The sequence below is a fragment of the Psammomys obesus genome, unplaced genomic scaffold, assembly GCF_907164565.1.
Source record: "Psammomys obesus unplaced genomic scaffold, mPsaObe1.curated_primary_1811, whole genome shotgun sequence".
In the NCBI taxonomy this organism is placed as follows: Eukaryota; Metazoa; Chordata; class Mammalia; order Rodentia; family Muridae; genus Psammomys; species Psammomys obesus.
In genome coordinates, this window is record NW_026585689.1 from 10,139,788 (window position 1) to 10,210,975 (window position 71,188).

At 40.0% G+C, this 71,188-nt stretch overlaps 3 protein-coding genes across 6 annotated transcripts; 2 read left to right on the forward strand and 1 right to left on the reverse strand.

Annotated features, from left to right (window-relative positions):
* The first annotated feature begins 565 nt into the window (after nt 1-565).
* Nucleotides 566-6,228, forward strand: Rpl24 (ribosomal protein L24). The gene is made up of 6 exons (XM_055594060.1): nt 566-663; nt 772-847; nt 1,343-1,453; nt 4,453-4,589; nt 5,063-5,126; nt 6,104-6,228. Exons 1-6 carry the CDS (start codon nt 659-661, stop codon nt 6,182-6,184), a joined length of 474 nt encoding a protein of 157 aa, XP_055450035.1. The 5' UTR covers nt 566-658; the 3' UTR covers nt 6,185-6,228.
* Nucleotides 6,229-8,768: 2,540 nt separating this feature from the next.
* Nucleotides 8,769-47,744, forward strand: Zbtb11 (zinc finger and BTB domain containing 11). Its single transcript, XM_055594045.1, has 11 exons — nt 8,769-9,290; nt 15,175-15,410; nt 16,575-16,806; nt 31,036-31,877; nt 32,230-32,406; nt 37,295-37,540; nt 39,628-39,772; nt 41,800-41,917; nt 44,479-44,637; nt 44,750-44,925; nt 45,603-47,744. Exons 1-11 carry the CDS (start codon nt 8,981-8,983, stop codon nt 46,118-46,120), a joined length of 3,159 nt encoding a protein of 1,052 aa, XP_055450020.1. The 5' UTR covers nt 8,769-8,980; the 3' UTR covers nt 46,121-47,744.
* Nucleotides 47,745-56,839: 9,095 nt separating this feature from the next.
* Nucleotides 56,840-69,404, reverse strand: Pcnp (PEST proteolytic signal containing nuclear protein). Of its 4 annotated transcripts, none has more exons than XM_055594079.1 (6): nt 69,313-69,387; nt 65,629-65,805; nt 65,391-65,553; nt 63,089-63,160; nt 59,785-59,840; nt 56,840-58,649 (listed from the first exon to the last, which is right to left on the reverse strand). In XM_055594079.1, exons 2-6 carry the CDS (start codon nt 65,796-65,798, stop codon nt 58,523-58,525), a joined length of 588 nt encoding a protein of 195 aa, XP_055450054.1. In that variant the 5' UTR covers nt 65,799-65,805; nt 69,313-69,387; the 3' UTR covers nt 56,840-58,522. The 4 variants fall into 4 exon arrangements, with proteins under 4 accessions (XP_055450054.1, XP_055450047.1, XP_055450070.1 ...); XM_055594072.1 differs by having other exon boundaries at nt 63,089-63,163; XM_055594095.1 differs by lacking the exon at nt 65,629-65,805 and having other exon boundaries at nt 65,391-65,605; nt 69,313-69,404.
* Between the last annotated feature and the right edge of the window lie 1,784 nt (nt 69,405-71,188).

The following is a 71,188-nucleotide window of genomic DNA, read 5'->3' on the forward strand; positions in this document are numbered from 1 at the left end:
TTAAACAAGTGGCTAATTATTTTTAGTTTTTGATACAGGGTGTCACAACGTACCCCTTGCACTCTCCTGCTACGCAGACCAGCCTGAAAGTGCCTAGCATAAAGTTTGGATCAAAAACTTACGCCACCGTGCTAGGCTTAAAGTATTACTTCCCCTCCCCGCCCAGTTGGGGATTTACCTAAGGGTTTCTCGTACCAGTCACGCTATCTCTGGGCCACATTGTCGGCCGCTACGATTTAATTTTGTTTAAAGGAACAATCCAAAGCCAAAATGTGACCTTCAGGTTTTACCTGAGAGACATTCGTCTGCCGCCTTCATAAGACACGAGGAACACACTTGCCTTTCGTTTAGATTCCCTGCGAAATGCTGGCTCTACATTCTAGAATACCTGCAGGAGGGAACTGGTTTGACACAAAACACAAATCTTTTTGGCGGCCACCTCGGGGCATGCTCAACCTCTCAAAAGCAGTCTCCGCCGGTAATTTTGAAAGAAAGCTGTTGCTAGGAAACCGGGACCCGGCTCTCGGAAGTGACATCATCACAGGGCGCTGGGATCAAGGAAGGGAGACGAGCCTCTCCCGCTGCCCTATAAGGTGTTTTCCCATGATCCTTTCTTTCTCTTCGCCATCTTTCCTCCGGCCGGCCGGCAGCTATCACCATGAAGTAAGCGGGCGCCCTGTGTCCCAATCCGCCTCCATCCTGGGGCAGAGCACCTGGGAATGGCTCTCTTTTGCGGCGTACGTCCTAACGGGCTTTGGCCTTTCTTTATAGGGTCGAGCTGTGCAGTTTCAGCGGCTACAAGATCTACCCCGGACACGGGCGGCGCTACGCCAGGACCGACGGGAAGGTAAAAGGCCGAGCGCCGCTGGGGACCGATGGCAGTAGAAGGCCGGTCGGCCGGCCCTCGAAGGACCCGGGGGTCGCATGTGGGGTGGGAAACCTGAGTGAATATAGATAAGAGCGTGAGCCAGGTCGGAAATGAGTGCTCTGTGTAACAGCCATTGGAACGGGAAATGGCTAGGGCTCGGAGGTGCCTGGCTCCTTAATGGGCTTCGGGTCTTTTTTGAGTCTGAGAGGGCTAAGAGCCATATTTCCTCAAAATTTAACGCCACCCGACCCTTGGCGAAGTGTAGATTTGTCTGCTTTTGAGAAAAGTTAAAATATGAAAACATTGATGCCAATGGCTGTCATTTGTGTCAGCCATTTGGTCTCTTGACCCCGACTTTATATATTGAGACAAGGGAAGTAGAACAAAAAGTGTATACGGATTTCGATCGATCGCAGCCTTTTCTATTTTGTGTAAAAGGAGGGACTCATTTTAATATGAATTTGTTAACCGCAGGTTTTCCAGTTTCTTAATGCAAAATGCGAGTCCGCATTCCTTTCCAAAAGGAATCCTCGGCAGATAAACTGGACTGTCCTCTACAGAAGAAAGCACAAGAAGGGACAGTCGGTAAGTAGAATACTGCTTCCTAGCGTCTGGAAATAATAAAATTATGCTGTCAGATTTTACCATGTTAAATTTTGTTTAGATGAGATAGGATGCAGTGTGCTCTTAAAACTGAAGCATCAAAGAAGTGACAGAAAATAAGTAACCACAGGCTCAGAATGCTGTGTTGAAATTTGAAGATTACCCTCTAAGTTTTGTTTGGGTTGAAGAGGACCTTGGGCTTTAAGGTGTTGCTTTGGGTGGAGATGTGGTAAGACTACAGCTAATAGTTGGGAGGCTTGGCACGTTTGAGCCTTACTAAGTAGATTCTAGCTAGACATTACAGTAAGTGGCATCTGTGTGAAGTATGTCAAGTAGGCATGGTGGCCCACTCATGAAATTCCAGTGTTTGGGAGGAAGAAGCAGGAGGATCCATAGTTCAAGGTCAACCTAGGCTATGTAGACCTTGATTCCCAAAACAGAACCCACAGAGTATAGTTAGTGGAAGGATTAACTAGATAACTAAATATATCCATTTTGGTGCATAAAAGGGAGTCTTGTGGATGTTGGTTAGGCTACAGGGGCAGGAACCCTGCTTAGTATGTTGCTGGAGTAAAAGGCAGCTTTTGTGATAACAGCACATTGGTTAACTCTAAATATTTTTTGTTTTGTTTTTTATATTTTGAAGTAGGGTTTTTCTGTGTAGTTTTGGCTGGTTTGGAACTCTTTAGATCAGGCTGACAAAGTTATTTATAACAAACTATAACATCTGGTGATTTCATTCTAAGTATTGAAAGCAGGTACTCATAAAAAATTTGGTATTCAACTCTTGGAAGGCTGAGGCAGGAGAATTGACTTTGAGGCCAGCCAAGGCTACAAAGTAAAAGCCTTTCTCCAAAAAAAAGGAGGTTGGTACTAGAACCTGAATGCTTTAAGCCAGAAAGTTCTTGGCTTTAGTGTTCTTAAAAATAGTTGCATGTGTATAAAGTATTTTAGTGATGGAACCAAAGTTTAAAAAACAATTCCATTTCTCTTCTAGCCTGAAAGTGGTCTTTTTTAAAAGCATATTCCCAGACCTGTATTTTGATAGCAACCAGTTATGTGAAGTCCGCAGTGGAATTTTCCATTTGTTGTTGCTCCCCAAAGAGCAGGGATATTCAGTCATAGGTATATATATATGCAGTGGGATAGTTAGCCCTTTAAAGGATGGGAAAACATCCAGCTTTGAAGAGACTAAAGCTGATGATAGGCTTAGAGCAGTGGTCTCATCCTTCCTAATGCTTTGACCCTTCAGTACAGTTTCTCATGTTGTGGTGACCCTCAACCATAGAACTATTATCATTGCTAATTCAGAACTAATTTTGCTGATGTTATGAATTGTAATGCAAATATCTGATATGCAGCCACAGTGAAAAGGGTCTCTGGATCCCAAAAGGGTTCATGAACAGGTTGAGGGCTGCTATTTTAAACCAATGACTTTTTTCTTTTTCAACGTTTATTTAATATTTTATTTTATGTACATTGGTGTTTTTATTTTATGTACATAGACTGCATGTATGTCTATGTGAGGGGGTTGGATCCCCTGGATAGGAGTACAGATAGTTGTGAGCTGCCATGTAGGTGCTGGGAATGGAACTCTTGTCCTCTAGAAGAACAGTCAGTGCTCTTAACCGCTGGGCCATTTCTCCAGCCCTGGCTTGTTTTCAGGTGATGTCAGGAGATCCCTGTGAAAGGGTCCTTCGACTCCACAGGTTTTGAACCACTGTGTAAGAAAAAGGATAACTCCATTGTTTCACTTTTATGAAGTACCTAGAATAGGCAGATTAGTAAAGACTGAAATTCGAGGAGATAGGAATAAAGAGTTAATTGTTTTAAGAAGGATTTGGGGTTTGAAACTATGAAAATTTCTGGCATCTTTCTACTGTAAGACTTAATCTTGGTAAATTTTATTTTTATTTTTTTATACTTTTTTTTTTTCTTTTGAGACAGGGTTTCTCTGTGTAACAGCCCTTGCTGTCTTGGAGTCACTTTTTAGATCAGGTTGGCCTTGAACCCACAGAGATCCTCCTGCTTCCCTAGTGCTGGGATTAAAGGTGTGTGCCACCACCCACCAATCCAAATTTTATTTTTAATGAGAATAACACCTTTATTTTTTTTTATAAGGGCAGTTTTGTATACATCTACCTTAGACAGTTTTTCAAGAATATTTAATTGTTCTTGGACTTAGAGATACCCTGTGAGATCTTATTTCTCATAATAACTATGGTTTAGGTTTCCAGTATAGACTCTACAGCAAACTCTAGATTCCTGGATACTAATGCTTGGCACTTTTATGTTATATGAATCAATTATATAGCTTGAGTGTTTGCTGGCTAAGCCCATTTCCTGAGTAGATTTTCTTAAGTCTATAAGCACTCTTGCTAAAATAGTTTAATGATAGCTTTGAGATTTCTGTGCACCAAGGTTCGCCTGCGCCTGTAAGTGTGGCGTGTGCTTAGTGCCTACAGAGGTCAGAGGAAGTGTCACATCCCTTGATGCTAGAGTTGTCAACCACTGTATCAATGCTGGGAACTGGACCTGTGTCCTTAACTGATTAGCCATCTGTTTAGCTCCTAAAAATAAAGTACCATCCAACTGCTGAAGTGAGCCATTCTTCCTAAAGTTCAATATTTGCTGTCTTTTTTCAGCAGTAAAAATGCTCATTATTTGTGAAACAAACTTTAAAACAAATTCATAACTTGGAGAACAATTTTATTTCGTATAATTGACATGAATTAATTTGTTGAGTATATTTTAAGTGCTCTTTGACCAAATGGCTGGGCATGGTGGTGCATGCCTCTAATATCAGCACTGGGAGGGTAGCTGAGTCAGGGCTATTCTCCAGAGTTTCGGGATAGCCAGGACTACAAAGAGAAACCTGTCTCAACACCTCCCCCCTTTAAGTTCTTTGACCTTAATTTCCACTTCATAGAGTAAGGTTAAGTCTTTGCTTTATAGGAAGCAATATAATCTTTGCTTTATAGGAAGAAATTCAAAAGAAAAGAACCCGCCGTGCAGTCAAATTCCAGCGGGCCATCACTGGTGCATCTCTTGCTGATATAATGGCCAAGAGGAATCAGAAACCAGAAGTTAGGAAAGCTCAGCGAGAGCAGGCTATCAGGTAAGATAGAGAGCAGCTATCATGAACATTTCAGACTTGAGCATGATTTTGATTGTTTTGTAGAGCTACAGAAACCCAGTTTCACCTGATTGTTGGTCCTTAGCGGTGTAACACAGACATATATGCTCTAATTTGCTAAACTCTAGTACTTACTGTACAATAAAATATGTTCTGCTGGCTTGGGTAATGGAATTTATTAGCAAATCTTTAGTTCTGGTGTTTGTGGGCTTTTTTGCCAATCTCTCCAAGTGAAGCCCTGGCTGTCCTTGGATTTGCCATCTTCCTGCCGGCTATATAATTGTAGGTATGTACCATTGTGCCTGGCTCTGGATTTTAGATTTTATTTACAAATAGGACGAAAGAGTGTGTGTGACACACACACACACATATATATGATTTTTGTCTGAAACTCTACAGCTTGTGTTCTTAAAGAGTAAAGTGTTTTGCCTAATGTTAATTATATGACACTACAGGGCTGCCAAGGAAGCAAAAAAGGCTAAGCAGGCATCAAAGAAGACAGCAATGGCTGCTGCAAAGGTAACTATGGGGACTTCTTGGGTTTCTTACAGTAGGAAATTTTATCTTTATTAAAAGGGTTAGGAAATGGCAGGTGCAAGTTTCTGTTGGAAATGGTTGAAGCTAATTTCCATGTGAATGGTTTTATCTCTGGTTTCTAGTGAATCTTAACTTTAAATGTGTTAGAAAAAGGAAAAGAAAGATAGCTTTTTAAAAAATGTGTTTCTTTTTTTCTGAAATGAGGTGTTACTGTAACTGAGGCTGGCTTGGAACTAACAACAGTCCTCTCTAGCTAGGATTATAGATGTGGTTCCTAGTGCCAAGCTTGGCTTTTGTGTTTTTAGATTTCGTTTTTAATTTTATACCCTGATTAACTACAACAGTATGGGTTTAACCCAGCTTTTGCTAATGGTTAAATTTAAAGCCAGAACCGGGAGGCAGAGGAAGGTCGATCTCTGATTTTGAGGCCTCAGACCACACAGAAAGACCTTGTCTCTAAAAAAAAAACCAAAATAATTTTTTTTTTTTTTAAATAGCCAGAGCTAAGAATATTTAAGTCTTTTTGGGTGGGCAAGATGGCTCTGCCAGTAAAGGCACTTTCTACTAGCCCTAGTAGTCCCTGGAACCCACAAGGTGAAAGGAAAGAACCAACTCATATCATGCAAGCCCCTGCCCCCTCCAGTGAATTTAAAATCATTCTTGGGCCAGCAAGAAGGTTCAGCAGGTAAAGGCACTTGTTGCAAAGCCTTGAATTTGATCCTTGAGAATCCTGTGGTAAGAGTTACTAACAATTCAGGATCCCACTTTGTATCTTCTTACTGTTGAATCTGTAACAATGTCTAATGTAAATGAACTTTAAACCATGGGTTACTTTGAAATTGATAAGGTAGTTAGATTGAGACAGTGAAGGGTATGTAAAGAATCTAAGGGCAAGGTAACAATTCTATGAAATAACGTGATGTGATTTTATTTATTTATTTATTATTTTTTTTTTGCAGGCCCCCACAAAGGCAGCGCCTAAACAAAAGATTGTGAAGCCTGTGAAGGTCTCTGCTCCCAGGGTGGGTGGAAAACGCTAATTTGGTAGAAGAGAGTTTAAAATAAAGATCTCTTTCTAACTCTATATGGTGTTGATTTTTTTTTTTTTCTTTCACAAAAGCATGTATTCTTTATTTTGGGTGGGAGTGGCTTAGCCACAGACCATGTGCTTAGCTTAGCTTGCCTGACTTCCTAGGTTTTAGCCAGCTAAAAATGTTTATTCCTTACTTGTTATGTGGTGGTGTACACATTTAATCTTGATCCTAGCACTCTGGAGGCAGAGGCAAGTGGATCTCTTTGACTTCCAAGACATCTCTGGCAATAATGCCTCCTAATACAACCATAGTTGAAGAGATGAAAAAATGTGATGTGGTTGTGAAATGTGTTTGGAACATAGCTATGATCCCAGCACTTGGGAAACAATAGGTCAAGGCCAGCCTCTATTCCATGCATGAACCCTCTTACTCTTCACTACCCCTAAAAATTTGTGGTTTTCTTGCAGTGCTAGGAATCAAACCCACTCACTGCATATAGCAGGCATTAAAGACATTGCTTTTTCATTACAAAACTTCAATCCTAGGATGTTGCAGTATTTTTTGTTTTATCCAAAATGCTAAGATAACCTTTCTTAGTGTGTTTTTTTATTCAAGATCTCTGTAATCTCAGGTTTGTCTTGCCACCTTAGTGTCAGGATTATATAGGATTTCAACTCTACATCCAGGCAGACCTTTTTGTTACTGTGGGTACAGGGATTAAAGGTGTATACACTACACCCAGCTTTTTTTTTTTCTTGAGAAATGCTAAGCTACTGGTTGCCATTTTGATCTTGAACTAAATACTCTTCCTACTTGGGTACTCTGATGGCAGTTGTGTGCTACCATGTGTAGCTTTTTATTATGTATTTAATGTGTGAGTGCTGTTTGTATGTACACCTTTCTGCCAGAAAGGGACATCAGATCCCTTTATAGATGGTCCTGAGCCTCCATGTGGTTGCCGGGAATTGAATTCAGGACCTCTGGAAGAGTAGCCAGTGTTAAGTCCTGAGCCATTTCACCATTTCTCAATATTGCTTAAATATGGTACACTGTACTTGTTTCCTGGCTTTGTTACAAAACCATACCAAATTTTAAGTTTCCTTAAGAGTGGGCTTGTGTATAAGGTATGCCTGTGAGCTGGAGATCTCAAGTTCAAGGTCATTTTGACTTCAGAGTACATGAGATCCATTCAACTGACTCCAACTACTCTATGCCCCTCTCCCCCCAGTTGTCCACCTGTTAGTGTATACAAACGTGATGAAGCAGGGGAAACTGCCTGTAATTTCAGCATTTGAAAATATGAGCTGGTAGGATTGTTAAGGGTTTGAGACCAGCCTAGTAGCAAGATTTTTTTCCCCAAAGAAGCCATTAATTTGTGTAAAAATGTCTGCACATGGAATGCAGACCTTAACAAAGATCCAACTGAAACAGAACAGTCTTTGCAGATTTGAAAAATGGCCCAGGAAGCCCACAAAGAGCTAGAAACAACACAAGTTAAAGTTTGACTTAGTAAAATTAGATTACCAAAAAAAAAAAAAAAAAAAAACCTAGTAAAATTTACTGTTAACCACCAAATACTAGATATCCGACTTTTTAGAAAGTGAACTGATCTTTTAGTCGTGTTTACCACATCGTTCTAACTGTATTCTCAACATACTAAAAAAAAAAAAAACACCTCAACGTTTTCAATGTATAAGGGTCATGAGGCCGCGCCCAGTACAGACCAAGTTCCATAGAAGGGTTTGGCTACCTACACTATCATATGGGTGGTGGAAGGGTGATTTTCATTTGCACTCTCTTCCATTGTAGCTGATGGAAAAACCCAAATCACTGACTGGTGTCTGAGCACACTGCCACCTGCCTGCTCCTCACTTGAGATCCCATAAAGGTCTAAAGGCCTCGTAGAACTGTATCTTCCAAGCAAAACAAAATAATCAAGTCCATGGGTTGGAAAGCCTGGAACTTTCTAGCTTCTTTAAACAGCGCCAAGTGTCCCAGCATTACAAGAGCACAGCTGAATCAGACTAGTAAGGGTAAATCTGGATTGCCGCTCCAGGTAATTTAATCATCTAAATAATCTGGGACTGCAGAGTCGTTACCATAGTGACGGTTCTAGAAAAATCGTACTGAGAGGTTAATTCCTAACATCGAGGTATTTAATGCTTGGTAATACTGCGACTGTCTGTGGCCCAGAACCCCAGACGGTGGCAACTAGTTACTAGTTTCAAAATCGGCGGAATCTACTATATTGAGAGCCTCAAAATAGACAGAAAAACGGACTGATTTACTCTTTGCGGGGAAGGTCTCAGTTGAGGCAACAAACACCAAACTGCGCCAACACGTGGCTTTTCAGAGAGCGTGGGAAAGGGGGAAAAAAAAAAAAAGGAAACTGCCAGGACTTAAGATGCCGGCTCGAGACCCTCGTATCCGCCAGAAAGAGCGTACCCTCTTCCAAAATGTCCTCCTGCAGTATTGACGTCACTCCGATGGCTCCTCAGAGCCAGAAACCGTGAGCCCTCCAATCAGGACACAGGCCCCGCCCCGCACGCGCGTCACTTCCGGTGGTGCAGCAGCCATTTTGTCAGTCGCCAGCGGATCCCGCGCGCTGCACAAGTGCAGTTCCCCCTGGTTACCAAGTCGTCCGTTCTTCCTTCGCGCCGCGGGCGCCTAAGAAGAGCGCCCACCAAAGGCGCAGCCGTTCCTCCTGAAAGTGTTGCCGCTGCTGTTGCACCTACACGGAGCCAGAGCGCTGTCTGCCTTTCCCTACCACTGACAGGCGCCCCGAGGGCGCTGCCACCAGCGATGTCAAGCGAGGAAAGCTATCGGGCCATCCTGCGCTACCTGACGAACGAACGTGAGCCTTATGCACCGGGCACCGAGGGCAATGTCAAGCGTAAAATCCGCAAGGCTGCCGCCTGCTACGTAGTGCGCGGCGGGACTCTGTACTACCAGCGGCGGCAGCGGCACCGCAAGACGTTTGCAGAGCTGGAAGTAGTGCTGCAGCCGGAGCGCCGCCAGGGCCTCATAGAGGCGGCACACCTGGGCCCCGGAGGCACTCACCACACCCGGCATCAGACCTGGCATGACCTGTCCAAGACGTACTGGTGGCGAGGTGAGCGCCGGCCCGGGGCGACTCGGCGGCGGGCTTGGGGGGCCACGGCCCCGCGTCGAGGCCTGCGTGCGTGCGCACTCGCGAGCCTGAGGTGTCGGGCAGGGCTGGCTGTCCCCCTGGCCAGCCGGCGTTCGGCCGCGCGGCGGCCGCGGGACCGAGCCGAGCGGGCGGGGGACGCGAAAGCAGCCGCACTTCCCCACAGGAAGGAGGCCCGGGAGGCTGGGGGCGGACCCTCGCCCGGGGTGGGGCTTCGGGGGCTTACCCCGGGGCCGGGCCAGCCGGCGGGGGGTGTGGCGCGGCCTCTCTGGGCCCGCCCCCTCGGGCCTCCGGGGAAGGGCGGGAGGCCCTGAGGCAGGGGCTTCACCCCTCTTCTCCGCTTACCGCAGGAGGCTGACCCAAGCCCGGGGCTGCCTTCTCCAGCGAGTGCCGCTCGGGTTTCTCCACTGGGTCTGGGGGTCTCTGAAGCCCTTTGCCCGCATTCCTCTTGAGTCTGCAGCTGCGACGTGGAAAAGCAATGATGTAGTTAATGGGAGGAACTGTGCGCAGTCGTCTTGAGTCTCGGTTTTAGAGCATAAGGTAGTCTTAAAGACTGTCAGGTGTTTGTTTTTCTTGGGAGAAGGGATAAGACGGACACACCATCCGAAGAGATTTCATTAGGAAGAAATATGCCATATTTGGCGCCCCCCGCCCCCCCCCTTTTGTGTGGCAATCTTCTCACCTCAGCCTCTCAAGTGTTAAGATCACAGCCCTGACTCACCAATCACGGCGATGATGTCGCATTTTCTAATGTTTTCATGTTCTTTTTGCGAAAACGGCCCGGGGAACTGTGCGACACTATGTATGTTGAGAAAAGATAAGGTAACTGTGAGTCATTGAGTGGTTATTTATTTCTCTATTTGAGGCAAGATCTCACTAGTTACTCAGGCTGACCTTGAATTAAGGATCTGAATCCTCAGCTAAGATTACAGTCCTGTGCCACCCGACCTGACTTAATTATTTTGGGGTCAGAAAATAACCCTAATGTTTCTTGATCACTTGGAAAGCAGATGAGAGCAGAACTGTTTGATTTTTTTTTTTAATAATTTTTTAAAAAGTTGTATGTATATGAAGGTTTTCCCTGAATGTGTGTGTCAGCTGCCCACGGAAGTCAGGATTTGGTATTGGATTCAGAACTAGAGTTAGATGGTTTTGAGCCACCATGTGGGTGCTAAGAATTGAACCCTGGCCCTTTGCAAGAGCAAAAGTACTCACGACTGACTTGTCTCTTCATTCCGTGTAATTTTTTAAATAGGTTTTTTAAAATTATATTTTGTGTGGTATTATACATGCAAGCCACGGTTGGCAGCAAGGACCTTTATTTGTTGAACCATCTCATTTGTTCTAGATATTTGTTTATGTTTATTAACTTTGTCATCAAACCTATTTTAGGAACTCTAGGACCTATTTTAGGAATTCTACAGTAATCCTTTTGTTCCTTAGATAATTCCTTTGTGGATAGCTATGCTAGTCTCATACAGTTTTCCTTAACATTTAAAAAAAATTTAGATTATTTACATTTTGTGTATGGGTGTTTTGCTTGTATATACATGTGTGTGTGGTGCCTACAGAGGTCAAAAGATACTGGATTTCCTGGAACCGGAGTTATTTATGAATGGGTATGAGCTACCATGTGGGTGCTGGAAATCAAACCTTGGACCTCTGCAAGAGCAAAAAAAAATGCTCCACACTGCTAGCCACATCTCCTAGCAGTTTATATAATCTCCTAGTCCTTGTTTTATATTAAAAAAAAAAAAAAAAGAAAAAACCTGAATTAAACTGCATGCCTTGGTGTACCCCCTTTAATCCCAGCACTCAGAAGGCAAAGGCGGTGGCTCTCTGAGTTCAAGGCCAGCCTCATCTACAGAGTGAGTTCCAGGACAGTCAAAACTATACAGAGAAACCTTATCACAAAACCAAACAAACAAAACAAAAACCCAGATAAATAAAGTGAAGAAAAAAAAAATTGAATTAAGCCAGGCCTGTGCTGTTAGAACTTCCATTGGTCCAGAGGCAGAGGCCAGAGGATCACTGCAAAGTTGAGGCCAGCCTGATCTGCATACTTAGTTCTAGGACAGCCAGAACTACGTGGAGAGAATTTTTCTCTATTTCATCCCCCAAGAAATCTGGGTCAAATTTACAAGAAGATGTAGCTGTGAAGAGTAAACATAGAGTCATAGCTGCATTTTGTTCAGATTGGCTTGGCCATTGGTCAGATACTTCAGGTATAGTGTGTTAAAGAGAATTATATCTAAAGATCAGGGATCCACCGCTTGGGAGTCAGAGGCAGCTTAGTCTATACACTGAGTTTTGGGCCAGCCAGAGCTACCTAGTGAGACCCTGTCTAAATTAAAAAAAAAAAAAAAAGAGTATGAGAGTATGATGTTTGATTTCCTCCCCCCCCACCCCATACTCCCCAGGGTAGGAGTATGTTAATGTAACCAGTCTGTGCTTGCAGCACTAATTCCCAGTCAGCAGGTGATAGATGATGAGTGGTCAGTACTCTATAGTTCACTACAGAGCTATGATGCTTCATAGTTTGGGCAAATTAAATATGTATTACATTTAAGGACATTTTCAATTTATGATGAGATTATTAGGATTATAATCTCATCATAAATTGAAGTATTTATATTACTCAAGTTCAAAAGCTCTGTTTAGGCTTAGTGGCCCATGCTTTTAATCCCAGCGCTTGTGAGGCAGAGGTGGTTCTAGGCCAGCCTGATCTACATAATGAGTTCCAGGACAGCCAGAGCTATATAATGAGACCCTGTCTTGAAAACAAACAAACAAAACCCCTGTTCTAGATCAAGAAACTATTCACAAGCTGTTTTGTTATATGAGTACCCACTAAGGATGCTTGACTGAAGTACTTAGGAACAGTTTTTGTTGTTTTGTTTTGTTTTGAGGCAGTGGGCCTCTCTGTATGCCAGGCTGGACCAGAAGTTTTCTTTTATTTTTTTTTAAGTTAGTGCATATTATGTATACACATAATGAGATATCTTAAGGGAAAAGCCCTAGTCTAAACACAAAAATCATATATGTTTTATAATGTGTGTTAATATTTATACATATCCTTTGTGGTAATTTTAAACAATATTTTTAGTGTGCCTGCATATGGCTTACCCATCACATGGACTCAGGTGGGGAATTTTGTAACATTGTGTTGATACTCAAAACTTTTGGTGTATATATTTCTGTATTTATTTATTTCAGGTGTATGGGTGTTTTGCCAGCATGTATATCTGTCTAACACTTGTGTGCCTGGTAAGGTCCAGAAGAGAACATTGAATCCCTTGGAACTGGAATTACAGGGAGTTGTGAGCCACTATGTGGGTGCTGGGAATTGAACTCTAGTCCTCTGGAAGAGCAGCCAGTGCTCTTAACTACTGAGTCATCTCTTCAGAACCAGGTTTTGGGTTTGTTTGTTTACTCATTCATTCATTTAATTGTTGGGTTAAGGGGAGTGCTCAGTGTAAACTTTAAACTTTATTTCTCTCTGACTCTGTGCTCTATGAACAACCTTTTATTAGTAGCTTGACAGTCAGTGAACTATCACAGGGGACTTTGTTAGGAAAATACAGAAACTTACATTGAAGAGCACAAAACCAGTTGTTTCCCTAAACATAAAGTTTTTCTGCAGGTGGAGCTTGGTAAAGGCTTGGAGCACCAACGTAAACAGACAGAAAAACTAAGCACAATGTAGATACAAATACCTCAACTCATTTTTATGTCATGTAGTTTAAATGTTTCTCATTGGATAATGTAGTTATTTTTGGAGAAATATCAGAAGAGCATCCAACCTGCATATCCCAACTGCCCTTGCCTCAAGACATGATCTTTGCAGTGATTACATGATGTACTCATAAAATGTGCTCTTAATTTTTCTGTGCTGTTATTTTTTCAGATTAATTTTGCACATTGGTGTTTTGCCTGCATGTATGTCTTTGTGAGCGTCAAATCTTGGAGTTGCAGACAGTTGTGAGCTGCTATATGGGTGCTGAGATTTGAACCCCACTTTGGAAGAGCAGTCAGTGCCTTTAGCCACTGAGCCATCTCTCCAGCCCATGTGATGTTATTTTATTTTGAGAAAGGGTCTCTCTGTAGATCTGACTGTCCTGGAACTTTGTTTTCAGGATGGCTTTGAACTTAGAGATCTTACTACCTCTGCTTCCAGAGTACTGGGATTAAAGGCATGCCCCACGATACCAAGCTTAGTGCTGTTTTGTTGTTGTTGTTTTATTTTTTATTTGATTGTTTTTGTTTTATTGATGAGCAATAAGAAAAGTATATCAAAGCTCTGGATGAAAACAAGAGGAATAATTTCTGTTGAAGTCTTCCGACAACCGGGTGACATTTTGTCTAATTCAGAGGGGTAAAAATTGCCCTCATACACAGGAATCTACAAATGCAGGGAATTGAATAATATTCTCATAATATTTTTATCTCATCACATAAAATTTTAAGAGTAATTTTTAAGAATAATTGAAAGAAGATTAAGTGCATGACAGAGAGTAAAACTTTTGTCATAGTTTAGCTTTCTTTTTTGTTTGTTCATTTTTCGTTTTTGATTTTTTTTTTTTTTTTGAGACAGGGTTTCCCTGTGTAGCCTTACTGTCCTGGACTCACTTTATGGACCAGGCAGTCTTCAAAGTCACAGAGATCCATCTGCCTCTGCTTCCCTGAGTGCTTGGTTTACAGGCATGTGCACAAATTTATTTCTTATTTAAAAAAAAAAAGACCTAATTTGCTTCGTGGTAATGATCTACATATTTAATCCCAGCACTTCGGAGGCAGAGGCAGATGGTTCTCCCGAGTTCAAGCCCAGCCTGGTCTATACAGTGAGTTCCAGGACAGGCAAGGCTACACAGAAAAACCATGTCTCAAAAAAAATACCAAATAACCCACAAAACAAACAAACAAAAAAACCCAAAACCTTAATTTTATTTGTTATGTGCTATGTGTATGGGTGTTCACAGAGGCCAGAAGAGGGATCTTCTAGAAGTTGATATTACAGGCAGTTGTGAGCTGCTGCCTCATGGGCTGGGAACTCAGGTACTCTGGAAGTAGAATTTTTTTTTTTTTTTAAGATTTCTTTATTTTATGTATGTGAGTGCTCTATATACCTGCATGCCATAAGATCACATTGTAGATGCTTGTGAGCCACCATGTTGTTGCCAGGAATTGAACTCAGGACCTCTGGAAGAGCAGACAGTGCTCTTAATCACTGAGCCATTTCTCCAACCCCCTGGAAGAGGACTTTTAACTGCTAAGCTATCTCTCTAGCCCAGTAGATTTATTTCTGCATGAGATATAGTGGCAGTTTTTTTAAAATAGTTTGGAAAAATTACTTATCATTATGGGTTGAGCCATATTAACTTTCTATAGGTCAAGACAGTTGGGTATTTGTTTCATGTTTATGTAACAACAGGAATATGTTATAGGTACTAAGAAATGTATTAGGTGATTTTGTGGTTTTGTAAACATAGAATATATAATTATATGAATCTAGATTGTATAGGCTATATTACAATTGGATTGTCACATAGTTGGTCCACTAATAAAAGCATCATTATTTAGTATTTAACTGTATTGTTTTTCATGGATGCCTTGAAATGTACACAGAAATGGGAAAATACATAATCATGTCATGCCAGAGGAAATTGAATACTTGGTAATAAATAAGAAAAAAGTATCTCACATTCTGAAGAAATCGCTCTGCATTCTTTCTGGGCATAAGTGCTGGCATATATGTATCTGAATATAATTTATTGTATACATTAAAGTGATATATTTTCAAGTAGGAACACTTAAATTTGATGTTAATTTTTTTTTTTTTTGACTGAAGGTATATTAAAGCAAGTTAAAGATTACATAAAACAGTGTAGCAAATGTCAGGAGAAACTTGATCGCTCCCGTCCAATATCAGATGCTTCAGAAATGTTGGAAGAATTGGGATTGGACCTTGAATCTGGAGAAGAAAGTAATGAATCAGAGGATGACCTGAGCAATTTTACTTCACCTCCAACCACAGCCTCCAAGTCTTCAAAAAAGAAGCCAGTGTCTAAACATGAACTTGTATTTGTAAGTGATGCTTTCTGTCCAACTTTCAGTCTTTAAGAGTTTTTGTTTGTTTGTTTTTCCATGACACTAACACTGTTTGACTATGGGTGCTGTCGTTGAAGGAGATATATTTGTCTAAAGTGTTTCTCAACCTTCCCAGTGCTGAGACACTTTAATACAATTCCTCATGTTGTGGTGATCCCCAACCATAAAATTATTTTTGTTGCTACTTTATAACTGTAATGTTGCCTCTGTTATGAGTAGTAAATATCTGCTGTACAGGACATCTGATATGTAACCCCTGTGAAAGGGTTGTTTGACCCCCTTTGAACTACTGGTCTAAAGTAAAGCTTATTGTTCAAGACGTTAATTTGTGCATTGGCACAAGTGCATAGAATATTTTTCTGAATTAGACTATGGATCACATAGCAAGATAACATTGTCTAGCTGGGACTTCTGCTTGTTTGGTATTTTGGGGACAGAGTCATGTAGCCACGGCTGGCCTTGAAATAGTTATGTAGGTGGGGATGACCTTGATGTCCTGCCTCTACTTCAGTGCTGGAATTTCAGGCATGTTCTATAGATTGTGGTTTATGAGGTGCCAGCACCCTACTAACGGAGCTGCATTCCTCTCTTCCTTGGAGGTTTTTATTGTTTGAGTCAGGTTGTCTTCATGGAGCCCTGGCAATCCTTGAACTTTCTATGTAAACCAGGGTGGCCCAGAACTCAGCTGCCTCTGCATCCCAAATGCTGAAATTAAAGTTGTATGCTACCACGGCTAATTTCCTGGCTGGGTTTTTAGAAAGTGTTTGTTTAGTTGCTCATTTGTATTGTTTTAGACTATATCAGTGCCATACATCAAATTTTTGATCAGAAGAGGCAGGATCAAGTAAAACAGCATGACAGACTTAGGGGAATTGGAGGGAGGGAAGGGATCAGGCCTACACCTTTAATCCCAGCACTTGGGAGGCAGAGGCAGGAGGAATTCTAGGTCAACTTGATCTACATAGTGAGTTCCAGGTTAGAAAGCTACATAAACCCTGTCTTTTAAAAAGGCAGAAAATGCTAATGTGTTTTATTTAAATATATAGATAAAAAAGAATAACAAATTGTTGGCTAAAAAACAAAATGAGAATATATTGGTGATATATAATACACCTCTTGATCTCAAACCTCTCTTGACAGGTTGACACCAAAGGAGTGGTAAAACGTTCTTCTCCAAAACATTGTCAGGCCGTTTTGAAACAGCTGAATGAACAGAGACTTTCCAATCAGTTCTGTGATGTTACATTGTTAATCGAAGGAGAAGAGTACAAAGCTCACAAGTCTGTCCTGTCAGCTAATAGTGAATACTTCCGAGACCTTTTCATTGAGAAAGGAGCTGTTTCTAGTCATGAGGCTGTCGTGGATCTTTCTGGTAAGATTTCTTAATACCCTTTGCTGTTAATAAGTACATTCTAGAACAGAAATAGATTTGTATCTTCCAGACAAACAGGACTTATGCCAAAATAAAGGCCTGTTTTCTCAATATAAAAGGTTCTTTTAATGCAAGGTTTCTAAGATTGTTGTGGCTATCACATTTTTTGTCTGTTTCCAGACCAGGTTTCTCTTTGTAGCCCTGGATACCCTCGAACTCAGTAGACCAGGCTAGCCTCTGAACTCAGACCTGTCTGCTTTTTCCTCACAAGCACTGAGATGTAAGGCATGGACAACAACACCTGGCAGAAAGGCTGTCTTTTCTTACCATTGCCTCTGAGTTCAAGGAATTGGAACAGAGTTATTTCTAGAGTTGAAATGAAACAGTTGGAGAGAAATCTACAACTGAGTAATAATTATATCAAGTGAAAATATACTTTAAAACTACTTGTGTGTTTTTAATTTTGTATGTGTGATGGATGACCTGTTGGGGTGTTCGCAAATATAGAGGTTTACATCAAATGTCTTTTTCTATTGCTTTCACCTTTATTTTTTTTCACCTGTTCTCTCAGTCGCTCATCACCAAACCTGAAGCTCATTATTTGGGCCATTAAGGTTCTAGGAGTCTGTTTTTAATACCAGCGCCAAGGTTTTGTGTTGTTGGTAGTGTGGCTCTATAATATAATATCAGATATAATATAATATCTATAATATAATATCAGATCAGCTTTTAAGATACCTTCAGCATTGTTCTTTCTGTTTAGTATAACTTTGGTTATTATGAGGTGTGTGTTTCTAGATGAATATAGAATTTTTTAGTTCTGTAATGAATGTGATTGTGTCATCAAATCTGTACTATTTCAGTTAGTAGAGCTATTTTGGCAGCATTAATTAGTTCTGCTGGTCTATAAATAGGGTAGAACCTTTCCATTTTAATAGTGTTTTCATTTTCCCCCCCTTCACTTTCATGAAGTTTTAATTGTAGAGTGTTGTTGAATATTTATTAATTCTAGAAGGCTTTTCTATGACCTGGCTAGTTGCCCATTAATTGAGACAGAGACCTATTGATTTATTTAAACAGGCTTTAAGCTCAATAACTGGGCAGATCCAATTTAAACTAATTTTCTTAGCTAGTCTGGCTACTTCCCAGCCACACTTCCCAAGTTACTTGCCAAAATTCATCCTGTCTGGGCTGGATGTGCTGTGTCATGCCACATCCTCTCTCTCTCCATCTTCTTTTCCCATCCTCACCTTCCACCTCATGGTCCCTCCCTGAGACACCAAGCCAAGAAAATGAAGCCCTGCCTATTTCTCTTCTGCCCAGTTACAGGCTGTTCAGCCTTCTTTATTAAACAATCTGAGATAATTGGGGATCAAGGTCACAACAAAGACTGGTTTATGTGAGAGTACACACTTGTCTGGACTGCAGCCAGATCTTGGGGGCCAGAATTTAGCATTCGTACACAACCTCCAACAGTAGAGGTCTATTGTTTTGTTTTGTTTAGAAAACTATTATTAATGAAGTTTTCTCTCTTGACAGATTTGTCATTGGTTTATAGGAAACCTGTTGACTTTAATTGTTGATTTTAGTTTCTGTCTTGCTGCTTTTCTGAGAGTGTTTATTCCAAGTGTTTCAGTGTTTATACAGTTTTTTTAGGTATTGAATCATATCATTCACAAATAAGGACATTTTTTTTTTTTTTAACTTTCTGGCTTGTTTTTGTTTTTCTCTTGCTTTATTCTAAGACTTGAAGCAGTATAGTCAAAGAATGGAGAGAGTGGCCACCAATTTCTGGTCTCCTTTTGTACGATGTTGACTATAGGCTTATTGTAGCTAGATAGTCTTTATTATGTTGTGTTATGTTCCTTTCATTCCCCATATTTAGGGCTTTTATCATGAAGGTATGTTGAACCTTGTTGAAGGTCTTTTCTGATATCACTTGAGAATGGTTGCTTTATTTCTTTTCTTTTTTACACAAGGGGTTTCTATAAAGCCCTAGTTGATCTGAAACTTACTATGTAGACCATGCTGACCATGCTGACCTTAACTCACAGAGATTCACATGCCATTGCTTCCTGAGAGCTAGGGTTAAAGGCATGGGCTACCATGCCCTGCTCTCATTTTGTTTGTATTCTCATGTCTGTATGCTGTATTATGCTTTATTGGTTTGTATTTGATGAATCAGTCTTGAATCCCTAGAATGAAACCAGTTGATCCAGGAGGTAGTGATTTGTTGTTTTTTTTTGTTGGGGAACAGGGTCTTGCTATGTCATTCTGGCTGTCCTGGAACTCACTGTGTAGGCCAGGCTGGCCTCAAATTCGTAGAGATTCAACTGCCTCTGCCTCCTGAGAACTCCAATCAAAGATTGATTCTTCTACAGCTGGTGCCTTAATGTGTTCAGTTTACAACAGTACTGTTCAGAATTTATTTTTCTCAAGACAGGGTCTTAATTATGTAGCTCTGGATGTTCTGAAACTCACCATGTAGACCAGGCTGACCTTGAACCCATAGAGATCTGTGTGTTCTTCCTCTCAAGCGCTGGGATTAAAGACATTTGTCACTACACCTGTGTTCAACAAGGACTAAGTTTGTAGTTGTCTTGTCTTTTTTTTTTTTCTTTTTCTTTTTTTTCCGTGTTTTTATCCAGTTTTATATCAGGGTAATAGTGGCTTCATAGAATGAGCTCGGTGCAGCGATTCTTTTTCCTTTAATGTTTTAGAAAACAATTTGAATAGTTTGTAGGATCTGGTCAGTTTGAGACTTCCTGGCCTGTGGTTGTTCTTATATTTAGGCATCCATGGGAGTTCAGCGCTTTTTTAAAATTTCTGTTTTTTTGAGACAGGGTTTCTCTGTGTATGTAACCCTGACTGTCCTGGAACTCACTTTGTAGACCAGGCTGGCCTGGTGCTGCCTCTGCCTCCTGAGTACTGGGGTTAAAGATGTGGGCCACCATCGCCCAGTTATTAATATATGAGTTAATGACTTGTCTGTCTATGAATATAAAGGTCCCATATTTTACATACTTTGAATAAAAATATTTGCTTTGTTTCTATGTATTAAGCATAACAGTTTATATCTTTAAGGTAGTTTATGTCTATGATTTGGGAGGAAATTAACAAAATGTAGACAGTGTGCCCGAAAGCACTTGATGCATGGGGGATGGGATAAGAATACTGGATGACTGTGTAAAGAAACTGAAAAGACACTATATTAAAACAACTCTCATGCAGAGGGATTGCAGAATGAATATTGTGAAAATGGCTATGTTACCAAGAGCAATCTATAAATTTAATGTTATCTCTATCAAAATTCATTACATACTAAACATTTTTGGGGTGGGGGGAACAACTAAAATTTATATGGAAACCAAAACAATGTAAGTAGCAAGAGCAGTTCTTAGCAGAAAGAGTACAGCAGTGCTGGAGATATCATAATATCTAGCCTGATATACTACAGGTGTACTAACAAAATAGCATGGTTCTGGCACAAAAACAGACATGCAGAACAATGGAATACAATAGAAGGGCCTAGCAGTGAACCTATATAGTTAGAACTTTACTTTGACAAGCATACATTGGAGAAAAACAGCTACTTTAACAAGTAGTGTTGGGCAAACTGGATTTGTTCTAGATGATGACACTCCATATCGCATCAAAATAATCAAAAATGGATCAAAGATCCTAATATAAGAACTGAAACTTTGAACGGATGGGCAAGTTTCAGGCATAGACAAGGACTTTTTGAAAAGGACTTCAGTAACACAGGAAATGATTCTAAGAATTGACAAGTGAGATTTCACTAAATTGAAAAGCAAAGGAAAAGACCAAGAGTGGGAGTGGAGATATGGCTCAGAGGTTAAGAGCACTGGCTGTTCTTTCAAAGGTCCTGAGTTCAATTCCTAGCACCACATGGTGTGTTACAACCATCTATAATGAGATCTCTTCTTGCTTGCAGGCGGAATACTGTATAAATAATAAATAAATAAATCTTAAAAACAAAAAACAAGCGAAAAGATAGCTTACAAAATGGAGAAACAAATACTGCAACTACACATCAGACTGAGATTAGTAACCAGGATATATAAGAACTACAAAAATCAAGTGCACACACATACACCCACAAATCATCCAACCAGTTAGATAAATGAACTGAATAGTCAGTTTCCAAAAGCAGAGCTAGAAAGGCTAATAAATACTTGAACTTGAGTGTTGAGCATCTTTAGCAGTCGAGAATATGGATTAAAGTTGCTTTGAGAAGCTGGAGAGATAGCTCAGTAGCTAAGAGCACTGGTTGTTCTAGGGGACCCAGGTTCAGTTTCCAGCACTCACACAGCAGCTCACAACCATCTGTAACTCCCCTTCTAGGGGATTGGACTACCTCTTTTGGTCTGAAGACACCAGGCATGAAAGTAATGCACAGACTTACATGCAAACAAAACACCCATATCCATTTTTTTTTTAAGTTTGAAAATTGCTTTGAGAATCCTTTTCATCTAAGTCAGAATAACAATTATCAAGAAAACAACTGGCAACATACTGTGAGAAAAGAAGACCCATTATTCACTGTTGGTGGGAAAATACACTTATGTGGCCATTATAAAGATATGGAGTTGCTGCACAAGTGATACACCATTTATCCTAGCAATTCAGAAACAGGCTTCTGCCAATCTGCGGCCAACCTGGTCTATATAGTCAGCTCCAGGACAGCCAGGACTATGTAGAGAGACCCTGTCTCAAAAAAAATAAAAAATAAAAAAACAAGAAATTTGTTTGTTACAAATAATGTAAACAAACAAAACCACTAAAAATAAACTACTAGAGATAACCCATTTATACCATTCTTGGGTATATACTAGAATGATTCTTAAAGCCAATATGCTATGGAGATACTTGTGTATCTATGCTTACTGTTTCACTATTCATAATAGGTAGGAAATGGAACCAGACTAGATGTCCATCAAGATAAACAGATAAAGAATATGTGTTATTATGGGTGGTAGCTGTACATGCCTTTAATCCCAGAACTAGGAGGCAGAGGCAGGCTGATCTCCATGAGTTCAAGAATCAATCGCCTGGTCTATAAAGTGAGTTCCAGGACAGCCCAGACTGTTACTCGAGAAACCCTATCTTGAAAAAGCAAAACAACAAAAGAATATGTGATAAATGCACAGATTGGAATTTCATTCAGCCACAGAGAAAAATGAAACCAACACTTTTGTAGGATAATGTATAGAATTTGAAATCATTGTTAAATGAAATATAAAATCTTTATAAATTTTTATCTTTAAGTTGGGTGAGCTGGCACATAGCTTTAATCCCGGTACTAGAGAGGGAGAGGTAGGTGGATGTCCCAGTTTGAGGTCAGCCTAGTTTATATAGTGAGATCCTTTCTCAAAACAAAAATTTGTCAATTTTAAGGACAAATTATTCTTTAAGGAGTTTTAACTGTTGTCTCTTTTGTGTCATTTTTTTTTTTTGAGATTCGTTTTAGAATTTCCTAAAATAATAACTCCAGTGTTATTAGTGAGATTTGTTGTTGTTTTGGTTCCCTCCCACCTTACCCTTGATCCTACTCCCCCCCCCCCATTGCCCCAGTTGTCATGGAACTTGCTTTGTGTTGGGGGTTGGTCTGGTGCTGTGTTCTAATGCTAATTACTTGCAGAGGCAGGTGGATCTCTGAGATCCAGGCCAGCCTGGTCAAAAAAAATGAGTCTAGGACAGCCACAGCTGTCTCCATCTGGTTGCTGCTCAGATGAACACATTCTTACCAACACCTCTTTGTTGTATAAACCTTGCTCTATCTAATTTAAAGGTGATGGGATAGTAGGAGTGCTGAAGCCTGGGACTTGGCAGAAGAGAGATTAGCAGAGCTGGGCTTTAGGGCTTGGGGAAGGGAGGACCAGGAGGCAGGAGGAGGAGGAAAAAGTGGAGAAAGAGGACAAGGCTTGATGGAGCAGATCCAGCCTAGAAAGAATGACTTATTAGCAAGTAACTTGGGTTGTGTAGCTGAGAGGTAGCTAAATAGCTTAGAGGGTTGATATCTGCCCATCTCCAGTGTATTAAGCTTGTAAAATAAATCATAGTCTCTCTTTGTCAATTATTTTGGAAGCTAGCGATATTAAAGAAAACCATTGCTTATGTAGTTAGTATCTTACACTCTCTGAACCAAGTCAGCCTTGAACTCAGAGAAATCTGCCTGTTTCTGCCTCCAGAGTTCTGGGATTAAAGGTGTAGCACCGCTGCCCACAGAGATGGAATCTTTAGCCATTGTTTTATTTATAATAAATTTTACTGTATTAAGTTAAAAAAAAAAAACTTTACTTTTTTTTTTTTCTCATGTATCACCTACATTTAAAAGTGTGTGTCCTTGTTGATCACAGAACTAACTAGCAAGGGATCATGAAGATGGCAAATAGGGTAGTAATCTATATGACATGAGGGCAAAGGAGACTTTTTAGGAGGAAGAGGATTATCTGTGGAAGGATTGAGACAGGGTTTCTCTGTGTAGCCTTGGCTGTCCTGGAATTTGCTCTGTAGACCTGTCTGGCCTTGAACTCACAGATCCACCTGCCTCTGCCTCCTCAGTGCTGGGATTAAAGGCGTGTACCACCCACGCCTGGCTAAGCATGTGTATAAAGGCGTCTACATGGAACCCATAACTTTTTTAACCTAAAAGTTAATGAAAAACAAACTTCAGAAAGATAGGTACTATTTTTGGACAAGGGACAGAGAAGAGTGAGAGCTTGGCAGGTATGTTTGCCCCTGACTTTCACTGTAATCTTACAGAACTTTGTAGTCACTTGTTTGTGGAAGTAGAATTACAATTATCGCTGTGTAGCACTTGTTTTTTATACATTACTCTTATATGTGTACATATACTATAAATAAATATATAGAGAAAATAAAAAATGGCTTCTGGAAGCTGGGAGTGGGTGCATGTCCATAATCCCAGCACTCTGGGAGGCAGAGTCATGTGGGTAGTTCAAGGCTAGTCTGGTCTACAAATAGAGTCTGGTTCAGCTAAGGCTGCACAGAGAAACACTGTCTCAAAACAACAACAACAGAAACTACTATGGAAGTAAAGTTCTGAGAAGCAAATTGAACTTAACCTTCTACTAAAGAAACAATTTAACACCTAGAATAATGATTTTATTTTTTAAATCTAGGATAAGCAAACTATAAACCTGGGTCTATCTTTCTATTTTTGTAATGAAAGTTGGGTATCTATACCCATTTCATTTGCATTTCAACTATAATTTCTTAATTTTTGAATGCAGATTATTTGTTTTTTTATTTCTGTGTATCTCTTTGTCTTTGTTACATTTCTATTGATCCGAAGAGAGACAACATGATCAAGGCAACTGATAAAAAGAAAGCATTTAATCTGATGTTCATTGTTACAGAGGTTAGTAGAGTCTATGAATACCATGGCGGGCAGCATGGTGGCAGGCAGGCAGGTATGGCATTCAAGCAGTCCCTGAGAGTTTACATCTGATCCACAAGCATGAAGTGGAAGGGACAGGTCACATCACCAGGAATGAGATGGCTGTTTGAAACTTCAAAGCCCACCAGTGTCACACTTCTTCCCACAAGTGTGATCCTAATCCTTAGAAGGAGTTCTAATCCTTCTCAAACTGATCCACCAACTGAAGGCTGAGCATTCAAATATATCAAACTATGGGGGCCATTCTCATTCAAACCACAACAGTCTTTAAATTGAGAAAAATCATGTTATAAATCAGAAAGCTATCAAAGATTGAAGATGTAGTCAATCATCACTTTCCTATCTTTTCTATCTTATTTGCATACTTGTGCGATCTTTTAATATCAAATATTACACTAACATTTCCCAAATTTAAGTAACTCAGTGAATGTGCATTCTCTTTCAGATATTACCTTCAGGTGGAGGTGATCAAAGAGCCAGCCACTGAGTTCATGTCGCAGACAGTCCCTGTTCCCCTTACTAGGGTACCCGCTTGGACACTGAACTGCCATGGGCTACATCTGTGCAGGGGTTCTAGGTTATCTCCATACCTGGTCCTTGGTTGGAGTATCAGTCTCAGAAAAGACCCCTGTGCCCCTATTTTTGGTTCTGTTGGTCTCCTTGTGGAGCTCCAGTCCTCTCCAGGTTTTTCTCTCTCCCCCTTCTTTCATAAGATTTCTTGAACTCTGCCCAAAGTTTGGCTAGGAGTCTCAGCATCTGCTTTGATACCCTGCTAGGTAGAGTCTTTCAAAAGCCCTCTGTAGTAGGCTGTTGTCCTGTTGCCTGTTTTCTCCCTCTTCCGATGTCCATCCCATTTGCCTTTCTGAGTGAGGATTGATCATTTTACCTAGGGTCCTCCTTTTGCTTAGCGTCTTTAGGTGTACAGATTTTAGTATGTTTATCCTATATTGTATGTGTAATATCCACTTATAAGTGAGTATATACTATGTGTATCTTTCTGCTTCTGGAATATCTCACTCAGGATGATCTTTTCTAGTTCCTACCATTTGCCTGCAAATTTCATGATTTCCTTGTTTTTCATTGCTGGGTAGTATTCCATTGTGTAAAGGTACCACAATTTCTGTATCCATTTCTCAGTTGAGGGACATCTGGGTTGTTTCCAGATTCTGGCTATTTTGAATAAAGCTATTACAACATGGTTTGAACAAATGTCCTTGTTGTGTAGTAGACCATATTTTGGATATATGCCCAGGAGTGGTATAGCTGGATCTTGAAGAAGCACTATTCTTAATTGTCAGAGAAAGTGCCAGATTAATTTCCAAAGTCGTTGTACAGTGGTTGGACAGCAATGGAGGAGGGTTCTCCTTTCTCTACATATTCTCCAGCATGCATTGTCACTTGAGTTTTTTATATTAGCCATTCTGATGGGTATAAGGTGAAATCTCAGGGTCATTTTGATTTGTATTTCCATGATGACTAAAGACGTTGAGCATTTGAGTGTTTTTCTGCCATTCGATATTCCTCTATAGAGAATTAATTCTCTTTTTAGCTCAGCACCCTAATTTTTAATTGAATTACTTGATTTGTTGCTGTCTTGAGTTCTTTATATATTATGGATATTAGCCCTCTATCAGACATAGGGTTGGCGAAGAGCCTTTCCCAGTCTGTAGGCTGTCATTTTGTTCTGATGACAGTGTCCTTTGCTTTACAGAAGCCTTTTAGTTTCATGAGATCCCATTTATTGATTGTTGCTCTTAGAACCTGTGTTGTTGGTGTTCTGTTCAGGAAGTTGTCTCCTGTGCCAATGAGTTCTAGGCTCTTACCCACTTTTCTTCTAACCGATTTAGTGTGTCTGGTTTTATGTTGAGGTCTTTGATCCACTTGGACCTCTGTTTTGTGCAGGTGATAAATATGGATCTATTTTCATTTTTCTGCATGTAGACATCCAGTTGGACCAGCACCATTTGTTGAAGATGCTGTCTTTTTTCCATTGAATGGTTTTGGCTTTTTTGTTGATTTTCTTAAAGAACCAGCTCTTGGTCTCATTGAGTCTCTGAATTGTTTTCTTTGTTTCTAATTCATTGATTTTGGCTCTGAGTGTGATTATTTCCAATCCTCTACTCCTCGTGGGTGTGTCTGCTTTTTTTCCTAGGGCTTTTAGGTGTGCCATTAAGTTGTTTGTATGAGATATCTCTAACTTCTTTCTGAAGGTACTTAGTGCTATGAACTTTCCTCTTAGCACTGCTTTTATTGTGTCCCATAAGTTTGGGTAAGTTGTGCCTTTATTTTCATTGAATTTTAGGAAGTCTCTAATTTCTTTTTTCATTTCTTCCCTGACCAAGCTGTCATTGAGTAGAGAGTTGTTTAGTTTACATGTGTATGTAGGCTTTTTGTTATTTCTGTTGTTCTTGAGGTCTAGTTTTAGGCCATGATGGTCTGATAGGATACAAGGGATTATTTCGATTTTCTTGTATCTGTTGAGGCTTGCTTTGTTCCTGACTGTATGGTCAATTTTGGAGAAGGTTCTGTGAGGTGCAAAAAAAAAAAAAAAAAAAAGGCATACTCTTTTAAGTTTGGGTGAAAAGTTCTGTAGACATCTCTTAGGTCCATTTGATTTAGGATCTCTCATTATTTCTCTATTGAGCCTCTATCTAGATGACCTGTCCTGTAGTGAGAGTGAAGTGTTCAAGTCTCCCACTTTTAAGGTGTTGGGATCAATGTGTGATTTAAACTTTAATAATGTTTCATTTACAAATGCAGGTGCTTTTGCATTTGGGGTTAGATGGTTTGGATTCTAATGTCCTCCTGGTGGATTTTTCCTTTGAGAATGAACTGCCCCTCCTCATCCTTTTTGATTAACTGTGGTTGAAAGTCTATTTTATTATATATTAGGATAGCTTCCCCAGCTTGTTTTCCAGGTCCGTTTGCTTGAAAAACATTTTCCCAGCCCTTTACTCTGAGGTAGTGTTTATCTTTGTTGCAAAAGTGTATTTCTTGGATGCAGCAGAATGTTGGATCCTGTTTCCACCATCATTTTGTTAGTCTGTGTCTTTTTATTGGGGAATTGAGTCCGTTGATGTTGATAGGTAATAGTGATCAGTAAATTTGTTGTAGAATTCATGGTGTTACTGTGTTTCTATGCTTGTTTTCTTTTAATTTTTTGTTGTGACGTTATATATATCTTGTGTTTTCTTGGGTGTAGTTGATTTCATTGGATTGGAGTTTTCCTTCTAGCATTTTCTGTAGGGCTGGGTTGTTGTGTAGATATTGTTTAAGTTTAGTTTTGTCATGGAATATTTTGTTTTCTCCATCTATGTTGATTGAAAGCTTTGCTGGGTATAGTAGTCTGGTTTGTCATCTGTGGTCGCTTACAGTCTGCATGACATTTGCCCAGAACTTTCATAGTTTCTGTTGAGAAGTCTGGTGTGATTCTGATAGGTCTACCTTCATATGTTACTTGGCCTTTTTCCCTGGCTGCTTTTAATATCTTTTCTTTGTTCTGTAGATTTAGTGTTTTGACTATGATGTGACGTGAGGAGTTTCTTTTCTGGTCTAGTCTGTTTGGTGTTCTGTAGGCCTCTTGTATGTTTATGGACATCTCTTTAAGTTGAAAGAATTTTCTTCTTTGATTTTTCTTGAAAATATTTTCTGGACCTTGGAGCCTGGAATCTTCTTTTTCATCTATTCCTATTGTTTTAGATTTTGTCTTTTCATGGCGTCCTTGATTTCTTGGGTGTTTTGTGTTTGGAACTTTTCTGATTTTATTTTTTCTTTGAGAGGTGTATAAATGTCTGCAGTTGTATCTTCAGTGACAGATTCTCTCTTCCATCTCTTGTATTCTGTTGGTGATGCTTACCTTTGTGAATCCTGATGTTTTCTCTAAGTTCTCGAGCTCTAGGGTTTTCTGTTGTACTTAGTTATTTATATTTACTATGGGTTTATCTTCTAGTAATGCTGCTGTTAATCCTCAGCGGCTGTATAACCAAATCACTACACAGAGACTGGGTTTTTAGTTAACCTAGAACACAATGCTGGGCAATATTTACTCCTTCCTAAACCTCCAAGCCCTCAGTTTCCTAACATTTAGATTTCCCACATTATACTTGCTTTTTGTGAAATCTTAGGTCTGGTTCATGCTCCACGTCCTCCAAGCTCTCTCCTCCTGCTCTGCTCTCCTTGTGCTCTCCCCTGGAGCTCCTCCTCCTTCTCGCCCCTTCCTGTTCTCTAGCTCCTCCCCTCTTTCCTGTCCTCTGGCTCCTCCCATTGCACAACATTGTATCTAGTTGCTTTATTTGTGTCCTGTTTACACAAGAGATGAGACAGGATGCTTATAGTGAGTATCACAATGCAATATCCAGATTGAAAGTTGGGGGTGGGGAAATCAGCATTTGAATTAACAAGGGTAAGGCATATACATTTTAAAAGAACATTATACCAACAGTTTTCTCTATTGATGCTAACTCTGTTTTCATGTCTTGTACTGTTTCCTTAGTCTGTTTGAATGTGGATTCCTGTCTTTCCATGATGGCCACTATTTTTTGTTTGTCTGTTTGTTTCCTCTCTATATGCCATTACTTGTGCCTCTACTTTTTGGCTGTATTTGCCTGTATTTCTTTGAGAGTTTTTTCATTTTCTCTTTATGTGCTTCTAACAACTGGATAAGCATAGATAATTTTCCTGTGTTTCTGATGAATTAGCATATCTAGTGATTTGGGGGGTTGCTGGCGAAGCCATGATGTTCTGATTTTTGTTGGATGTGTTCTTATGCCGACTTCTAGCCATCTGCTTATCTGTAATCTTCGCTGTTTATTCCTGGAGTCTGTACTTCAGACTATGTCCGTCTGTCTCTGGTGTCTGGAGTATTCTTCAGGAATATGAGAGAGATCCCCCGGTTTGAGAGTGGATGTTGGTGTTTCAGTTGTTAAGGGAGGAAGGTTGCAGGTGCATGTCCACAAGCGCGGCATGTGGATGAAAGTGTGCCTTGAAGGACAGGGTGCTAGAGGCTGTAAATGCCTGGAAGGGTGAAGCTTAAGTGCAGGAAGGGGCTGCTGGCACTGTTCACTGTGCAATGCACAATGCAGGAGCCCTTACTACCTCAGTGACCTACAGGCCTGTAGTACTGTCCTCCTGGTATTCAGATCTGCCATGGGCTCCAGGAATTGTTTGCCTGGACTCCACTGGTAGACCCACAGAACAGGGTCTCCAATGTTGAGAATGCTGTCCCAAGGATCCCTATGTTGCCCACAGTGGGGATGTGGGTGGGAGGGATCCGATGTCTGGTTCCTAGTGTATAGGGACCCTGGATCTGGGGCTCTGCACGTACTCACTTGAAGGTGCACTCACTTGCTCGCAGGCCTAATAGGAAAGCACAGGGGTTCCCCCTGTTTTCTACTCTCAGATTTGTGTCTGTAGGGGTAAATGAGAGTGTAGGAGATCCATCAGCTCAGTGGTGTCCACTGTTTGGCCACCAGGCAGCCATCTTACTGTCTTAGTCACTGAGCATGGAGGCTCCTGCTTGGGCTAGCCGCTGCCTGCCCTGCGGCAGTTGCAGACCCAGGAGGTCTTTCTCAGTCATGGAGCAAGGAGGCTAGTGCTTGGGGCAAGGGGAAGTGCATCAGGGTTGAATATTCGCCACCCTCAGTTACCGGAGATATCCACAGGGGACCTGGATCCAAACTGTCCCAGCTCAAATGTCGTCCCCTCTCGCCCAGGAAGCCTCAATGTTGATGTTCTGGCTTCAGCTGCCCCTCCACTCACTGGAGTTTTGTATCCTGTGCTTCTCAAATATGGTGTGCACTTGTCACTGCCATCTTGGACTCTCAACTATAATTTCCAAGCAGAGTGTTTATGGCAGGTATCTTATGACCTGCAGTTTATGTCATTTGATTCATTATAGAAAATAGTAGCCCTTGCTTTAAATTGTAGTTTTGTTGTTTTGTGCTTTTTTGTTTTGTTTTGTTTTGTTTGAGATAAGGTTTTATGTATTCCGGGCTGGCCTCAAAACTCTGTAGTTCAAGAGATATGACCATATGTGATAGACCACAACTTCCTGCTAGTCAAGAGGTCTACCAACTAAGCTGTATCTGTGGGCTCAATTTAGGTGGTGGTTGTTTTTAGTACATTTACTTGCTGTGGGTGTAGGTGTGTGAGTGTAGCTGTGTAGGAATTAATGTGTCAGGCAAGGCAAAGTTGTAGAGGTCTGAAGACAGTTTGTAGAAATTGTTTCTCTGCTTCATTGTGGGGTTTTTAGGGATTGACCTTTACCCCTGAGTCATGTCATTGGCTCCAAATATTTTTAATGTACACATGTAGAACAAAGTGTGTTCAATTAAAATTTTATGTGGACTGCTATTATTAGAAAATACAGCTATCTATAATAAGCGAAGAGAGGTAAGGGGATAGGTTGGTTGGTCCCTGTCTATTCACTTTCCTACCCCCTCCCTTTTTTACCCTCTATTCTCCAGCAACTGTTTCTTGAAGGGAATTGAGGAACCCCCAGGGTTCTAAAGGAATACAGTTTGAAAATGGCTGCCTTATAACAACTCTTAAGGTAGTAAGTTTGTTATTATTTTCTTCTTTACTAGTAGTTTAGAGACTCAGCTTATGGATGTGAGTTATTCAAGTTGTTTAATAGCAACCAAAAATGAAAGAAAATCCAGTGGTGACTAATTGTAGAATACATGGTCACAATATTTTTTTTCTTGTCACAAATCTATATTATCCTTATAAAAGTAGTTTTGTGATGACTGACTTTTTTGTTCCTTGCTTTTTCTTGTTTCATACAGGTTTTTGTAAAGCAAGCTTTCTTCCTTTGCTGGAATTTGCCTATACTTCTGTACTAAGTTTTGACTTTTGTAGCATGGCTGATGTAGCTATCTTAGCTCGCCATCTTTTTATGTCAGAAGTTTTAGAAATTTGTGAAAGTGTACATAAACTTATGGAAGAAAAGCAACTAACAGTGTATAAGAAAGGTGAAGTGCAAACAGTTGCATCTACTCAGGACATACCAGCACATAATGGCACTACAACACCACCTGTGACTAGGAATGAAGCAACCACAGCTTTGTCAAGTGAACTTGGGCACTGTGAAATTGTACTTCTGGTAAATGGAGAATTGCCAGAAACAGAGCAGAATGGGGAGCCAGGACCACAGCCTGTGCCTCAGGTTTCTCCTGAGCCTGAAGCTAGTGTGTCCCCTGTAGAGTGTGTAACTGATGCCCATTCTGAAGTGGAAACTGCTAACTTAGCAACAACAACCAGCCAACCAGAGCTAGAGCCTGCAGTCATCAGAGAAGATGACACAGTTGCTAATGTTCATCCTAAAATTTCAAAGGAGAACATAATCAGTACCTCTCAAGAGGACAGTGATATAGGAAATGATATATCACCTGAGGACATCTGTGCCAAAGACTTTCCAGATCATAGTCAGAGTCCTGGCCAACCTTCAAAAGATGAGGAAACTCTAATTGAAATCACAGAAAAGACAGACTCAGGCCCAGACGATGATACTTACAGAAGCAGGCTTAGGCAGCGGTCTGTTAATGAAGGGGGCTACATCCGGCTACACAAGGGCATGGAGAAAAAGTTACAGAAGCGGAAAGCCATTTCGAAGTCAGCAGTTCAACAGGTATGATATAAAATAGGTTGGTCGGGTTTTTTGTTTTTGTTTTTTTTGTTTGTTTGTCATTTTAGTCAGAGGGCATTCTAGTAATGAACTTATCCTTGTAATAAAAATTACGTGGGAGGGGAGATGTACAGGGAAGCAGTTTACTGCTTGAAGCACTACATGACCCGTGACTTTAAAAATGATAGTGAAGCTAGACATGATGATACATTTGAGGCAAGAGGATTGATGTGAGTTTGAGGCCAGTCTAGGTTTCACAGTACCAGGCCAGCCTGGGCTACATAGCAAGACCATGCTTTGAAAAAGAAGAGAAAAATGAATGTATTTTCTTAAATTGTGTTTTCTGTCTGCTTAGGTGGCCCAGAAATTAGTTCAAAGAGGGAAAAAGATGAAACAACCAAAAAGGGATGCTAAGGAAAACCCTGAAGAGACGTCTCATAAATGCGGGGAATGTGGAATGGTTTTTCAAAGACGATATGCGTTTATAATGCATACATTGAAACATGAAAGAGCTAGAGATTACAAATGTCCAGTAAGTACCTGGAAGCTAACTGAAAATAAGCCTAAATTCAAAAATGGAGTCCATCTTGCTCACTGCTCTGTTATTCCTACAACTCCTTTTTTATTGTTTTTGTGTTTCTTTTCTTTCTTTTTCTTTTTAATTATTCTTTTCTTTTTTCTTTTTGTAAAGATGAAGTCTTACAGTGTAGCCCAGTCTAACCTTGGACTTAAGGCAATATTAATTCAGGCTTCTAAGTGCTGGGATAACAGGCATGCACAACCATATCACCCAATTCTTTCTTATATTGTTAAAAGATTCTGATTCATGTTATTTACTTGCCACACCTTAATGTTCTTTCATCTGTGTTTCCTCAGGAAGAGGACAGTGAAAATATTGTTCATAGAAACTACAAACTTGGGGCCAAAGAGATGGCTCAGCAGTTAAGAATATTTGTTATTCTTGCAGAAGACCCAGTTTTGGTTCCCTGTACCTTCTTGTGTGGTGCAGATGCATACATGCACATAGGCCTGTGTGTGTGGTACATGTACATACATGCAGGGAAAACATGCATGCACATAAAAATAAATCAGTCTAAAAAGTAAAAACAAAAAGGTAAGGTAACAGAATAGAACTAGTCAACTAAATTCTGTCTGCTAATAAGCATGTATTAAGTGATTCAGTAAATTTGAACTAGATTTTCAACAGAGAAAGCCGAGAGCCAATCACAGTTGTACATAGAACCAATAAAAGCCTCAATAATTGATGGTACTGATTACTTTGATACTAGGAGCGATTACATTGCCACCCCTTAGCCAGGAATCTCCTTTCCCTTGAAAAATCACAACTGCCCTAGTGAGCACAGTGTATATAGTGAAAGGAAAAGTTTGCTTGCTGAATATTGAAACCTTTTTAAGATCTTTCCTCACACAAACGCTTAACCTTAAAACAAAATGCTTTTTCTGAAAACAGAAAGAGAAATCTAAAGTTCAATAACAAAAGACCTAAAGATATTGCCAGCCAGAGCCCAGAGTTGAAACTGAAAATACTGCCTGCTCTTTGTGTCTCCTCCTCCTCTTTTATTTTTGATTGGTGTTGGGGATGGCTTCTAGGGCCTTGCACATTGCTGGGTATGTACTGTACCACAATTAGTTGGGTTGTTGTTGTTATTGTTTTATTTTATGGCCAATTAGTTTTTAAATGTCTTTCTCTAAAATACAAAGAAATATCATAGATCTTTGGATTCCAAGGGGGAAAAAGGAGTTCTGAGGAATCAAACACCTTATTGGAAAAAGCAAAACCTCTCACAAGCAAGGAGGAATGGTAGTGTACTCTCATAACGATAGCATATGGGAGGCTGAGGAAGAAAGACTGTGAGTCAAGGACAGCCTTGACTATATAAATGAAAACATGTCTCAAAAACGAATCAAGGTCCACAAAATGTAATTTATGTAAAAAAGAGATTGCATCTGTAAAACAACCAAATACAGTCTAGCCCTCAGTATTGGTATATTCTACACCCACAGGTTCAGCTGGTGCATGTCAAAAATATTTGTAGGGGCTACAGAGGTGTTTCAGCACTTAAAAAACTCTCTCAAAAAAAAAAAAAAAAAAAAAACAAAGAAAAATAGAGAGACAGAGAAAGAAAAAAGAAAGAAAAGACAACACCAAGAAAAAACACTTGTTCTTGCAGATGACTCAGGTTTGGTTCCCATTACCTGTGTGGTAGCTCACAACCATTCATAACTCCAGTTTCAAGGGATCTGACTCTTTTGCAACTTCTGCAAGCACCAGGTATACATACATATTGTGTAGACTTTAAATCAGTCTTAAATATGTTAATGTTTTAACGTAAACTCAGTCCTAATGGGTTAATGTTTTTAGTTTTGTTTTGTTTTGCTGTGATAAAATGGTCTAAAAGAAAGAATTTAAGGGGAAAAGGTTTATTCTGGCTCACTGTTGAGGAGTCCAGTACATCATATTAGGGAGGTCAAGGCAACAAGAGCGTCAAGTAAATATATGGTCACATCAGGTCACTAGTCAGGAAGCAGAAAGTTCTGACCGGTGCTGCTGCTCAGCACCCTTTCTCCCTTAAGTTACTTTTATTGTGTATCTTATCACAGCACCAGGAAAAGCAACCAAGACAGTGTCAGATGCATACCAGTGGACAAAACCACATCGAGGAAACACCAGCTTTTAAATAAAATGTATATGGCCTCCAATAAACAGTGATCCAGCTTGAAGACTTTTTACCTTACGATGGATTTATGATGATGTGACCCCATTGTAAATGGAAGAACATCTAGATAGTAACAAGTATCTCATAAAAGTAAGGTGTACAATTGAATAATGTTCCAGAAAATAGAGCAAAGGATAAATTAGAAAACAGGAGTGATGGGGTGATTAGATTGTTTATAAGTTTTTAAGTAATGTTTCTACAGCATGGATAAAAAGAAATTCTTAAGGGCTGGAGAGATGACTCGGCAGTTAAGAGTACTGGCTGTTCTTCCAAAGGTCCTGAGTTCAGTTTCCAGCGTCCACATGGCAGTTCACAACCAATTATAGTGGTTGTGTCTCCTCCTCCTCCTCTTCTGATATGCAGACATACATTCTGATAGCACTCATACATAAAATACATAAATTAAAAATTTTTTAAAATGTGCAGAAAGAAGGAGATTCTTTTTGTTTTGTTGTTTTGTTTTTTTGTATAGCCTTGGCTGTCTTGGAACTCTGTAGACCAGGCTGGCCTTGAACTCAGAGATCCTCCTCCTCTTCCACCCAAGCGCTAGGATTAAAGGTATGTGCCACAGCTGCCCTGCAAATTCTTAACAACAACAAAAAAGCCAAAACATGTTTTCATCTTAAAAGGTTAAGTCCAGAGCTAGGCATGCTGGTGTATACCTTAGATCCCCACACTCAGGGAACAGTAGCAAACAGGTTTCTGTGAATTCAAGGCAAGCCAGGGCTACACAGAGAGACCCTCTCTTTTGTCCAAAAAAGACAAAAGGAGGTTTTGCCCAGAAGATTGGATGTCAAGAAGAAACCTGTATGAAAGTATTATTATGAAGCTTGCATCTAGGAACATGGAACAACACAGTGAATTTCAGAAAGGCAAGAATTAAAATTAGAAGACAAGAGGACAATCTGTTTAAAATTATAGAGGGAAGTGAGTTCCCTGTACAAAGCATAGCCACACCATCCATGTCTGTAATGGAGGAAATACTCTCAGACATGGAAGATTTTGGAAATTTTATTAAACCCCAGCTGTCATGCAGGTGTTGAGGCTTGTTTGACTAAAATGAGCATGAGATAGGAAATGGAAAATTGGATTCAATTAAGCAGGGTCAAAGAATGCATCAGGGCAATAACGGAGGTTGACCAGGGTGAAGTTATGTACAAAGAGGAGGGACAGTCAGGTAGGTATCAACAGAAAATGCCTTCACAACACTTTCAATAAGGTAATGAATTGGGGTTTGTGGTTTTAGTGAAGTGCTTTAAATCTCCTAGACAATTGGGGAAGATTTTTAGTGATAAGGTCGTAAATATAGAGACTTAAGCAAAACAAAGTAAAAATGGAAAGATCCAAGTATATCATGTAGCCCATGTTTGGTAGCATTCATGATAATAAGCATGTATAGTGCTCTGTAATGTAGCATGAGAGGCTGAGGTGTAGGGGGAGAGTCTGGGTTCTTCAAGGCCATCACGGACTTCATGCTGAGTTCAATGCAGAAGGGACTACAGAGGGAGAATCTGTCCAGACAAACAAAAAATCACCTTATATGAATTAGTTGTAATTAGTATGACATTGCTGTATTATTAAACTGATATGATGGAATCATTAACACACATAGTGTGGAGAGGATCAACTGTATGCACTGTACATACTGTCAGAAAATAAACATCAGGTGGTGCAGGCCTGTAATGCCAGCACTCAGGGAAGCAGAGGCAGGCAGATCTCTGTGAGTTCGAGGCCAGCCTGTTCTACAGCCTCAAGGTCCACAAAATGTAATTGATGTAAAAAAGAGATTGCATCTGTGGTAGATTCTACACCCACAGAGAAACCCTGTCTTGAAAAACTAAAGTGGGAGAAAAAAAAGAAAGGAAATAAACATCAAAAGACAGTAAGAGCTAATTTAGAGGTAAAGGGAGATAAGGAGTCAGGAGACTGGTTATTTTTAATAACCAGTCTGGTTATTTTTATTTTTCATTATATTTTTAATGAAAAAAATTTTTATGGTGAGCATATATATCCTCAATTTATGAGCACATAATAGCTTCCCTAAACCACACTAACTTTACAGTCTGAAAACTGACCTAGTCTTATACTTTAATCTTTTTAGTCCCTCTTTCATTTCTACCTAAAATCTCTTGGTATTGTTATGTTGATAATACTGTGTGTTTAGTCTTTCTTGGTGGTTGTGCCAGAGATCAAACCAGGGCCCAACAGATTAGGCAAGCCTTTGTCTTGTCCCAAGTGACATACAAACTCTCCTTTTAAGACCCAACTTAAGTCTACTCTTAATTAACCCCTCTTAAATACTTCACCCTTTAAAAAAAATAGACAATTCCTATGCTGTGTCGAGATTTTAATTCTCTCCAGTCTTATCCTTTTCATCTTTATAATCTGGTACCTAGTGCTTTATTGATTTACTTATTTTCAGACAGGGTCTCATACAGCCTACGCTGTCATGTGCATATGTCAGTGTGTGTATGTAGGTTGCTGTGTGCCACAGAACATCAGACTTGTAGGACAGTCCTTACCACTCTGAGACAGCTCCCTGGATCCATGTATATTGTTTTTTAAATTATGTATTTCTTTATTTATTTTCATAATTATAACCAAAATTGTAATATTGAAATGTGCATTGATTGTCACTTAACATTTTATATAGGAAGGACTTCTGTTTTTCTTTTTTTTTAGTTATGTAAGAAGCAGTTTCAGTACAGTGCCTCGTTGCGAGCACACCTTATACGACATACGAGAAAAGATGCACCCACTTCATCTTCATCCAGTTCCACTTCTAATGAGGCATCAGGAACATCATCTGAGAAGGGAAGAACCAAAAGAGAATTTATATGTTCTATATGTGGAAGGACATTACCTAAATTATACTCTCTCCGAATACACATGCTAAAGCACACAGGTGTCAAGCCACATGCGTGCCAGGTAAAGGCCTGCTTATTCTGTTACTTAAAGGAGATTGGAAATGAACTGTGATGATGAGGTGGGTTTTAAATATACTGTGAAATCATCTTCACTCTTATAAAATGTCAGGTTTGTTGCCTACATTAAGTGTGATTCCTTGTTGTAGTCTTTAATTTGCTGTCTGAAACTATCATTTGAAATGTTTTGGTGCCCAGAGGACATGGTGGATGAGAAGAGCTATTCATCACCCTAATCATCCCTTAGCCTTTAGTAGAAATAACCTGTAGTGAAAAAGAATGTGTGGCATAAGCAAACACTGCTCAGAAAAAGTCCTTTCTAAGCTGTCTTTTTGCTGTTACTAAGGATTGTGGGTAAGTAAAGCCAAAACTCTTGGTTAATGAATCCTGTGATTACCCAGCTTTGGGCTGTTTGGAACATGAGAGTTTTGAATAACACTAGTAGCCTTACATGGCGTCTCTTTTATTATCAAACAGTTGTGGAACCAATATAGTTTTGTGTTAATTTTTATTAGAACTTCACATATGAGCGCTGCATCTATACCATATCAGCCCCTCCTTCGCCTGTCTCCAGCTCTTCCTGTGGCCCCTCATCCATGATTGCTTTTTAAATTATTATTGTTACATATATATGTGTGGTTTTTAAAATTCATATGAATGCATATACATGTGTATACACCCTCCTGGGTCTATTTAGCTTTACTCATATGTGTCCAGGCATGGCCACTTGGGATTGGACACATTATGTGTTCCTTGAGGAGACTAAGTCTCCCTCTCTCAGTATCTATTGATCACCCATAGCTCTTCATCTAGGAGTGGAACCATGTGGAATTTTCCTGTTTTGGGCTTGTCAGTTGATGTTGTCATTGTGAAGGTAATTGTTCTGTTCAGGCAACCTCACTCTTGACAGTCCATGGGTTCAGCATCCCTGACGGGTGGAGAAAACGCCATTTTAGAGTAGATGCCCAGGTTCTCTGCTGTTCAGTGTCTTCCCCCTCCCCTTTTTCGAGATTTTTCAGTCATTTGCTCCCTTCATTTTTACCTGTTTTGGATCTCTGTAATAGTCACCATTTTTTGCAAAAAGAAGCTAACCTTATCTGTAAAAATAAGGATAAATTTTTAGCCTGACAAGGTTGTGCACACCTGTAATCCCAGCACTCAGAGAGGCAGAGGCAGGTGGATCTCTGTGAGTTCAAGGCCAGCCTGGTCTACAAAACAGTCCAGGACAGCCAAGGCTACACAGAGAAACCCAGTCTTGAAAAACCAGAAAAAGGGGTGGGGGAGGATACATATTTAGAATAGTTAGAAATGAAATTAGTTTAGAAAAATGGCAGTAGAAAATGGTCTCTGGCCACAGGTCTCTTTTAAGCATCTTATTATATGAAAATAGAATGTGTTATAAGAGAACCCTTCGTCAGTGTTTATTTAGTGTTTTCAGCTCATGAACAATCTGTTTTATTTTTATTGTTAATCAGTGTTCTTTCCTTCACTGTCCCAATTATTTTTGAGGTTAAGCTCTCTGAATTGCATTCATGTGTTTAAACACTTAAGTATTGAATGAGCCTCTGTTCTTCAGTGGGAAGACCACCACTCAAAATGTATGTTCCGTGGGAAGTAAACACAGAAATAAGAGTGTAAAACTTCTCAGAACTGTTGACATTGCTATATTTATTGTGCTTAACAACAAAATTTCCCCAAAGGATTAGAAAGACTGAAAATAATGGTTCTTCATCTAGAGATCAAGAATAACCATTTTCTGTGGTGTGTTGGGTAATGAGAAGTGCTTTTCATTACTCTCACATGCCTGAAAAGGTATGTATTTTGCCAAGCTGGCAATGATTTTGCCTTCTGTTGTGCATACTTTCAGAAAGATGGCAGTTGTACTGAGTAAGAAAAGGGGTCAACTAGCTAAGATCCCTGGTATTTATGGCTTCATCTTTGACAATGCCATTTTGCTAGCTTTAATATAATAAATTACAGTTTAATTAAATTATTTAATATTTTTGTCTATAATGATATTAGGATTTTTTGTTCATAATCATCTGGAATAAAATCTTTTTTGTTTTGCTGCCTTAAACATTTCTGTTATAGGTCTGTGGAAAAACTTTTATTTATAAGCATGGTCTAAAATTACATCAAAGTCTCCATCAGTCACAAAAACAGTTCCAGTGTGAACTGTGTGTCAAGTCATTTGTTACCAAACGGAGTCTTCAGGAACATATGAGCATTCACACAGGTAATTTAAAAAATGTACTGACATAGTTATAGTTTATGTTTTCATTTAGTATTATGTTGATTGGTCATACTGTAATGATACCAGAACATTGTATTCCCAGCACTTGGGACCACGAGGCAGGACAGTGATGAGTTCAAGGCCAGCTTGGGTTTCATGTAAGTTCTAGGGTAGTCTGGTCTACATGGCTGGGCCTTCTCTGAAATTTCTGTTAGCCCCCAAGTAGAGGTAATTGTATTAAGATGCTCAAAAGCTAATGTCTACAATTTTTTATTGAGTAGTAAAATTTTAAAGTTTTCTTAAATACAATTCTGATTAGCCTTATTTTTATAGAAACTTTTTAAATTTTATTTATTTTGTGTGTGTTCATATGTGTCTGGCATTTGGGCGCTGTGTGTATGTGTAGAGAAGATCAGAGGACAGCTTTCAGGAGTCAGTCATCATGTGTGGGTATGAGTTGTTGAAGTCAAGTCACAAGGCTTGACAACAAGTGCTTTCCTCCCTGAGCCTCACATACTAATATAGTGATGCATTATACTAATTGTCCTGGAACTTTTGCTGTAGACCTGGCTGTCCTAGAACTCAGAGATCCTCCTGCCTCTGCTTCTCAAGTCTTGGGATTAATGGTTTACATCACCATACCTTCAAAACTTCTAAACCACATCATCAAGTAGTCATGGCAGTGACTCTACTCTTGGTTCCCATTTCTTTTGTTTCTGTCAACCTGTTAATAACTGTGGTAAATAACCTGTGTCAGGGATAGCTGAGCTGCAACAACTATGGGATTCCCATTCTACAAGGGATTGGAAGGACTGGCTGGGCAGAGGTTAAGGGAGCAGTAAGAGCTTGGTAGGCAGGCATGTCCCCTAACCTAGAGGTTACCCTCTCCATCTCCTTTGAACAGTTTTCCTGTTACCACTCTCTTTACCTCATCTCCATTGAGGGCTCCTGCCCAGTTGCCCAGTCCTCTCTTATGAATGCTGTGACTCAGCTCTCACCTGCAAAGGTGTCCCTGTGACAGATTACACCAACATTTTTTTTTAAAGATTTATTTATTTATTTATAGAGCATTCTGCCTGTATGTGTGCCTGCAGGACAACAGAGGGCACCAGATCTCACTATAGATGGCTGTGAGCCACCATGTGGGTGGTGGGAATCGAACTCAGGACCTCTGGAAGAGCAGCCAGTGCTCTTAACCTCTGAGCCATCTCTCCAGCACTACACCAACATTTTAAGTGTATCTTGACAGTACTACACTTTTAAAAGGAAATAGAAAAATTTTTTTCTCGTTAGTTTATTTATTTTTTTCACTTTGCATCCTGCTTGCTGATATCATTCTCCTACCCTTTTCCCCCATTCCTTCTCCCATTCTTCTCAGAAAAGGGGACCCTCCCCATACCAACTCTCCTCAGCACATCAAGCTGCATACAAACTAAGTGCATCTGCTTCCACTCAGGCCAGAGAAGGCAGCCTAGTTAGGGGAAAGTGATCCAAAAGCAGGCAATTCTTCCCATGTCACATACAGCCCCCCTTCAATTGCTAGGCAACTGACATTAAGACAAAGCTGCCCAATAAAGCTCCCCCATATCTTGCCCATATTGCAAGATATGTGTCAAGTGCTAAGGTCCAGTCCATGCATGCTCTATAGTTGGTGGCAACCAGTCATTTTATGATGGCATGCTGTCAACTGAATCTACCATGTGAAAACAATTCAGAATTCTCATTATGATTATGACCACATATTACATACATAGAAAAAATATGATTCCCCTATTGTACAGCCACGACAATGCACAATATTTGTGAAAGAATAAAGGAAGGCAGAGAAAATGCCAAGAACATAAGCCCAACAATATAGTCAAGTGGAAATAGAAAATTTAGTAAAGTTTTTTTCCAGGCTTTTGTAAAATGTCACCATTTGTGTTTTTTCTCTTGTCTGGATAAAATTTTAACTCTGGAAATGTAGTGAATTATGTTGAAAAGAGGACAAGATTATTGGATTTATAATATGGCTTTTCATTTTCTCTCAGGAGAGTCCAAGTATTTTTGCTCAGTTTGTGGGAAGTCTTTTCACAGGGGCTCTGGACTTAGCAAGCACCTTAAGAAACACCAGCCAAAGCCTGAGGTCCGAGGCTATCACTGTACACAGTGAGTATTAAGATGTGACATTAATTTCACTATCTAATCGCCCTTATTTGAATGTTGTTTGTTTTTTTTTTTTTTTTTTTACAAGAAAACATACAAAGTTAACATTAAACTGTAATTTCAGTTTACTGAGTGCTCAGTCCATCGTAACTCTTAACTGTTTAAGAGTTTGGTTTTTGTTTTTGTTTTGTATGTGTGTATGTTTTAAAGTAATTTAAAGAGACTTTCCAAGGCTCTGCCAAGGGGTGAAAATTGTATGGGAGAGGTCTACATCTAGCCAAGCTCCTTTGTAGGGGGTTCCTACAGGGCCTTTGCAGATCCTACTCAGCAAATTTTCAGTCTCACACATCTATGCAGCTTGATTCTCAGAACTCAGAAAGAGGTGAATTTTGAAAGTTCTTATTCCCCAAAGCATCTCATTCTCATCCTTTTGATGTTTTCATTTCTATAAAATGTATTCCTTGTCCCCAAGAGACACTGGCTAATGTATTTGGTTTTAAATGTTGTCAACAAACAGCTGTACTCCAACCACACAGCTACAGGAGAGTTGGGATATAAATAAAAGGAAAAGATAGGCTTCTTCGGTGAGCTAGCCAATAGATTTAAAGTCTTAGGTATAGGCCATGTGTGACAGTACACACCTGTAATCACAGCTCTGATGCAGGAGAGAGGCAGGTAGATCTTTGTGAGTTCAAGGCTAGCCTGGTCTGTACAGTGAGTTCCAGGACATCCAGGTCTACATAGTGAGACCCTGTCTCCAAAAACAAAACAAAACAAAGAATCCAAAACAAACAAACATAAAAGTTATAGATCTTTATAGATCTTTATAGTACTAGAAACTTTTACTAGGTTCGCTGGCTGTTGTCTTCAAGGCTAAGCTCTGGCAACCAGAGTATGGGTCAGAGTAAAATGCTGTAAAACCTTAGATAGTAACTTTTTCTGTAAAGATTAATTTATTTTTATTGTATGTAAATGGGTGTTTGACTGCATCTATGTATGTGCATCATGACTGTGCCTGGTACCTGCAGAGGCTGGAAGAAATTAAATATCATGGAACTGCGAGTTACAAGCTGGTTGTGAGCTGCTGTTTGGGTCCTGGGGATCCTGAGTCCTCTGCAAGTGGTCTTAACTGCTGAGCTGTCTCTGCAGCCCTAGTGTTTTTTTGTTTTTTTGTTTTTGTTTCTTGTTTTTGCATTTAACCAGTTGCTGGCCATGATAAGTGTTTTTTGTCTGTGTCTTTGTTTTTTGTTTATTTTTTGAAACAGGGTTTTTTCTAGTTAGTCTTAGCCGTCCTGAGTCATTGTTTCTTGAAACAGGGTTTCATTCACTATGCAAGCTCTGGCCAGCCTAGAACTCCCTGGGTTATCCAGGCTGGTCTTGACCTCACAAAAGAGATCTGCTTGCCTTTAATGCTGGGATTAAAGGCATATGCTACCACACCTAGATTCAATATATACTGTTGATAAGTCCCTAGACTCCCTGATAAGGTTAACCAATTGATCTCCAACTTTTATGTCTAAAGAGGTTTTTGCCATTTCCTACTCTGCTGTACTTGCCAGTTTCACTACAGTTAGTCTTATTTTAAAGTAAAGATACATGGTGACAGGTGCCTGTAATCCCTAAACTTGAGCTCAGGCAGGAAAGTTGCATGTTGGAGACATGCTTGGGTTACAAAATAAAACTGTTTCAAAACAAATGACAACAACAACAAAATAGACAAACAAACAAACAAAAAACCCAACAACAACAATAAAACCCCCAGCAAATATAGGGTTTAATATTTTTGGTTTTTGAGATAGGGTCTAAATAGCTTTGGCTATTCTGAAACTTGCTGTGTAGACCAGGCTGGACTTGAACTCACAGAGTTCTGTCTGCCTCTGCCCCTGAAGTACAGCTCCTGGCCCCAGGTACAGTTTTTGTCAGTACTTGCTATTATTACACGTGAAAGAAAATCCAGCCCATCTGGCTTGAATGGAAAGGAAAGTCTGGGTCTGCGTGGTTTAGCCTAAGCTGGACTCAGATTGATTAGTGTCTGGTTTCTCTCAGGCTCCATATGGACAAAGTCTGGCAGTGGTTTCAGCTTCTCATCCTCTCAACTTCCAAATTGTCAAGATTATTTTCTGGTAGTTCCTGTAAAAGTCCCGAGTTTCACTCTGACTGGATCAAGTTAAGTCATTTGGCATCCCTAAGCTGATTACTGCCACCAAGGGAATGCTATTATTGTCATTGACTAGGCCTGAATCATTGCTTCATTCCTAGTGTCAGTGATGAAGCCTACCTTCTGGAAGTGGACAAATAGGAAGGGGTTGAAGGGTATGCAAAAAGAGGGATGAGGAAAGGTGGACAGTAATTCACTTTGTGCTAACTTTTGGGAGTTCTGCATGATGCCTTCTCAAGCATTTTGAGTGTTTGATAAAACTTAAACCTTGCATCCTTGATGCAAGACTGAAAAATTGGATCTCTCTCTCTGATGAATAATTTTGTGAAGCTTCAAAAACAATATAGTGAATTCTTGGAGACTTGCTTTTAAGATGATCTAGTTGGGTAATTAAACTTTATTACAGATGTGAAAAAAGTTTCTTTGAAGCTAGAGATCTACGCCAGCATATGAATAAACATCTTGGCGTGAAGCCCTTTCAGTGCCAATTTTGTGATAAATGTTACAGCTGGAAGAAAGATTGGTATTCCCATGTGAAGTCCCATTCTGTCACTGAGCCTTACAGGTGAGTAAACCTCAGAAGGACCTAAACTCTTATGAGAAATATACCAAATTTAAGTTAATTCTTATGGCCATTATTACTTTGCAAAAAGTAATTTGGGGCTTCTATATTATAGGTGTAATGTATGCGGCAAAGAATTTTATGAAAAAGCTTTATTCAGAAGACATGTAAAGAAAGCTACTCATGGGAAGAAAGGAAGAGCAAAGCAAAATCTGGAACGGGTGTGTGATCAGTGTGGAAGGAAGTTCACTCAGCTGAGAGAGTACAGGAGACACATGAACAACCATGAAGGTAACGTGGATTTATCGTGATAGAAGAAGGCCAAGTAGCATTCTTATTTTGTCAGCTCTTTTGCCTGTTATCTCAGGAGATTAATCCTGCATCTAGAAAGATTTATTTAAGTGACAGAAATGATACTGAGTCTGAGAACTTAATTATTTGGAGGTTCTTTTTTTTTTTTTCAATATTTTTTTATTTATTTGATGTTTTCAATATTTTTTTATTTATTTGATGTATATGAACACTCTGTTTTCATGCACGCCAGAAGAGGAAATCAGATTCCATTGCAGATGGTTGTGAGCCACCATGTGGTTGCTGGGAATTGAACTCAGGACCTCTGGAAGAGCAGTCAGTCCTCTTAACCGCTGAGCCATCTCTCCAGTCCTATTTGGAGGTTCTTATCCTAGGAATATAAGATTGCAGTAAAAAGGATAAGATCATGACAAACTCACAGTTGTTCATTGGTAACTTCTATTATGAGAACACTTTTTGAGAGATTATAGTGTAAAACCTTGATTAGTCCATTGAAAAGTGTTAGATGCTAATTAAAAGATTACAGTAGTAAAAGGGAAACAGTTGTGGAAAACGGTACTTAACATTTGCAAATCGATTTATGTATATATGTATTGGAATTTGCTACCTTACCTCACACACACATTTTTTTTTTTTCTTTTTCTTTTTTTCAATAGGTGTTAAGCCCTTTGAGTGCTTAACATGTGGAGTAGCTTGGGCTGACGCCCGGTCACTAAAACGTCATGTACGAACACACACTGGTGAACGGCCCTATGTTTGTCCTGTATGTAGTGAAGCCTACATAGACGCTCGAACACTTCGTAAGCATATGACTAAATTCCACAGAGACTATGTGCCTTGCAAAATTATGCTGGAGAAAGACACTCTGCAGTTTCATAACCAAGGAACTCAGGTGGAACATGCTGTCAGCATCTTAACTGCAGACATGCAGGAACAAGAGAGTAGTGGGCCTCAAGAGCTTGAGACTGTGGTGGTGACAGGAGAAACCATGGAAGTTCTGGAAGCTGTTGCAGCCACCGAAGAGTGTCCATCAGTGTCTACGCTTTCTGACCAAAGTATTATGCAAGTGGTTAACTACGTGTTAGCACAGCAGCAGGGACAGAAGCTGTCTGAAGTTGCAGAAGCCATTCAGACTGTGGAAGTGGAAGTGGCACATATGCCAGAAGCAGAGTGAGTGCAGCAGCCAGAGCCAGCTGCTCTCATAGAGCTCATGTTTACAGTCAGGTAACATGGAGACTTCCAATGTGAAACTCTGCACCGTTGGTGACATTACTAAACTCCGTGTCTGACCCGTGAGGTCTGAGTCCACTTTCTGTAAAGAGACTGAAAACAAAAATCTGTTGGAAGTAGTTGATCATGGTATGCCTTTTATGAATTAATGTTTATAAATAACTGTACTAAATTTAAAGATAAGCAGTTTCATCTATATTTTGACATTTTATTACATATTTTGAATTTAAAAGGCTGCACTTAGCTTTTCTGTTTCTTCTTAAAATACAGAGGTTCTGTGACTAGTTGCTGTTTGTGGATTTAAAAATTCTAATATAAAGCCTATCATAAGATGCATAAATATATTACATTTTAAAAATGCTTTAGATGTATGATTCTTGACTTAATATTTATTTTAACTGCTTCTGAGTCAGAATCTATTCTGTCTTAAGGCACTTAATGAGTTCTGTGTTGTAATCAAGTTTGCATAATTTATTTATCTGTATGGGAGACCCATATGCAAAGCTAATTTTAAAATACCATTAAAATGCATGAGATGCCTATTAAAGCCTTACTCTGTACTATCTCTTCAAGGCAAGTAGTTGGCCATGAGCAAATAGTACTGTTATTGAACACTGTTGATGGGAAGTTTCTGCTTGATAACATTGACTATAAATGAGGAGGAAAAAAAAAGAAAATGAAAAAAAAAAACCTGTTTCTTTTGCTGAAGAATGAGCAAGTTAACGAAGAAGCTATAAGTTTGCTATGTTTTAGCTTTTGTATCATGTTTGTTTAAATTTGTTAAAAAACTGTACATCTACAGTGGTAATATGGATACCATATAATTGTTAGATAATTTCAGAATGTTGGAAGTTCTTCAATGCAGCCCTCATTATACTACATTACATTGAAAGACTGATTATGGTACTATCAAATTGCTGAAAGTATTTTGAAAAGTTACCTTAAAACTAAATTATAGTCATTCATGTTTTTGATTTTTTTTTTCTTTTTAATTTTTCACCTCTGAGTTGTCAATTATCCAGATTTTGAAAATAACCATGGGGAGAAGTCACATTTCTCTCTAGAAAACTATTGTTCAAGCTATAATTATTAAACTAAGCTTTTAGGTATTAGAAGCTTTCAAAGGTATATAATTAAGATATAAAACAGATTATATGTAAATCATTCCTAAAGCACAAGAAATGAATGTGCCTTGATGTACATATATAATATTAAGATGCTTATTCCAATATATGTTCGAAATGGCTTTAAGGTTAAGGAGTAAATGTGATAGCCCTGCATGCATTTTCTTGCATATTTAATGTCTGCATTTGCAAATTTGTTGTTATTTTAACAGCTGTGTGGCTTTCAGTTTTAAAAGTGAACTATATATAGCCCATGACTTCATAAAGGCTATTCATTGGTCATGTCCATCAGTTAGTGAGAAAGTATTTCAATGTAACTAAAATTTGAAATTGTCTTTTATGTTCCATTTTCACCATTGTTGTTAGATTTAGTTAGAAGTATAAGATCATTAATGTATGTCAGAAATATGTAAATAAAAGATGTTCAGTATTGTTAAAAGCAAAGCTTTGGAATTGAGCTTGACATCTTTTTCAGTCTATACCTGACAGTGATTACTTTTGAGGCTGTGGTCTATGCAATGCACTTACCTATTTGCAAGGGTGGAAGCCAAGAGTTAACCTTATCTGGTATCTTCCTTTATTGTTCTCTGCCTTATTTATTTGTTTATTTTCTACTTACACTTTTGAATTTTGTGCGTGTGCATGCCTTTGCATGTGTATGTGTGAGCACATGAGTGCCTATGTGCAGGCACTCTTGCCAGGGCATACATGTGGAGATGTGAGGACAGCTAAGGGGTTGGGCTCTTTTCTCATCACGTGGGTCCCCAAGATTGAACTCAAGTCATTAGTCTTTGTGGCGGGTGCCTTTACATACAATTATCTTGCTGGCGCTCCACCTTATTTCCTTAAAAGTTTTGGCTAGACTGCCTGGCCTGTAATCCCCATGGATGCTTATTCCTCACCCCTGTCCAGCACTGGTAGAACAACAGCTGCACTTTTATCATAGCCAGATTTTATGTGTGTTCTGGGAATCTAAACCCAGTCCTCATGCTTGCGTAGCAAACATTTTACCTACACTGTAATCGTCCCAATCCCTAGAGTGAGGAAATTAACACGTTTAAAATAGCCTTTAGGGGAAACAATTTATTAAAACCTCTTACTCAGAAGTTTACTCCTATGACAAAATTAGTGGGAGAGCAAATAACTGCCAACTTCAGATGAGTTAAATTTATACAGTTAGGGTTTGGGGCAGTGGCGGTGCACACCTTTCATCCTAGCAGATACAGATCCCAAAGTTTGAGGCCACTTAGTCTACAGAGCAAGGTCCAGGACAGCCAGGGCTGCATAGAGAAATCTTGCCTCAAAAACAAACTAAGAGTTAAAAGCTCATACTGCTCTTTCAAAGAACCTGAGTTCCAGCAGTCTACATCAGGCAACTCATGAGCTGCAGCTCCCAGGGGATCTGACCACTCTCATATTCTGGGAACCTGCATGCACATGTGGAAACTCATATAGACACAGCAATTAAAAGTAATAAAAATAGAGCTTACACAGATATAAAGGGCACAAAGAGCCAGGTGCAGAAGTGCACACCTGTAATCCCAGCGCTCTGGGAGGCAGAGACAGGCAGATCTGGGTGAGTTTGAGGCCAGCCTGGTCTACAAAGTGAGCCCAGGACAGCCAAGGCTACACAGAGAAACCCTATCTCTGAAAAAAAATAAAATTTGCACAAAGAAAAAAAGTAAGCTTCTAAAACTTTAACATAGTTTTGTGTTGCTGTACTTTAAAAAAAACAAAAAAAACAAAAAACTTTATCTACATTTCTTATATCTGTTTCTCCCTACTCCACCCAATCCCTTCTAACATCCTAACACCAAGTAAGAGAAAGGGTTAGTAGGAGACGGGGTGCAGTTCTCTTTCTTAGCTGCTTCCTGCTAGTTAGGGTCATCATCGGGTTCCTTGGATGGCTCCAAGGAACCAAGTTCAATCCTTGTTTCAGGAGATCTCCAACTTCTTGTCTCATTGCATCAATAGCAACAGGGATCCTGCAGAGAGAAAGCAGCAGCAGCCTTGTTCTTTCTCGGAGCTTGTATCCTGAAAGGTATATTCATCTTTCTCTACTGTGCTGTCTCCTCTACAACATTAGCCATTATTTTAAACCCCACATTGGGTGCCAAAATGTTTAAAAGAAGGAAAATCCCAACAGTTCTATTTTACCAGTAAAGACTCAGGAGCCAGATGCTGGGGTGAAAACCTGCTAGCTCAGAGAGGCAGAGAAAATAACCAGCTCAGCTCAGGTCTGGATGATAAAACCCAAAAGGCTCACTAGCTCAGCTGACAGCCCAGGAGCAAAAGGCCAAACAAAAAAACAAAACAAGCAAAAACAAGCAAAAAACCCAAGGCCAGAGGCTTACTATCTCAAAGCCCAAAAAGTCAGGGAGCTGAGGAGCTGAAGCCTAAACTAAAGCCAGAGCTTGAGCTTATAGCTCTTCTTCTCCACACTGTCTTAAAAACCCCTCACCTCAAAGTCCCTCCTACTCTCTAATTCCTGTCAGCTGGTGTCTTGCTCTGCCTCTTCTTGAACTAGGGTTAACTTTATTAAATCCTGTTTACAGAAAGCTCCTGGATTAAATGTGTCCTAGGGCTGGGTAAACCATAGCATAATCACCTTGTTTACAATGAACAGAAAGTTCTTGGATTAAAGATGTGTAATAGCATTCAACCAGACCAAAGAAACAAGGTTTTACAGTTCACAATTTTGGGGTTCACCATGGGATCAAATATCCTGCAGTAGTTTTGTGATTTTTGTGGATTTAATTGTGTGTTTGCAAGTGGGAATGTGTGCCTGTGAAAGCCTAAAGAGGATGTTGGCCCCCTGGAATTACAGCTGGTTTATGATCTGTCCAACAGAAGTGCTGGGAGAAAAAAAAAAACTCCCGAAGGTTCTCCTAACCACTACATCACCACTGTGGTCCATGTTTTGTTTTTTGAGACAGGTTTTCATACTGTACTCTCAACCAACCTGGAACTGGCTATGTAGAGCAGCAGATGCCTGTAGTACTTGTCCCACCTTTGTCTCCTGAATACTAGGATTGCAGGTGTGTGCCAGCCCAGTACCATTGTAATGATACCATATGGGAAAGTATTTTATCTATAGTGAATCTGTTTAGAAACACATTGCTTTGTTCTCAGATGAATTGTCTCCTGATCAAATCCTGAGTATTTGAAGAAACACCACTGTTTTTGTTTTTGAGCCAGGGTCTCCTGTAGCCTGGACTGGACTTGAACTCGGTGTGGAGCTGAGAATGAGCTTAACTTGTGATGCCCCTGCCCTCCTGCCTTCACATCCCCAGGACTAGGGTTACAGACATGCCCCACGACATGCAGTTTATGTTGTGTTGGGGATTAAACCCAGTTCTGCATGAATCCTAGACAACTCTACCACCCCAGCTATGCCCCAGCCTTTCTGTTATTGCTACTGCTGTTAAGCAATCTGTATCACAAAAGAAACTTAGTGTTAGCAGAAACCAATTCTCTAACATATTTGAATGTGTGGACATGTCTGTGTGTGTTTATAGCCCAAGTAGGCTCTGGCCCAGACTGGTCTTGAGTTCAAAGTTCTGCCTCAGCATCCTGAGTGTTGGATAATAGGCAGGAGTCCCCATACTGCATTTTTCTGTGGCTACTTATGTCAAGGGACAGTGACTGAAGAATTTCTCCAGGTTACTTAGACTTCTGGATTTGTAGCTTACATCTCTACGGTTTACTGTTTGGAGTTTTCCTCTATGTATACAGGTATTTTGTCTATTTTCTATGTAACTATTTTTTGTTTTGTCTATATATGTCTATGCACTACTTTTGTACCTGATGCCCATGAAGGCTGGGAGAGGGCCTTGGATCTTCCGGAACTGAAGTTAAAGATAATTGTGAACTGCCATGTGGGAGGTAGGAATTGAACCTGGGTTGTAAGAACAGCCAGGGCTCCTAACTATTGAGCCACCTCTGTAATTCACTTGTTCTTATAAACTCTCTATACATGTGTCCTATCAAACTTGCAGTCCCCTTGGAATTTCTTACCAAGTCAGATCAAGTTAGGCCTTAACTCTGCTGATCTTCCAAATTTATCAGCAAATCTGTTGAAATGTGTGGAGTGGAGGTACTTACTTTTTTAACATATCATGTTTATAGTCTATTGTCTCATTTTGGGGTTTGTTGCTACTTTTGTTGGCCTTTTCCCAAAGGGTATGAGCTCTTCTGTATCAGGTTCTGCTCTATTTTGAATATTTTCCTGTTATCCAGCATTCATGTTGAACATTGATCCTGAAAGTAGCATTAGCATTGGTGCTGGGGAAAAGGTTCAGCTTTGAAGAGCACTGCTTGCTCCTGCAAAGGACCTGGGTTCAGTTCCCAGCAATCACATGGCAGCTCACAACCATTTTTAACATACTTCCAGAGGACCCAGGACCTTCTTCAGGCTTCTATTGGTATCAAGTGTACAGACATACATGGAGGCAAAACACCCATACATGAAAATAAAATAAAATAAAACGTTGTAGCCTTTGGAAGATGATGATTAGGTCATGAAGGTTCCACCTGCAGAAGAAATTAGTGCAGTAACAGGGCTAGGTGCTTTTAGGCCCTTCCGCTTTCAGCTAAGAGAATGCAAATGCCATTAAGATGAAGAGGCAAAAGCTGCTTCATCTTGGACTTCTGCCTCCAGATATGTGAGAGAATAATTTATATTCTTACCACAGTATCCATAAATTGCCCTTCAGGTATTTTGATCTAACAGCACAAATAAACTCCCCGGCCTTACCTCAGGGAGCCTGTTACCCTTATGTTGAGAACTAGTCCTTCCAGGTCAGTTTGCTTGTTTCTGATAGGGTGCTCAAGGGACTAGGTATTATTTTATATCAACTGTGCAGCCTGTGGCCTCCCCATTGGACAACTGCGGTTTGAATTCTTTCGTAATGTGAAGACAGGTCCATTATTATGTCAGTGAATGTTTATCTGGCTTTTACACCTTGACTCAAGTTCACTGGCAGCTGGGCTTGGTGGCACACATCTGTAATCCCAGCACTCTGAGAGGCAGAGGCAGGTGGATTGCTGTGATTTTGAGGCCAGCCTGGTCTACAAAGCAAGTCCAGAGCAGCCAAGGCTACACAGAGAAACCCTGTGTCAAAACAAAAACAAAAAAAAGCTCACTGTCTTCTGTGGCCCCATTTCATCTCTTCACAGTTTGTTAAAAGCCTTTAAGACCAATAGTCTCAGCAGGACATAAGTGTGCACCTTTACTCTGCCCACTGGGAAGCAGACGGATCTCAGCTTGAGGCCAGCTTGGTCTACATACTGAGTATGTATGTATCAGCCAGGGCTGGCTGTTTGGTTTTTTGTTTTTGTTTTTTAAAGGGTTTTTGGTTTTTTTTGAGATAGGGTCTCACTAGATAATTCAGGCTGTCCTGGAACTCACTATGTAGACCAGGCTATCCTCAGATTCACAGAGATCCACCTGCCTTGGCCTCCTGTGTCCTGGGATTAAAGGTGTGCGCCACCATTATGCCCAGCTTGTTTCTTTTTGTTTTTAATTTTGTGTTTTTGTGTGCCACAACTACAGAGATGACCACATGGGGATGGGCTGTTGCTTTTTTCCCATTCTGATCAACAACAAAGTCTTAGTTTTATAATTTTTGACATCTGATAGAGTAAGTTCTCCTGCTTTGAGGGGTTAGGACACTGTGTAGCTCTCCCTGGCTGGCCTGGAACTATGTAGATAGACCCAGCTGGCCTTGAACTCACAGCAATCCACTTGCCTCTGCCTCCCAAGTACTGGTATTAAAGGCCTAAGCCATGGCTGGCTCCCACTCTGTTCCTATTTCATTTTGTCTTGAGTATTATAAAAATTTTAGGATTACTTTTTTAATTTTATTTTTTTCTTATCAGTTACATTTTATCAACTCTGTATCCCAGCTGTATCCCGCTCCCTCATTCCCTCCCAATCCTACCCTCCCTCCCTCATCTCCACCCTGCAGTTTGTAGTTTGAGAGCACTCCAGAGAAACAGAAAATATCTAGTCTTTTTATGAATAGCACATACTAATACCTATAATTTCTTTTACTATATGTTTCATCATCTACACTATAAATAGGGAAAATTTTAGTCAATCTTACTGAGTTTTATTCCTCCTGAGGTGTATGAGCCCCTGTCTTTAAACATTTTCAGACCGCGAAGCCTGTAATAGAGATCTTGAATCTGTAACTCATTCTGGCCAGTCAGAGTTTGTCAGTGGTCTCTCCTTTCCCTGCAGCAATTATGCTATTGGAGTTTGCTCATGGGCAGATGCCTTAAGACTTCATCTAGCTATGTGCTTCTCTGTGCTTAATGATCTCCAGGGAATAAGGAAGACTTCCAAATCGTAGCCAGATAAACAATTTTAGGATTTTCCTAAAAAGACTCAGACATAATTTTTCTCAGGAAAAGACATGAAATGGATCATAATGCAGAAAGTCCCCAAGAATGCATGACACAGAGACCAAAACCCAAAAGTGAGACACAGAATGACAGTGACTATAGCAATCCACTCAGCTCTGCTGTATGTAACTATGTCAAGCAGCTGTGCTACCTTCATGACTCTTACCATTTCCAGAGGATATGGCTGTGCCACCTAGCAAAATCAATTTTTTTTCTCTCCTGAACCTACCTACTAATATGTCTCTTGCCTGGACTACCTGGTAATGCCTCTCAAATTATTTTTACAAATAATGTGAATTTAATGGATATTGCAAAAAAAAAAAAAAAAAAAGTCCCCAAAGTGGACATGATCTCTGAAAAATAGAAAATCAAGGTTTTGAATGATAGCTCATTAGGATTATTACATAAGAAATCTACAGGCCAGGCATACTTAATCCTAATACTTCGGAAGCAGAGAGAGGGGAATCTCTCTCTCTGGAGGCCAGCCCAGTCTACACAGCAAGTTCCAGCATGGCCTGTCTGGAACTTTTCAGAGACTGTTTCAAAAAACTAAACCAAACCAAACCAAGAAATGTTCACAGGAAGGCTATGGCTGTTCAGTCGGTAGACTGCTTGCCTAGAATGCATGCAGTCCTGGGCAGTCTCTAGCACTGGATAAAACCATGTAGGGATACACCCTGTAATCACAGCACTCAGCAGGTAGTGGCAGAAACTTAGCAATTCCTGGCTACCCTCAGCTACCTAGCTTGAAGAACAACTTGAGACGTGCGAACCATTTCAAATTAAGAAAATAAATGCAGAGCTATGTGCAATAGTCAGATGGATAGCCATTGTGATATGCCTCAAGGCCAGTGCTCAAAGTTCTCCAGATCTCTTAAAGTGAGCCCTAGCTCACAGCTGATCCAGTTCACTTTATTAGACAACTCTCCTCTCCTCTCTCCCAGTTACCCAGGTAACGTAGGGTTAACACAGGATTATACAGAAAAAGAAATACAACAGTATTTTTTCTTACTAATTTCCCTTGGGGTGGAGAGTTCCATACTATTAGAGCTCTTATAGAGGTTGGGTCACATTCCCAAATGTTTTCATTGTGGGACAAACAGCTTTTCTCTACAGCCACTCTTAATTTGACCACTGCCATCAAAACCACCTTCTGACCAACATGGGTCCTTGTGACCCAGGCTGGCCTCAGTATCTCTCTAGCCAAGGGTAATATTGAGCTTTTAATATTCCTGCTCTACTTCCCAAGTTCTGGGAAACCAGTATGCATTACTGGTAATGCATGGATTTCACAGTACTGGGGATCAAACCCAGTTTTTTGCATACTAGGCAAGCACTCTCCCAACAGAGCTGTCTCCAGCCTCTGCCCTGTGATTATACATTTTAAAAAAAGGTTTATTTTGAATGCTCTTATGTGCACGTACATCTGCATGCCATGAAGAGGGCAGTAGAGGGTATAGATGGTTATGAGCCACCACGTGGTTGCTGGGAATTGAACTCAGGACCTGTGGAAGAGCAGACAGAGCTCTTAACCACTGAGCCATCTCTCCAGCCCCCATTTTCTTATTCAGTTCTCTTTCCCTAACTCAAGGATAGTAGTCTCTTCGTACATTTGGTAACTCTGCTACACCTTACAGATTTCTGAGGTTGAGTCCTTTAAATCATTGCTTAAGACTCCTTTTACAGCTGGGTGGCGGCAGCATTTCTTCAACCCCAGCACTTGGGAGACAGAGGCAGGCCAATCCCTTGAGTTGGAGGATAGCCCGATCTACAAAGTGAGTTCTAGGATAGATAGGGCTACAGAGAAAAACCTGTCTTAAAACAAAAAGAATCCTTTGACAGGCAGACAATGTTGGGGAAGCCTGTTCTTTTTCTTGAAGGGGAACAAATGAGAAATGGTTCTCGGGGAAAGGGAGGTGGGGGGAGGGACTTGCGAGAGCAGAGCGGAGGTTGGGATGTAATATATGTAGAGAGAAAGGATCCTTTGACTGAATTCAACACTCATTCTTGACAAAAGCACTTATTAGGTGTCAGTTGGCAATTGCAGCAAGTTGAAATGCTTACCTTATAATTTAAAACATTCCCAAAAGACGTAAAAGCCACTTTATTTAGTACCTTTATCAAAATGTATAATATCCTCAAAATAAGTCTACCTATATAAACTTTGAAAAAGGAAAATACTATAAAAATGGGGTGAATTTATCTTTAACCTTAGTATATTTAATTATTAAGATCAAAAGGCAAAAAAGAATGCAATGGTACAAATACTATACTTTAAAAAGGAAATCTATCACAGAGTCCCCTGTTTTACAAATTAACACTGTAGATAGAGCTGGCACAGTTTGGGTGCTACACACCTACGTTTAATCTTTAGCCCAACCAAAAACAAAAGTAACAGAACAAACTGACACTATGCACTTGCTAATAAGACAGTGGTCAGTAGTATTCCCCAAAGCACTCTAAGTGAACTTCATAAGGAAATATTAAGCAGCCCCCCCCCCCCGAGAGCTCTATTGTCAATAACTGGCCAACATTTTTCCATAATGTAATAGAAGATTAACATCAACTTGCACCTTGGGAGGCAAGTTTGAGTCCAGTCAGAGTAAAACTGAAAACAACAGATATTTTTGTATGTTTCATTTCCGAGGCTAAGAGCTGACAGGAGTGGGAAAAGGTGCTTGCTGTCAAGTCTGACGGCCCTAGCCCCACCCTCGGAAGCCGCCTGGTGGAAGGAGGAGGCTCTTCTAGCAGGTTGTGCTCTGGCCCTCTACATGTGTACAGTGGCGTGTGCGCACAGAGACCCACAGTGAATGCATGGGAAAGAAGCATAAACAGAGACTATGCACGCACTGACAATGAAGTGGCTCTTGGACTGGGAGTATAATCGCATCTGTAAATAGAATGCAAAGATCTATAGAACAAGGTAAGGTAGTAACAGATGATGCTAATACACCTATTCTGACAACTGTCTAATAAGTAGTATGTTAAGACACTGGGAACATTTATCTATAATGGTGATATTTTCACAATTTTTTGTCTCCCTTACCCCCCCAGCATGCCATGCACACGAAGTACTTTATAATTTTTTAAATGCAGTAAAAAATAAATAAAATAGAAAATAAGACCACCACCAAGTTTGACAAAATTTATTGTAATTTTAGTAAAGACATTCAGCTCAGTCACCTCTCTCCTCATCTTGACCTCAGGTTAATATGTCATTTGCGTCAAGTAAAGAATATGTAGGAGAGATGTTATTTCAACGAACAGGAAAATGGACAAATGGACAGGTTGCCAACATAAAAGTTAAATTTATGTATCTTGATATACTTAAATCATGTAAGAACTAATAGTGCTATGTACATTTCCATTGTTTTACTTGGGGCTTATTAAGTAAACTAAAATGTAATTAACAAAGTGTTAGGAATATCGGCAGGCTGCTTCTTGGAAGTCATTACATTAAAAAACACCTAGTGAACAATTACCACCAATAAAACTCATTGAAGCTGCCTCCAATTAACATTGTAATTTGAAGGAAAATTTATTTCTTTTGTCTGTGACTAATAAAGATGCATTTAATTGCCACGTTAAAAAAGCCCATATACAATACAAAAATACAAAACAAACACCCTGCAATACACAAATCTAAGAGTACATGTGGTGAGAGACTCATAATGAAAATGTGTTTGAAGAAGCATTTCTGTCCTAGTTCAGTCATTAAAATGTGCTTTTGAAACCACTGGTCAGTATGTATATACTTAAAATAAGCCATGTAGTTGTACAAATAAGAAATCTTATGAGTTCAATTCAAATTGGATCTAATAAGTAACTTAAATGCTTCAAAAGTCACAGAAAGTATGTTGCCTCATCTGTCATACAATGTTATACTTTTTTTTTTTTTTTGGTATTGAAACCTTTTAAAAAATAAAAGCCAGCCAAATACTTAAAGCAGTATGTACATTTATATTTTTGGTGGTGGTTTGTACTTTAAAAGAAACAGCTTCCTTATGATTTGCCTCAAGTTCTGATGGAAATACAGGAACTAGAATAAAAACCAAGAGAAGCACATTCAAAATACTGATTTACTTTGGTAGCAAATAGTGTCCTTTGAAGACTCCTGAATGGAGGCAAGCTCCAGCAAAGTGGGCTATTTCTAATACTAAGTACTTCACATAGGAATTTTTGACAAAAAAAAATTTTTTTAAGAGCAAAGCGACTGTACCCACTGATAGCAATGCAATACTAGTATATGATAACCCAAAACAAAATGAAATGCCCACAGGAAAAGGTTTAATTTATCTAAATTTACTTTCAGTCAATAGTCCAGTAACATTGTCTTCTGAATCCAATACTCCCTCTCTCTGTATGGCTGTTCCTGGAAGCCAGACAGTTTAGGTAACGAGGGAGTGAAGTCAGGAGAGGAACTGCTTACAATTTTAAGTAGACAGTAACTTTTGGCTTCCCTCTTAATGTGCTAATAATAGTTGTGTCTAAAAAAATATGCAATTCTTAGAAAGGTACCACTTCTGATTTATTATCTGTAACCTTTGGAAACTAATCACATGAAACTACAAAATTAGCAAATGTCTTGAAATCTGTATATAAAACATAAATTACCTCTAATTTCAAACTCTCATTTATTAGTGTACCACTCAATCTTAAAAAAAAAAAAAGAAAGAAAAAGAAGAAAAAAGGAGGAAAAAAAAAAAAAACACAAAACAAAAACGGCTCCAAAGCTAGTCTTACACCTTTCTTAACAAAAGGAGACTGTTCCTTCCAAGTGCACCCACCCACACCCCAATCTCAAAACACTTCACTTAATTGTCTTGGTCGTGTACATTTCCAAGATGAGATTTTATATTTCGCTCCCACAGCTTCTGGTTATCAGAAAAGCCATGCTTTCCTTTATTAAAGGAGTTTGGTCCGGCTGATGTTGGTGTGTCCCTGTGTTAAAAGAAATGCAGTTTATTCAAATTGTTGTTGTCTTAAACCAATTAATATACATTTGCTTAGCATCCATTATAATAGAAGGCCATACAGAGACTTTTTAAAATGCCTTTTCTATAAAGGGTTAAGCCTTTAGAGTCAGTATGTCTGCAGTGAGGATAGGAATGCAAAGGGGAACGTAGTGTTTTGTATTGTCAGCTCAGGCTGCCTGTAATGCAGAGGTCCACCTGCCTCCTGCCTTCTGAATATCAGGATTGTAGGCATGCACCTGCAAGCCCACTCTGGTGTTGTTGCTGGATTTTTTTGGCAGTACTGAGGAAAGCCTAGGGAGTGGCTAGTGCATCCTGGTCAAGGGCTCTACCACTGAGCTCTACTCCACACTCAATTGTGCAGTTTTCAATACACATTTATGGTAATACAGTAATAGCAGATGCCGTTACAGCTCTAAAGCCACTGCTGAGGGCTGGAGGAATAAACTCAGTTGAGAAATACTTATCCAGAATACCAGTTCAATTCCTAGCACTGCAGTGAACAAAAAAATCTTGCAAGTAAGTGACATAAAACCCACAAAAAGGTTAAAAAACTACTTTGGTGGCTTACCACCAGCATTTGTAAAAACGAAACAAAAATCCAAAGATGTGTCAAACACAGAAATGTGCAGCGTCACACTTTATGTAAACTTCTGTTTCAGTTTCAGTTTAAACGTGTGAGCTGGGTGGCACACACCTTTAATCCCAGCACTTTGGAGGCAGAAGCAGGTGAATAAGAAATCTCTGTGCGTTCAAGTCCAGCCTGGTCTATATAGCAAGCTCTAGGACAGATGGGGCTATATGGTGAGACCGTCTCAAAAATAAATAATGAAAAAGTGTGTGTATGTGCACGCAAGTACTTCATTTGGACTGGTAACAATATCAGATACATTTCTTACTCTAAGGTCTAGTAGAGAGGATGGAAGGCTGGCAGCCACGGGACTGCTTTTATTCGAATCATAGACGTAAAGCTCATGGATAGATTTAGATTTTAATGCTTTGTAGGCTCATGTGGGCATAGTACGGATTCACATAAAATGTGCAATTTATTCTTTCCCTCGATTTCCCTATAGCTCTGCAATAATTATGAAAACCTATGGTACCTTCCAATATTCTTCATCCGCATCTTTGCTTCTGGAGGCATTTCTTCTGGCTCACTCTGTAGAACAAGTAAATTGAGATGTTCCAATTATTCACTTGGTTACTAAGAATGCTAAATTTTAGCTCTATAATGTGTTTTAATGCCATCAATTTTGTTAAAAGAAAACTAGTGAATTATCTTAACAGTTACTTTAAAAAATATAGTAAAACCCTCAAATTCTATACATTATATATATGAACTGGAAGCCAACAGTGTTCCACTAAGTACAATTAGTATGTTGTCTTTTTTTAAATTTTTTTTTAAATCTTAGGTTGAGAAGATGGCCCAGTCAATAAGAATGAGGACTTGAGTTTAATCCCCAGCTATGCTAGGTACAGTGGTGCCTGCCTATAATTCTGGTATTGGCGAGGTGGAGACAGAAGGATTCTAGGGGCCTGCTGGCCAGCCTGTCTAAACGAATTATCAAGTTCCAAGCCAACAGCGCCCTATCTCAAAAAAAAAAAAAAATTGTGAAGAATAATTGAAAAGACATCTGATGCTAAGCTCTGGCCTTCACACGTATGTATGAGCGAGTACCCCTACACAACATGAATATGAATACACACACACCACACAATTTAAACCACAAAATCAAACTTTGACTAGTATAAAGAGAAGGTAACTCTCACATACTAATTAGGCAAGGATGTAAATTATTTGTACAGCCAAAACACAATATAAGAGGTTCCTCAAAAACTTGTAACTATAACCAAAGAAAGAAACAACTATATCAACAAGACATACGAATTTCATGTGCTCGGGTGCACTTTTCACACCAGCAAAGACACGGAGCCTGCCTAGGTGTTTACGAGTAACTGGTTCAAGAAAATGTCAAAGTATGTGAGAGGATCGGCACGGGTGCCCTGAGAGAACAGAAGCCGCAGATCCCCTGCAGCCACAGTTAGAGATGCTGGAAGCTGCCAGACACGGGTGCTAAAACATCAGGTCCTCTGGAAGGGAGGAAAGCACTCTGAACGTTGAGCTATCTCTCCATTCTTGTTCACCAAGGTATTCTTGAGCCGTAACACAGAATAAAAACAAATGAAACTGAAGAGGGTCAGGCGCAGTGATGCACACCTTTACTGTTAGTACTCGGGAGGCACAGGCTGACAGATTTCTGTGAGTTCCAATTCTGGATACAGAGTAGACCGTCTTAAAAACAAAGCAAACCCCAAAACTTCTTTAAAATTAAGGAAGACAGTGAGTTATGGTGCATAGCTCTGAGCAACAAAGTCATAGCCTAAGGTAGTGCTTACTTAGGCACACTTCTCCATCTACAAAGATGAACCAATGCTCGATACAAAACAAACAAACAAACAAACAAACAAACATGTGAGAGCAGCCACACTGTTAAAAGCACTGCTGCAATACAGGTACCAACAGTGCCCATTTACATACTTCACCTACTTTCTATGTTACCTTTTCCTTCTAAACTTGTACATATCTAAATTTTTCATCAGCTGAATATGGTAGAATGGTAGGAAGATCAGGAGTTGAAGTCTATCCTCAGCTACCTAGTGAGTTCATGGGCTAGCCTCAGCTAAAAAGTCTGTGTCTTAAAGACTAAACAAAAGAAAAAACAATCAAATGAGATTTATGAGCCTTTAATCCCAACTTGCCTAGTATTCACAAGGCTCTAGGCAGGTTTGATCCTCCACACCACATAAAAACCAGATATGGCCAGGCATAGTCCCATCCCAGCACTTGGAAGGCAGAGGCAGGTGGAGCTATGTGAGTTCAAGCCCAGCCTGTTCTACAGAGCAGGTTTCAAGATAGCCAGAGCTACATAGAGAAAACCTGTCTTGGGGGCAAAAACAAACAAAAAAAAACTGGGCATGGTAGTGTATTTTTGTGATCCCAACACAAGAGAGGTGGAGGCAAGATGATTTGAAATTCAAAGCCATCCTACATATCAAGTAACAAGCCAGTCAGCCTGAAATGTGTGTGACCATGTTTTTCACAAAGAAGGAAAAAACAACAACAATAACAAAAACCTGGAAAATTCCACTGATCATCCTTGAGTATGATGTCAAGACTATTGGGGGCACAAGAGAACTGGGACAGAAGGACTAGCAAGAGACACCTTAAGCTCACTCTGGAACAAACTCATTGAGAGGAAATTCTGGTAGAATCCCCTGCACTGTTGTTCCTGCTACAGATGTACCATGCAGCTGCTTTTTGTAGTCTGCAGGCACAACGGTCATCACTGAAGACACCAACTATAAGATTATGGAAGGCAGCAGTACAGAAGGTCAGGCATGAGAAGGCTACTGAGATAGTCAGTGGGTAAAGGTGCCTGGCATCAAGCCACACAACCTGTAACTGAACCCAGGGACCCACACAATCGAAGAACTAACTAAGTTGTTTCTGACCTCTATACATTCAAGTGAACATGTGCACACAGATGTGTGTGCGCGTGCCCACGTGCACGCGCACGCACACACACAGCAAATGTCAAAAAGGAAACTCTTAAAGCCTGGCATGGTGGCATAGGCACTGCTATACATACTTCCTAGTGTGTACAACTATAAGCATTTGACTTGATTCTTAAGCTTCTTGCCTAAATTAGCAACATTTGAAGACTTAGCTTTTTGTCAACAAACAAAACACATCAAATTTTTAGTTTTTGATATGTACCTCAGTTGTAGACAGTTACTTGGAATTTACTTGGCAGTAAGATCAGTATCTAGCACCACAAAACAAGAAATCCAATTTTCTTATGCATTACACAAATTTTACTAAGATTAATTTAAGTACCATTAGTACAAACTCTAACTTTCTATTAATATCATTCTCTCTTTTTTAAAAAATTTTATTATTTTTAATTATGTGTGGGTGTGTGTGTAGGTGCTTGTGCAAGCCAAGGGAGCTTTGAGTTACAGGCGTTTGTGAGCCACATGGTGTCGGTGTCAGGACTTGAACCCAGATCTTCTGGAAGAACAGTACATGCTCTTAACCACTGAGCCATCTCTTCATCCGCCATTATCTTCTTAAAAGGACTAGTTAGTTAAAGTCAAAATAAGGGCCAGCAGGATGGTTCAGTAGGTAAATAGCGTGGCAGGTAAGCCTGACAGCCCTGACACATTTCTTGGCCTCTATATGGAGGAAAAGAACTGACTCCCCAAAGTTATCCTCTAACTTCCATATGTTAGAGGCACATATGTGTGCATGGCACACATGCATTTCATGCACACACCACACTCACACACACCTGTACATGCACACACATAAAATCTTTAAAAATAAATAAACAGGTATTAGCTTACATCTTCATCTTCATTGAAAGCTGCTGCTACTGAAAGTGTTTTTGGAGCAAGAGTTGGAACCGTTTCCTTAGGCTTCTGAAGAAGAAATAGTAACAGAATTATCACAAAATTTATATTGTTTAATAAAAAATAAGTTCTAGAAAGTTCAATTTTATTCATGGTTTTTCTTTTTGCCACTAGATGAATTTTTTTTATTCATGTTTTAGTCATTTTTTTATGTTTTCATAAGCTTACACCAAACCCATTGTATCTTTGAATATAAGAGTTATCAGCAGGTAGGTTTACTTTACTAATTTCGTATATCCAACAGTCTTTTACTCATTAGGACCTACAGTTTATTATCTAGGCTAAGGACACTCACAGAAGAGAACAATGACTAGCTGGCAATGCTGCTGCCTCACATGACTATACAGTGCTTTTAGAATATAAGGGACATCACTCTGTCTTTCTGTACCAGTTAGTTTCTCCTTTGGCCTGAAATCCTGTTCCTCTCTATTGCTTCTTTCTATTCACTCTAAATTCTCCTCACTGTCCCACTTAAGTCTTCTCACCACCCATTTCTTTTCTATCCCACTGCCATAAGCTCCCAGGGTCACCAGTGATTAGTGTGCCACATCTGATTAGGATCACCAGCTCCTTTTTGAGAATATGTCTCTGTTGGCTTCTGGCTTTTTATAAAGACTATCTCAATTCTCAGACCTTCAGTAGGGTATCTCCATTGTTTCTAGTCAAGAGAGGTATCTGTTAGTGATTCTTCCTTCTTTGGTCTTAACTACAAAATTCTCTGAATATCCCAAAAGGCTCTATCATCTGTCCATGGTCAGCTCTATTTAAGAATTCCCACAGTTTCATAGTGTTTTTAAGTATTCAGGCTTGAAAACCTTTCCTTTGTCTTCCAAGGTCCTTTTGATTAATCCTTAGTGAACACTCTTATTTTTCTCCCTCTCTCCATGATACTAGCACACTACCTTCCAATCTTAGCACCACTCAACTGGTAGAAATAGCATGTTCCAGGGTAAGGGGTACACAGCTTAGTGAGAGAGAGACTATCCAACATTATTGAGTCCTAGGGTTCAGTCTCCAACACTGGAGGGGAGAGGATACTAACCATTCACACCCCTTTGCATTCTGTTTTAAACTAGTGATGGTCCTAAGATGCTAAAGGACTTATGTCTTGAGATTCTTTATTATGATATGAAGGCTCTTTATTTGATTCTAAGACCTCACTTTGATTTTCGCTTTCCAAACTTAAAACTTTCCTACATAGGCTTTTCTGAACCTAACTTAACAATTATTAAACACTGTCAACTATTTTATAAAAAGGAGAAACTGGACTCAGAGTATGCCACAGAGTATTAGAATAAGAACACTTGCTTAATGTTTAAACGTAGGATATGATCAAGATACACTTTTATAAACATATACATGTTTAAACTACTAAAAAGTAAATAAAAGTATTATCGTTTAGAAATCAAGTATTTATGCAATTAGGTCTATGTGATTTTTAAAAATTACACATGAAGAACCAGAGGATATAAAGAAAAATGTTAATGAAGTAAAAGCATCAATCATTTTGTTCAAAATAAAATTTTCTTTTTAAAAAGAAAAAAAAAAAAATCCATGGTGGAATTTGAGGTTCTGAGAAATGGTTGCTCTTTTAATGCAGAAAGATAGTTCAAACAGATTCCAGTAAGAAAATGATTGAAAATGTATTTTCATTTTAAAAATCACTGAAATGAACATCTATGGCATAAATAAAACCATATACAGAATTAAAAAAAAAAGAATTAAAAATCAAAACCAACCAGAGATAAAAATTTTTTTTGCTACATCAATCCTGTAATTTACAAAGAGCTAATTTATTGAGTTATTATTTCAATCTGTGGTAATAATGTTGGGTATTAATTCCAAGACCTCTCAAATGTTAAGCATATCCTAAGTAGCATAGCTACAGCACAGTACAAGTTATTACTGTTAATAGACCAATGATAAAAGGCTTAAAAAAAAATCCCCAAATATCTTCTAGAGATGTTGCTCAACTAAGAAAAATTCTAAGTGATTACTTTATAAATCACACATTTGTGACAATATGCCTTTTTTCTTCAAGTGCTTTGAGACAGAATGCATAGGCTTTTCCTATGGGTTCATTAGATGACTTACATGTAAGTTCACATGTAAGTTAAAGCACTTTACCTTTTTAACACTTGCTTATTTTCTCTATATATACCAGGAAAAACAGGCTGAGGAAACTTGTCTTTAAGGGTTTAAGGGCCATTCCAAGAGGACACATAAAACAACTCACACTTGCTCCGAGTCTGATGGAGATGGCGGATGCTTTCCTTGTCGTCTGACTACCTATGGCAAATCCAAACTTGGACATCTTTGTAGGCTTTGTTGGGAGGTCTGCAGCTTCGTCTTCAGCTGATCGCTTTTCAGCGCTGCGACTGGAACTTTCCCCTCCATTACTGGAAGAAACAGTCTTAGTTTTCACAGGTTTTTCTGCTTCTTCTTCAGGTCCTGGTGAAGTCGAAACAACTTACCAAGATGAGCTATTTTTACTGAGCAGATTGATGGGAGCAGCAACCTCAAAAAGCATCTTTACAAGGAAGATACCTCTGCAGCTGTCACCTACTGACCCAACAGTCTCTTCACTGCTTGTTAGAGTGTACAGCAGGAACTGAGATTGTGTGGCAGTACAAGAGGCTCCCATGAATTAACTAGCATAAAATACAGAGCAATTTAAAATTATAAACACAGAGTTCACAAAAAGTACATACCCATCAGCTAAACATTACTGTATTAGTTGTACATTAATCTTGGTTCCATTAGATGAATTTTGATGTTCAGAAATTAAGATCAACAAATTCTCTTATACAAACTAACTTGTAAATAATCATATGGTAAGGTAAAACATATGGCTAACAAATTATAATATTCTCAGTAATGTAGTCCTAATCACACAAAACATGTAGCCATGAACATGTGAATTCAGTCTACAGCCTTTCCTTCCCTCCTTCAGCACACTGAACCCAGGGCTTTGCATAAACAAGGCAAGCACTCTACACTGGGCTCCAGCCCCAGCTAGTTATGCTCCTAAGTGTTGTGTTACTAAAGATACACCTTTCATAACCTTTGGAGTTGAAAAAGAATTTCAAAGTAATCTCTTGAGAGTTCATCCTACTCTGAAAGCGGTCTAGCACCTGTTTTAAACTACTTGTAAGAGCTATCCAAAGTCAGATTTTGGCTTATATATTTATTTTCTCATGAATGAAGGAAGAGCTAATCTTAACTTCCAAGGAAGTACATAGATATATGTAGATGTAGAAAACAAGATGTCTTTCAAAAATTTTGCTTGTATGTATTTAAGTCAATAAGGACTTAACATCTTGAGTAGCTTATGCTTGCTGTGTAAGAAACATATCAGAACATATCATAAAGACAGAAAAGACTGGCTGATCTTCTGTCCAGTCTACTACATGTTGCATTCTGAGACAATGAGTCAAACTCACTTGTAAAGAAACAGAAGATGCCTTAACACGTTCAAGAAGAAAATGCGGCAAAGCAAGGATGGGGGTGGGGGAATCTGTCAAACATAGTAACTGACAAGTGAAAGAATTAAAGACTCAAGACCACAAATCTCCTTTCATGCAGTTTGGGAATGGTGCATCATTAATCAGTACTTTGTGGCACCGAGGACTGAACACGTTACGTAAGTGCTATACCACTGACCTACATGCCCAAATAGTTTTCTCATTTACAGAGGCTCTTGCTGTGTTGCCAAGGCCAAACATTCCTGTAACTTGCACACCTCCTGCTTCATCTGCAGGGAACTTGGGATCATGGGCTTGTATCACCACACTGGTTCAACAACAAGCACTTTGAACAGAATATCTGATTTTGTACAGGGTTAAAAAAAAAAAACAACTATTGGGTTTTTTTTGTTTTTGTCTTTTTGTTTTGTTTTGTTTTTGAGACAGGATTTCTCTGTGTATAGCTTTGGCTGTCCTGGAACTCACTCTGTTGACCAGGCTGTCCTGAACTCAGAGAGATCCAATGCCTCTGCCTCCTGAGTGCTGAGATTAATGGCATGTGCCATCACCACCAGGTATAAACTACCTTCTTTAAACCCCGTTTCAAAACAAAACAAAAAAACCTAAACAAACAAAACCTAGATGGATAGACAGACAGAGAGACAGACAGTAAATTCAAGGTCAGTGGTCTACAAAGTGAGGAGTCCTGGACAGTCCAGGACTCTGGACAGAGAAACCCAACAAGCAAACAAAAAAAAAACAGTTTCCCCAAGTGGACTGGAGGGAAAAGAGGTAGTTCAAAAAGTTTCTTTAGTAGAGACACATTTACTTTAATTATGGGAATATTCTATTTACTAACATAGAGCACAGCAATGAAGTGCATCCTTAGCATAAACGTTGCCTTGGGTTCAATCTCCATCACAAATAACAAGACTAAATGGATAGAAAAAAAAATACTTATATTTCCAAAACTGTGGGCTATGCCACAAAAGAAAAACTGCCAAGTCTAGACAAGATTTCCAAAAGAGCTGAATGTACTTGCCACAAACTTATTTCAGTCGTATCTATGGGTTGAAATGTTTCTGTTATAATTCCTCTGCATAATTTCATTACAAATGTCTGACCTTAAATGATCTCTATGAAATGAAGCAAATTATGTAGAAAAGGACAGCTATTTTAAGTTACCAACAAAGACCATATATATATATTTTTAGTACTGATTAGCAAAGTACATACAACCCCTAACACTGTTAAAATGGAAACAATATTCTCACTACAGAATGTCCCTCAACTGAAAGGCTGGCAAGTACATTACACAGTGGAGTTATATCTATTAAGTACATTTTGGCAGTACCTTAAAACAGTCAAGTAAAAAGGACCTTCACTTCAAAGCTACCTACGTACCTAGGCTATAGTTTTTCCTCAAAATACTATTAACAATATTGGAGAGTTCTAAAGCAACTAAATTACTTTCTTTAGCTATTTTACTAGTTTACTTATTTAAAACAAAACCAAAATAAGGAAGAGTCCTAACAAAGTGGCTATGGGCCTATAATTCCTGTACTCAGTATGCTTGAGCTAAATGAGATCCTATCTCAAACTAACAAACAAACAAACAAATGGGGGCAGCTCAACTAGTAGTACAAACGGTACATATTTTTAAAGCAAATTCTGAGTTCAAAGTAACATTACATTTACCTTTTCAGTAATTTTAACTGCCAGGACAATTTAACAAACCTAGTAGTAGGCCCTATTATTTGCCTCTATGCGCTACGGAGTTTATATATTCTCACATAAAAGTATTTCAGGGATAAGATCAAAGGGATCTAGAGAGTGAAATATTAGAACATTCTGAACAAGACATTATGATCCGCCCACACATGTTAATTATCGGTACGACAAAACGGCATAGTGGGTAGAGAGACTACCATTTTCTTTTCCTTCCTGCACACGATCACAAATTACGGGGGCAGGAGGGACGAAAAGATAGCTATAATCTGAGTTTGATTTCGCGACAAATTACAGGAAGATCACACCTGACTACTACGCCAACTAAATATCTGGCAGTGACTCCGCTGCCGGCAGCCTAAGACAGATTCTGTGAAGAAAGCGAATCAGACCCTAATTTCAGGCCTTTGCTGCTTGAACTCATCGCCCCCTCCCCGCCCCCATCGCCCTCCCGTATCGTATGGAGGACTGATCCCATCGCAGGGTTTATAAATGTTATGTCTGAAAACACAGCAAAGAGAGGGCTGGGGTCTGCCAACCTCCTCGGCGGAAGGTGGGCGTCAGGCGGCCCTAACTACGGGTAAGCGATAGGCCGGCGCCCTCGGGAAGCCGGCTTGCGGCCAGTGCCCGCGGCAGCGGCTGGGCGCTCGCACTGGGCCCTGAGTGCGCAGCGGGGCCTGAGCTCTCTGCTGTTTGCCCCGCACGGCCGCTCGGGCTCCCGCCTCCCTCCGCAGGGCCGGGTGGTAACCGCGGCCTCTCGGAGGAGGAGGCGACGTGGGCCTGGATGCCCCGCGGGCCACCCCGGGCGTGCCCGGCGCTCATCGGGGCCCAGCCTTCGGCCCGGCGAGCGCCAGCTCCGCCCGCGCTAGAGATGCCGTCAGCCCGCCGCCCCCACTCGCCCACCCCGGGAAGCCCAGACAAAGGCCGGGCAGCCCCCGCAGCCCGCGACGCTGGGGTTGTGTTCACCTCCGGCGGCTCCTGCTCGCTGCGGCTTCTCAGGCTTCTCCTCTCCCGCCTTCCCGTCCGCCATCTTCCCCGCCGCGGCCTCCCCCTGCAGCCCGGGCAAGGACGTCACGGCGCCGCCCAGCAACCATAAAGCTTCGGGCGGGCCAGCGAGGCGGCAGCCTAGAGCGGCCCTGCAGCGGGAGACAGAAGCGGATGTGACGTCGTAGGCTTGGCGCCGCAGAACGGGGTGTGTGGCGGTGGTGGGTGCGGAGGGCTGCGCTGTCACATGGCAGGTCCGGGTTAGTGTGGACTGCCTGACCGTGGAGGGGTTGGTAGAATCCTAGGTTTCTGCATGCCCAGGGGTGGCTGCAGCTGGCTCCTCATTTTATGGGATAGAGCTGTATTCTCACAGGGAAAACTCGGCAGTTATCGACCACCGTCTGATATTGGCATCTCTCATGCCCTGTCACTGAATCTCCAAGACAGTCCAGTGCGAAATTGTACTTTCGTATACTGACACGTGGATGCATGCAGGCCAGAATAGGGCACCAGATATCATAATAGATGGTTGTAAGCCACCATGTGGTTTCTGGGAATTGAACTCAGAACCTTTGGACGAGCAGCCAATGCTCTTACATCTCTCCAGCCCAATCATCATATTCTTTCAAGTAAAAGTATCCTGTGGGAGTTTTATCATAAAAGCTACTGCCAGTTTTGCCTCTTAATCTGCACAGGCACAATGAATAGAACTGTCTTGTAGCCTCCCTGTCATTTTTCTCGCTCCAGTGTTAGTCTTTTACTTAACCACTGCAGGCCACTTCTCTATCAAGTCAGACTCTGTTAACTACCACCTCCTCTAGAAACCTTTAGTATATTAATTGTTGAAGTCCATGCACTACATATGCCTACAGCTTCATCTATGTTTGTTTCTTTTCTTTTTCTATACTTACTAAGCCCTCTGCCCAAATTTGGTCAATTACTAGCCTGCAATATACAATCAGTGTTAGAGAATATAGTTTTAAAATCCTGAGCTGTCCTCCAAACATTGAGAGCTGCTGCCCACAGACCTGCTTTTACTTCTCTGTGAATTAACAGTGTATGTACCTCAATTGGCAGAGTGTTTGCCTAACATGCAAAAAACGCGATGGGTCTCATCACCAACATTACATAAACGAAGTGGTGACACAGATATATATATAATTCCAGCACTTGGGAGGTAGAGGTAGGATCATCCTGGTATGCAGGAGACCCAGTATCCAAATAAATACTAGTACCTCTTCAACAGGTGGTCATGGGATAGATACCATCCTTTGCTACACAGCCAGTATAAAGCCAGCCAGAGCTACATGAGATCCTGCTGTCAAAACTCAAAACTATCAACAGATGTTGATAAAGTGTTTGCTACATTTCATTATTCTGTTGTCTCAAGAGCAGAGTTCATATTTCTAGTACTCACTTTAAAAGCTGGGATGCCTCTAGTCCTAGTGCTGGGGAGGCTGGGGCAGTTCCTCGGGGTTTGCTGGCCAGCCAATGCAGCCAGCTCCAGTTTCAACAGGACACCATTCTAAAAAATTAAAGTGGCACCAGGGATGGTGGCACATGCCTTTAATCCCAGAGGCAGAAGCAGGATGATCTCAAAGCCAGTTTGGTCTGCATAGTAAGAACATGTCTCAAAATAACTAAATCAAGACAGCTGATCAACACATGCATGCATACTCATCAATGGGAAGAGTTGCTTGTTTGGGAAGCTGCTTTGCTATTAAGTATTCACTCTGGCCTTTACCTTGAAAATTACAAGATCTTTTGCCAAAGCTCCTTTAACTTGTGTGATCTTGGACCATTTTTGCTATACAGGTAGTTTAAGACAACCCTTGACTGCTCCACGAACCCCTTCCTT

Bases quoted from the DNA above. Each gene is read 5' to 3' on its own strand.
- Pcnp (XM_055594072.1), bottom strand. From the start codon at position 65,798: ATGGGAGCCTCTTGTACTGCCACACAATCTCAGTTCCTGCTGTACACT. The intron at 65,554-65,628 runs GTAAGTTGTTTC...TGTTTCTTCCAG, and splicing joins AGTAAAAATAGCTCATCTTG to TAATGGAGGGGAAAGTTCCA. The intron at 59,841-63,088 runs GTAAGCTAATAC...CTTGTTCTACAG, and splicing joins CTTTCAATGAAGATGAAGAT to AGTGAGCCAGAAGAAATGCC.
- Rpl24 (XM_055594060.1), top strand. The intron at 1,454-4,452 runs GTAAGTAGAATA...TTTGCTTTATAG, and splicing joins AGCACAAGAAGGGACAGTCG to GAAGAAATTCAAAAGAAAAG. The intron at 4,590-5,062 runs GTAAGATAGAGA...ATGACACTACAG, and splicing joins CAGCGAGAGCAGGCTATCAG to GGCTGCCAAGGAAGCAAAAA.
- Zbtb11 (XM_055594045.1), top strand. From the start codon at position 8,981: ATGTCAAGCGAGGAAAGCTATCGGGCCATCCTGCGCTACCTGACGAAC. The intron at 39,773-41,799 runs GTAATTTAAAAA...ATTTTCTCTCAG, and splicing joins ACATATGAGCATTCACACAG to GAGAGTCCAAGTATTTTTGC. The intron at 44,926-45,602 runs GTAACGTGGATT...TTTTTTCAATAG, and splicing joins ACACATGAACAACCATGAAG to GTGTTAAGCCCTTTGAGTGC.